Source organism: Gymnoscopelus microlampas, assembly GCF_963454915.1.
Source record: "Gymnoscopelus microlampas genome assembly, chromosome: 9".
Taxonomy (NCBI): Eukaryota; Metazoa; Chordata; class Actinopteri; order Myctophiformes; family Myctophidae; genus Gymnoscopelus; species Gymnoscopelus microlampas.
The window spans coordinates 10,823,417-10,895,505 of NC_139946.1; the positions used below are offsets into that span (position 1 = coordinate 10,823,417).

General features: G+C 42.4%; 2 protein-coding genes across 2 annotated transcripts in view; one reads left to right on the forward strand and one right to left on the reverse strand.

Moving 5' to 3' along the window:
• cilp2 (cartilage intermediate layer protein 2) overlaps window positions 1-18,748 on the forward strand; it is a 37,900-nt gene extending 19,152 nt beyond the window's left edge. The window contains exons 2-10 of the mRNA XM_084067524.1: window positions 268-363; window positions 1,393-1,662; window positions 2,317-2,499; window positions 4,884-5,039; window positions 5,559-5,876; window positions 7,036-7,144; window positions 7,454-7,611; window positions 10,811-13,231; window positions 15,209-18,748. Coding sequence (XP_083923650.1) covers window positions 268-363; window positions 1,393-1,662; window positions 2,317-2,499; window positions 4,884-5,039; window positions 5,559-5,876; window positions 7,036-7,144; window positions 7,454-7,611; window positions 10,811-13,224 — 3,704 coding nt within the window. The 3' untranslated portion in view covers window positions 13,225-13,231; window positions 15,209-18,748. The remainder of the gene's footprint in view (window positions 1-267; window positions 364-1,392; window positions 1,663-2,316; window positions 2,500-4,883; window positions 5,040-5,558; window positions 5,877-7,035; window positions 7,145-7,453; window positions 7,612-10,810; window positions 13,232-15,208) is intronic.
• A 2,938-nt stretch (window positions 18,749-21,686) lies between these two features.
• Window positions 21,687-53,185, reverse strand: LOC311052166 (Rieske domain-containing protein). Its single transcript, XM_084066989.1, has 3 exons — window positions 52,948-53,185; window positions 50,976-51,091; window positions 21,687-22,739 (listed from the first exon to the last, which is right to left on the reverse strand). Exons 1-3 carry the CDS (start codon window positions 53,141-53,143, stop codon window positions 22,632-22,634), a joined length of 420 nt encoding a protein of 139 aa, XP_083923115.1. The 5' UTR covers window positions 53,144-53,185; the 3' UTR covers window positions 21,687-22,631.
• Window positions 53,186-72,089: the final 18,904 nt, after the last annotated feature.

The window sequence follows — 72,089 nt, forward strand, 5'->3', positions numbered from 1 at the left end:
TGATATTTTCCAGGACCAGGCGCTTGAAATTGTCACACAGTACAGTAAGTCTCACTGCAATACAAGGATTTAAGAGGAATGCAGGAGAATATTAAAGTAAAACCCTGAATCCGCGCTGACCCAGAGGGCATTGACAAAATAGATTGAAAGACTTGGGAACCGAATAGTGATGAACATGGCGATATCAATGTGCTCTTCTGTTCTGATGATGTCATCTTTTGCTCTGTCTTTTGACAAGGTCATGTTTTTTTGTCTTTTGTTATGCAGGGCCCGCCTGGAACAGCTCTCTGCTCAGAAGCTGGCGTCAGAACGACAGGAGCAGAAAAGGGAACCACAACAGGCTTACTGATACACACACTACAGGTACTACATCCAACCCATCAACACATACGCACGCACGCACGCACGCACACACGCACACACGCACACACACACACACACACACACACACACACACACACACACACACACATTGTGTACTACTTCAATATGACTCACTTGGTTTATTTTTATGTGAGGAGTTACTTTCCAAAATTGAGTTAGAAAATTGGAAAACAATCTCATATATTAATTAAGCCTCATTTTATATTTTTCAAACCCCCCAAATTCATCGCATGATGGTGTCGCTCCCTGAAACAAAGGCTTAACAGCGATATTGCGCACGCATTTGGACCCATACCATTTTGTGAGAATCTATTTTGTTTCCTTTGAATCGTGTTTCTTTTACAACTGTTTTTAATTGAACGCCGGGCGCCAATGATTGTCTGCATTCTGCAGCGCATATCTTGACCTCAAACCCTATCCATAATGGACAGATTCCTCCTTGGTGCTACAGTATGCAATTACACTGGAGCAATACATTACAACGTGAAAGGAAAGACACTCCATCAGTATGGCGCTAATGCATTGCAATACAGCCTTTCCTCGACGCGCCCCTCACACCCCGCGCCCCATGGAAATGCTGTGAGCTCAGAACATGTGGCAGACAAAAACCTAGACAACGTGCCTCAACCGTCAAGCCAGGGGGCTTGGAAAGAACCTGGACAATGCAGACCTCCCCTGGGTGTATGAACTCAACCTCAAATGGCAGTAGCAGACCTCCTCTTAAACGTTGTAACTCCTCTCCCCTCTTTCTCCCATTTCTTTCTTTCTTTCTTTCTTTCTTTCTCTTGTACCTTTTTCTCTTTTTCACTTGGTTCTGAACCATGTTTCCCCTTCATGTTTCCCTCCCTTTCTTTCACCCACACCTTCTCCTAGGTTATGAGTTGTCTTTCTTTCTTTCTTGTTTGCGTTCTTGCTTGCTTTCTGTCTATCCCTCAGCTCTGACCAGTAACACCCTTTGTCCTTGACTTTTTCACCCACGTCTCTCTTTCACACGTGCCTCCTCTACAGGAGTGACAGAATGGACGTCCTGGTTCAACATCGACCACCCCGGGGGGAACGGAGACTACGAGCGCCTGGAGGCCATCCGCTTCTACTACAGAGAGAGGGTGTGCGCCCGGCCCACGGCCATGGAGGCTCGCACCACAGACTGGGTGGTAGCGGCGGAAACCGGGGAGGTGGTTCACTCCAGCCTGGACAAAGGCTTCTGGTGCATCAATAAGGAGCAGCCGTACGGACGCATCTGCTCCAATTACCACGTCCGCTTCCAGTGTCCCCCAGGTACGCTAGCATGTATAGCACTCAGCCAACTCAGTGTCCCCCAGGTACGGTAGCACGTATAGCACTCAAGACAACTCAGGGCTGTGCAGCCAAGGCGGTGCAAGAGGGACTCACATGCACAGAACCGACAAACTATACAGACAGACACACACATGCCTCCGTCTGCTCATGCACATGCTTACGTAAGTGCACATGTACAGTACGGTTACAATGAGTCAGTGAGTGAGTGAGTACTACAGCAGTTATCTGCCATGGTAAACCCATCAAAAGTGCTTTGTATTTTTCCCACCATGAAATTAGTCTATACTCGTCGGCAAGGGGCCGTTAAACACTACATTATTTTTTAACCAACAAAGACCACGCCTCAAGAGAATTAAAGTGAAAAGGTTTATTGTGATGGCGTGCCAAAGGTAATGAACGACAGAAAGGAGCGAATGGAGGATTGCGGTCTCGGGAGGGGGGGTCGATGGGGCTCAACCCAGGGAGACTCAGGGTGGGGGCATCGTGTTGGCTTGGAGTCAGCCAAGCCATAGTAATGAGGGAGTAGTTAGGCATGGTCTTAACCTTCATTAAGGTATTACCGTGATTACATAAAAAGACCTCCTCTGTGATGTTGCCCACAGTGTCACGCTCTGTTTGTGGTGTGTGTTTTAGTCCAGGCCTACTGGACGGACTGGAACGAGTGGGGTCCGTGTTCCACCGTGGCGTGTAACGACGTGGGCGTCCAGGTCCGACAGAGGACATGTGTGAGCGCCCAGGTCCTCCCACTCCTGTTGGTACCAGCATGCCAAGGGCACCATTCGGAGAGGAGAGAGTGTGCCACCCCGCCATGCACAGGTACAATATAGCAAATATCCTAATCTGTATTAGTCATATTGGAACTGAAACATTGGGATAGGATTATGCATATTATATTGTCGCTGTCGAGCAGAAAGTCCTTGTATCTTCATATTTCAACTTTTTTCATAAATGAATGTCTTACTTTGTCATACTACAGTGTCACACCATTTTCTGAAAAAAGGTTTCCACCCAACAGTGACGATATGTAATAGGGGTGTGGGAAAAAATCAAAATTCAATACGAATCGCGATTCTCATGTTGGACGATTCAGAATCGATTCTCATTTTCCACATTTTTTTTCCCCCCAGTATTTTTACATAATGACATTTTTGAGAAGTTCTGGGCTGAATCTGGGCTGAATCGGGGAAAAAAACGATTTTGAATCGGAAAAAAACTTGTTTTAATCGAGAATCGTTTTGAATCGAAAACAAAATTGATTTTGAATCGGAAAAAATCGGAATCGTGACCCCAAGAATCGGAATCGAATCGTGAGATAGCAGACGATTCACAACCCTAGTATGTAAATACAAAATACCCAGCTGCTTTTGCTCATTTGTTTTCTATATACTGTATATCCTTATTTGTAGCAGTATATGGTCTAATAAATACTTTTGGCGAAGATCAAATGCAGTGTATGATAAATAGCCCCATATGACTTGCAGCAGCCTAGACCGACTTCTCAATTTCATGGCAACCCTTTCATTCTCAATGTTTAATAACCAATGTGCTCACAATACAACTGTTCTTTTAGTTCAACCCAGTGCTGGATCACGCCATAGCAAAGATTCAATATGATCCGCACTTAGGAAAAATGTGCATCTCTTTTTATTATTATTTTTTTTTTTTTATGTTTTATTAATACACATTATTATTATTATTATTATTATTATTATTATTATTATTATTACCCTTATTATTATTATTATTATGTATGCATCTTGTAAAATGACATGGGATGGGCCTAAGCCAGCAATGGGCCTCGGGCCCAAACTGTTGGCCATGCAGCCATACTCACAAAGGCTGAAGCTGAAATGTTTGGCTACAAGAATGGACATCATGTTTCTTTAAAGGATGTATAAATAAAAAAAGAGAGATGACATTTTCTCCTGAGCGTGCATATCATATTGAATTTCATTGGAACCACTACATTGTAACATCAAACAACCAGCCTGTCACGGCCATTTCAGATTTGAGGACAATCAGGGGCACATTAACAATTCCTTCCCATTAAAAAGAAAAAATGCAAAAATATGCAGGAAGCTGGGGAAAAGGAAAATTAACGACTGGCAAGTCAGTAGAGGTTTATCATATAAAAGTATTTGCAGCTTGTCTTTGTCTTCTATGTTCTTTTGGGTTTTTTTGGTACAGGATTTTTTTCTATCCAATTATCTGCCATTCTCTTTGAATTCACCTTTGATGTGAGCAGAGCTCCAGGAGTTTTGATCAGTAGTGGACTCTTTCTGTCGTGGAGGAATTGTCTTCAGCACCTGAAGTGCTGGAGAACACATGACAGCCACAGCCAAACCACAATGGCTTTCCTCCAATCAGGCCTCCGCCAGTCACTATAGTTTAACCCAGCGGTTCCCAAACAGCACAGTGGTGTGCCTTGGGATTTTGTGACTGCCACATATTATTATTACAGTAATTAACTAAACAAAAAGGTCTGAATTATTTGAAAGAAAAAAAGTATGACAAGAGATAATGTATTTCTTTATTTACTATATCAGGACTCAATTCCCAATATAGATTATAAACCTAAAAAACACACTTTCATCATGGTCTCCCTATTTTGGGCATGTACAGTAGGTGAACATTATACATTTAAAAAATATATATATTTTTCATTTGATGTGTTGTGAGCTTGTACATCTGCTATTTTCACTATGAATACGGTTGTGTTTTTGACCTGCCCCATTTTTGTGTTTTGGCCTCAAAAGGTTTGAACCACTGGTTTAACCAGTTCCTCATGAATTATATTGATTATATTGAATGCCCGGTGGGCATTTGCCCCCCCCTTCCCCCCCCCCCCCCGTTGACAAAACGGCCCGGGGGGTGGTGGGCCGGTTCGGACCAAAATGCCAGGGCTGAATTTTGGTCCCAGTCCGGCCCTGGATTAAAGTAATCAGTTACAGCTGTTTATGCCATACTCAAACATACAGACATACATACATACAAACACAAAGTCAGATGTAGAAGCAGCTGGCACCGCTTACAAATATGATGGGTGTTAGGCAATGAAGTACTGTATGTTACCTGTTGTGACTTTGTGATTGCTTGGTAAAAAATCTTGCATTGTATAATACATATTTTCTTATATCTTCTTGTATTGTTGCTGAATGTCTTGTTGCATGCTGTCCTCTCCTGTCTTATAATGCGAGTAGCCAAATGGAGCCCATGGGGTCCATGGGGTTCCTGCTCAGCGACCTGTGGAGGAGGTCGAATGGTCAGACGGAGGACCTGTGTGAGGGATTCGCAGAGAGTGCAGTGCACTGGACGACCTGTGGAAGTCCAGAAGTGTGGGAAGAGGCCATGCCCAGGTAGAAGTGCACATCAAATGATATGAACAGATGTGAATTCATGCTATATCAGGATAAATAAAATATAATGTTAGCATAGGATCATAATATAATGCTGTAAATAGCATGACACATTGAGGACATACACATTGAGGACATACATCTCCAGCTGTAATCAACTGTCTGCTGATTGAATAAGTGTTTTTAGACCAATTATTATGACGATAAGGTCGAAAATATGGGGAAGTGCTCCTTTTGTATACCGATGTGGAGTTTCTGCATCGAGTTTCCTGATTTAGCTTAGCGTGGTTTAGCTTGATTTTGCTTAGCTGGTTGGCTCATTCGAAATGCCAAGTATAACTGTCATTTGTTGACATTTGTTGTAATAAATAGTTACATCTATGACAAGAGTGTACATGCCTTAAATACGCACACAGTACAATCCTCAGTATTCATTTTTGTCTGAGAGTGGGACTTTTATCTGTGTTATTACTCTACACGTGTCTTTGTGTCCTGACATCTGTTTTTCTCTCTCCTTAGCTAAATGTCAGCGTGTGTGTGCTGAGGGTCGTCCCAGCGAGGACTGCAACCGCTGTGTCTGTGACGGCCACTTGTTGCATGGCGAGGTCTACACACTAACTGGTGTTCCAGTGGCAAGTGCCAGGGTGGCACTGGCCAGCCGGCCAAAGATAATCCGCGCCCGGACAGACGCCAAGGGCCGTTTCACCCTGCCAGGGGTCTGCTCCTCCAGCCTGACTCAGCTCTCTATCAGAAAGGAAAAGTTTGCCCCGGCTACCGTCTCCACGTCCAGTAATACCACAGGGTCATCCTGGGTTCGGGCAGTACTCAAGTCAGCTGGTGAGTATCAACGAGTTTAAAAGAGCATGGCATGTAAACTCTTGGTATGGTTATGAATCAGTGTTGATTTCGTCGACTAAAACTATGACGAAAAATGTTCGTCGACTACCCTTTTTCACTGACGAAAACTACATAAAAACTAAATAAAAACTAAGCTATGATGACTAAAACTAAGACTAAATAAATTGACAATTTTGTCAACAAATAAAAACTAGACTAAAATGTTAGTGAGGGACTAGTGGAGAAGAGTTCCACGTAGAACTAAAAGACCAGTTATTTTATGTTTGATTGCGCTCGGGTGTTGCACTCTGAAAATAGCAGATCTACAAGCTCACAACGCGTCGCAGCACGATGCGTTGTGAGCTTGTAGATCGTCTATTTTCAGCATGCGACCAAGTGTAAAATCAGCCATCAAGGCCCCACCAGAATACATTTTAGTCGACTAAATCAACTGTAGATTTAGTCGACCAAAATCTTATGATGTTTAGTTAACTAAAACTAGACAAACGGTAAAACATTTCAGATGACTAAAATGTGACTAAAACTAAATGGAATTTTATTCAAAAGACTATGACTAAAACTAAATCAAAATGTGCTGTCAAATTCAACACTGTTATGAATAGCAAAAAGGTAGAGGCTATGTAATGAATTCACTTATGAACAATGCACACAAGTCTTAACAAATTGATGTACAAGATAAAGCAGTTCATGATTTATTGTGGGACATTGGGAGTGCATTATAGCAACTTATTTGTAATCTTTAGGTTATTTATAATGTCAGTAATAGGTTCCTTTGAGAATGAGTGTTGTCATTTATATGGTCCTACAGAGGCAGGCATCAATTCATGGAGCATGTAGTCACCACCTATGGAAACACATATACAGTAAATATAGAAGTGACATAGACTGCAAGAGGAAAGCCTGAAGTAGTCTGAAGCAGTTATACACACATGGAAACTAAATAAACAGAGTATTCGCCTCTGCAGTATTTCAAACTACAATCCCCGCACCACCAGTTTTTCATAAGCATGGAGACCAACAAGAGTTTAAAGTTTAAAGCTTGATTGAGTTTTATGTGTTCTGAGGACCCGATGGTACCATTTACAACAGTCAGAGTGAGGTCTTGAGGGCTCATTTCCCTCTCCTCTGTTGTCTGCAGAGAAGCCGTACATCGTCAAACACCCGGAGGACAAAGTGCGTTATGAGGGAGGACGTGTACTGTTGTGTTGCAGGGCAACAGGAGCGCCGACGCCCGACAAATATTACTGGTGAGATGACGACGGATCGCACTCTCAACTTTTAAAAATGACAAATGAGTAACAGTGGCAGAGTTTGGACCTGTGTGAAACTGCCAAGTGGAGGAGATAGCTCTCGTACGTGACTATGCATGCATGCATGTGCAGATGTGTGGGCCTCACAAACATATGGAAGTTGTTTTAAATGCTTGGCTTGCTCCTTGATTGAGGTGTGTTCTTCAGGACGACTTAGAGAAACCTCTAAGCTCTTTCTCTCCCTCCTCTTCACCCCCCCCCCCACCCCTGCCTCTTTACCCCTGCCTCTTTACCCCTGCCATTCAGGTACCATAATGGGACTCTGCTGGACAGGAAGTTGTATAAGTATGAAGAGGACCTTGTACTGAGAGACCTGACCCGTGAGCAGGCGGGTCACTACCATTGCAAAGCCAGCAGCTCTGCAGGCAGCATCAAGTCCTCCCAGGCCTTCCTTACAGTGGTTGGTACGTATACTGTATTTATTTATGACCATAAACGTGTTTAATAAAACATACCTGTTTAGTAAAAACAAGATGGGGGGGGTCTAATAATGGCATGGCTTATCTCTGGATCTCTGATGTCATGTTGATGAAGTCATATTGATTATGTCAGGGTTCTCCGGACTGTGGGTTTGAGAAGAGGAATTTCACAAAATGTGAAACATTGTCACACCAAAAAAAAAAGGATTCGCAATATGTTTTTTTTCTCGGTTTGCTTTCTTGGCCTACTGGCAGTGTGCACAAGACATTTGGCACTGAGTGGTCCAGTGTTTTCCAAGATTAGCCGCTTGCAATGTTTTATTTATTTATTTATTTATGTTTTATTTACCCAGGGTAGTAGCTGAGCACATTAAAACCTGGGAGCTGACCAGTACAACCACAGTCTTATACTGTTGGCCACTGCGCAGTTGTTGGCTTGCTCAGTGCCTTGCTCAAGGGCACATCAGTGGTGTTGGGGAGGGGAGTGGTGGCCATTCACTTCCCCACCCATGTAATGTTACACACACACACACACACACACACACACACACACACACACACACACACACACACACACACACACACACACACACACACACACACACACACACACACACAGACAAACGCTCTTCTAGACAGCTCGCCCCCTAGGTTCCACGTCGTAAAAACAGTAGACAAGGGCTAATAGTTGTTTTTCCAATTCACCTGAAATGACACATTTTGACAAAAATCTTGGAAAGGAGCACTGGCACATTGAATTTCATTATACAAAGTACAGCTGCAATGGCAATTGAATATACATCTTCATGGGAAGTTCCAGCCAGCTGATCCAATGTATACCTCACCTGAAAGAGAGAGTAAGAAAACAAAGTGCTCTACCTGTGTCATTTAATAGAACTATATACAAGCAAAGTAAGATCAGAAACTATTTAGACTCCCAGCATCTGGGTGCTTTTGGAGCATTACGTTTTTATTATGTTTACATTGGTTGAAACGGCTCCTTTCTAAACAAAGATTCTTTACTGTGAGAGATGGCCCCTAGACACTGTAAAAAACCCTAAATCCCACTTCTCCAGAGCTCCACATACTGAATGGAAATCCAGGATTGTCTATAAATCCTGTTCCTTTTCTCAGCGGTGGAGTCAGACAAGTCCGTTTCCATATCCGTGTGGGAGAGATACACACTGCGCACATCCCCCAGGTGCTTGTTATAGCTTGACAAAAAGTTTCTGTGTGGGGGTGTGTGTTAACCATTTAAGACCGGGAACGCATCTGTGTAACCACTTTAAGCATTATTTTATACTTTGGCTATTCAAAAATAGCAGATCTACAAGCTCGTAGTGCGGCACTTTGTAGATCTGCTATTTTTTTTAAAAATCGTGAACATTTTGGTGCAAATCTTTGTATATATGTTTTTTTAAAGCGAACATTTTTAACTCACATCTTTGCTTCTGGGGATTCTACAAATGTCTTCTAAATCCTAGCCTCCAACTTTTTCATGTCAAGGACCACCCGAAATTATATGCATTTGTCCGCGAACCCCCCCATCTCAAAATATTGTTCCAGGGACCCCCAGAAGCAAAGATTTGAGTTAAAAATAAAAATATATATTTGCACACATTAAGATATAAGGTTTGCACACATTTTCAAGATTTTTTTCTCCAAAAATAGCAGATATACACGCTCTGAGCTTGAGCTCTGAGCTTGTATGGGGCGGCAGTGGCTCAGGGGTAGAGTGGCCGGGTAGAGTGAGCTGGAAAACCGCAAGGTTCCCAGTTCGATCCCGGGCTGGGGCGCTCCCCTAGAGTTAGTGTCGAAGTGTCCTTGAGCAAGACGCTGAACCCCTAATTGCTCCCGATGAGCAGGTTGGTGCCTTGCATGGTTTCCTCCGCCATCGGTGTATGAATGTGTGTGTGAATGGGTTAATGGCACAATCAATGTAAAGCGCTTCGGATAGAAGCGCTATATAAATGCACCATTTACCATTTATACCTGGTATTTTTGAATAGCCAAAGAAATCTAAAAATGACACGGATGCTTTCCTCCCGATCTTAAAGGGTTAAATCAATCTACCCCAAGCCTCTTCAGAAGAATCACCACACCTCCTGGTGCTTACAGCATGAATGAAAAACACCAGAAAATAGAACAACACAATACCTTGGGATCAGTGTGTGATCTCTCTGCACGACAAGGCAGCTTTAGTTCATTATTAGCCTCTTTTCATTCAAATGGCCTGAAGCTACGTAGAGGTTTTATTTTCAGGAGAAATACAAAAGGCTCCTTGGTACATTAATGGTATTCCAGACTAATCAGACGGTTCCATCTGTCTGCAATAATCAACTTATTTGGGAGATGGGGGTTTTAACAAGAATATTTGCCGGTAAACCAGACCATGATATCATGCACATTAATAATTTTGCCAATGTCTGGGTGAACAATAATCCTTTTCTTTCCAGTTCCCATCTGGATGGTTGGTAAATAATGTTCTCCTCAACTTCATGTCTAATTACCCCATCGTGGATGTTTCACACAGCCCGACTTGGCCCGTCACGCGTGTTCTCAGTTCATGCGGTCCTTGTGCGTTTAAAAGTGTGTGCGTGTGTGTGTGTGTGTGTGTGTGTGTGTGTGTGTGTGTGTGTGTGTGTGTGTGTGTGTGTGTGTGTGTGTGTGTGTGTGTGTGTGTGTGTGTGTGTGTGTGTGTGTGTGTGTGTGTGTGTGTGTGTGTGTGTGTGTGTGTGTGTGTGTGTGAGAGAGAGAGAGTACATGTGGAGGGAGGGGGAGAATTGTTTTTGTTATACACTCAAGAGGTTACTGTACAAGTTGCTGTTTTTGCTGTATAAAGTTCTTGTTCATATAGTTGCACTTTGCTGAATCTTACTTTGTATTGCAAAGCCCCTGGTGTGCATGAATGTAACCCTTCCCTAGCAAATGCATTCCTCTGCCATTTCTATTTCAAAAAATGATTTATTTTTATAATATTTAACATTATCTTAATCCCCAGCGACACTGATACATATTACAGTAATAATATTACTGTGATATCTGATATGTATGTATAGCTACTATTAGTTTTTATTCTGTTTCCATGTATGTGTATGCTGCTGTGTATCAGGTTTAAATGTACTGCATACATTATTCTGTGTCAACATCAGCACTAATTCATAATTTGTTGTGTAATTCACAGCTAAAGGAACACCGGCGTGTAATTCCACTCCGGAGAATCACTTAATCAGGCTGCCCATGGACTGCTTTCAGCCCGGGACTGACTCCAAGTATTACAACACTGGCCGGTGCCCCCACAACAAATGCGCTGGCTCCTTGGATTTTGATATGCGCTGCAGGGATGGCGGTGCTTTCTGCTGTGCCGTCGAAAGCATGGAAAGCCAAACCGTCGACTGTGGGAGCTACAGCTTGCCCGTCCGCGCGGTGTCCAAGTGCAGCTGCCAGAAGTGTGTCGAGCCAATTGTACTGGTTCGTGGCAGAGTGGTCACGGCCGACAACGATGAACCACTTCGTTTTGGACATATCTACATTGGTAAAGAGCGGGTGGGCACCACTGGATACCAAGGCGGTTTTACACTGAATGTTACCCCAGAAACAGAGAGGCTGGTGGTGACCTTTGCCGATCCGACACTGAAATTCATTGACACGCCAAAAGTGTTCATCTTTGACAAGAGGGGAGGATCCATTTACCATGATGTGAAGGTGATGAGAAAGCAGGCACCAATTGATATCAATGCAGGGGAGACCAACACCATTGAATTAGGCGAAATCAAAGGGGAGGATCCCATAGGCCAGTTAGTTATTCCCCCCAATTCCTTCCACAAGGAAAACGGAGAGATCTATGAAGGAACTGTAAAAGCCAGCGTCACGTTCATTGACCCCAGAAATATCACCACAGCCGCCGCAGCCCCGGGCGACCTCAACTTTGTGGACGCTGAGGGGGACATGCTCCCGCTGAGGACCTACGGCATGTTTTCTGTCGACTTCAGAGATGAAACAAACCAGGAGGTCCTTGGAGCGGGCGCTGTCCAGGTCCTCCTCGACACACAGCACATCACAATGGAAGAGCATATCCCCAAAATGAAGCTGTGGTCCTTGAACCCAGACACGGGGGTCTGGGAGGAGGAGAGTGACTTCAGCTACACACAGAGGACCACTGGCGGCCATGGGAGGAGCAAACGAGAGGAGCGCACGTTCCTCATTGGCAACATGGAGATCAGGGAACGTCGGTTGTTCAATTTGGACGTGCCCGAAAACCGGCGCTGCTATGTCAAAGTCCGGGCCTACATGGGTGACAAGTTCCTCCCCACCGAGCAGCTGGATGGGGTTGTGATCAGCCTGATAAACCTGGAGCCCAAGCCTGGCTACTCGGCCAATCCCAGGGCATGGGGCCGCTTTGACAGCGTGATAACCGGACCCAATGGAGCCTGTTTACCAGCGTTCTGTGACGCCCAGAGGCCTGATGCTTATACAGCCTATGTCACAGCGATGATGGGAGGGGAAGAACTCGAGGCGGCTCCATCTACCCCCAAGATGAATCCAAATATCATTGGAGTATCCCAGCCATATCTGGATAAGCTAGACTACCAGCGCTCAGACCACGATGATCCCGCCCTGAAGAAAACAGCCTTCAGGATCAACTTGGCAAAACCTAACCAAAATAATTTTGATGAGACCAATGGGCCAATATACCCCTACCGGAGTTTAGTAGCCTGTGAAAACGCCCCCGTTGACGCAAACCACTTCAGATTCTTCCGAGTGGAAAAGGACAAGTATGAATACAACGTTGTTCCCTTTCAGGAGACCGATTTGACGACCTGGATGGGCGACTACCTCTCCTGGTGGCCTAATCCCCAGGAGTTCAGGGCCTGCTTCATCAAGGTCAAGATACACGGGCAGAAGGAAGTGATGGTCAGGTCCAAGAACATGGGAGGAACACACAGTGAGACCAAAGGCCAGCTCTATGGTATCAGGGATATACGCAGCACCCGGGACATGAGAGAGGCCAATGCCTCAGCTGCCTGTGTGGAATTTAAATGCAGCGGATTGCTGTTTGACCAAGCCGAGGTGGACCGATCGCTCATATCAGTCATCCCACAGGGAAATTGTCGCAAGATTAACACCAATAGCCTTCTACAAGAATATCTCATCAAACATCCGCCAGTTGTTCAAAACAATGATTCCTTTGCATTCAACATGCTGGCACCTTTCGATCCGCTGGGACATAACTATGGTATCTATACAGTCACAGACCAGAACCCACGGGTGGCAAAGGAGATCGCTATTGGACGCTGCTTTGATGGCACCTCGGATGGTTTCTCTCGGGAAATGAAGTCAGATTCCGGAGTAGCCCTGACTTTCAGCTGCCCAGAAAGGAAAATTAGCAGGGAAAGCCTCTTCCAGCGTCTCCAGACCAACCCGCAGCAGACCCTCTCTCAGATGGCCAGGGATATGAGGGAGTCCGAGGGACTGCAGGTCCAGAGATCATCCACCCAGGTGGTGGCCTATCCGTCCGAGCAGCAGGGCAGAGCCCAGCGTCCCAGAGTCAGACCTTCAGCCAGGAGGAGAATGGCGCGCACACAGCAGCGCATGTAGATCTGAGGTGGGTAGAATTGAATGGATGAGTGCGTGCGTGCGTGCGTGCGTGTCAAACCAGCAAGGCCCCCCTCAAATGTGATCACCAAAAAATGGTGGTATTAACTCCCTATGCATTCCATGTTAATTTGCATAGTTCTAATACAATAATCATTTTATAATGCTTTATACTATATATTTATATATTGTGTGGTTACAATTAGTATAATCACTCTTAAAATGTGTTATACTATAAAGTCACTATAAGTGGTCATTTGTTGATTTAAAATCTATGCAAGAACAAAGATTAAATTATTTAAAATGTTTAATGGGTCATAACAGACAAAAAGATTTAGTACTGGTAAGGAACTCTTTTTTTAAATTGTAGATCAGAACATTCAGAATTACAGCAATACATTCAGTTATTAAATGTTAAGACTTACCTTACCAGAACCTTACCACTACTGAATGCATTGTCTATTATGAGCCGTTAAAATGATTAACACAAATAATTTTACAGTGTTTTGTGTTAGGGTTAATTATATTTTTTCCCCTTCACCCCTCCAATTCACCCATTTTCTACCTACATCCATATAATTGGTCCTCACTAATGCTATTTGTAATATGGTACAATTTTTGTCTATTCAGTCTGTGTCTCAGAGGAGGGCTGTGAGCAGTTCAGAAACCTGCCTAGCAGTGACATCATCGGTAGGCAGGTTTGGTTGTTTCAAACAAGGTTTTATTTTATTTCATTTAGAACAATATTGGGCCCGCTAAGCTGGTCGTAAATACTGTATCAGTGTAAATATGGGATCAGTTTTTCCTCATTTTTGCCTGAAGTTCAGAGGCGTGTTCATATGGAAGATTCTTTGCATTGCTCCACGCCCCCACTACAGACCATAAAGCTGTTTACACTCAAAATATGGGTGTAAACAGCTTAGTGAATCGGGCCCATTGTCTTCTATTATTAGCATGCTAACTTTCCAGGAATAGAAAGCCTGCACTTTCTATTAGATTCAATTCCCCATCGATGATGTCACACTGGTAGGCGGGTTTCTGTACTGTCCAAATGTCAGTACAGATAGGTTGCATATGTGAAAAATGCAGGGCAAAGGTTTTTTCTTGGCCTCTAGGGAGTGTGCGTGCAAAGTTTCACGCAGATAGGTGCAGTTATAGCTAAAAACGTGAATCGGCTTTTTATAGTGCCACCATGAGGCTGATTTGAAAGTTTTCAAGTGGCATTTCTTCCTGGGCCAAGTGGGAATATACGTGGAAGATTTCATGGAAATCGCATGCTGCGTTCATGATTTGAAGCATTTTGTTCAAAATGAACCAATCCTGCAAACTTTGGAAGGCAATTTTAGCCAATCAGGATGGAATATGGGAAATCGGACAGAACCGTGTTGATCACATGGCTATAGAGATACTGTGTACAGATTTGCATGTTTTTTGGACAAAATCTGTAGGAGTAATATAAAAAAAATGTTTTGCAAAAGTCGGCCTCAAGGTGGCGCTATGACAGGCTGATCTGAAAAATGTGGGGCAGAAGTTCTGCTCTGGCATCCAGGGAGTGTGTGTGCGCAGTTTCACAGCGACCGGGCCAACGGTGGCGGAGATTAGCTGGTCGCAGACAGAAGGATGGCGGACGGACGGACGGGCGGACACACGGACGGACAGGGGGCAAAACATACTCTCTCGCCATGCCTTTCGGCCTGGCGGAGACAATGAACATACATTTGTCCAATTGTTTCAAAAATGTTTTTGGTAGAAAAATGGGGATCATTACAATAGTATATAAATCTATAAATATAAAGTACATTCATTTAAATAGAGTTGGCATGTCCTGAAACTGGAAGACCATTGCATTAGATTGAACTTAGTGCAGTCTGTGAGTGGAATAGAATTGTTTAAAAAGTGCTGAAACTATGTTATATGTATGCCCATATATGTAAACTTTGTTTCTTCTTTGAATAGAATGACAATAACCATTTATTTTCATTTCTAGGATTTGGGGATGGAACTGACAAAAAGGCATCCATACACAAGTCAAGGAAGGAAAAGTCATTCTTGGTCAGTCTATTAATGATGGATATGAACTCTGTCCTGTCGATGAAAATAATAAACTGAGATGGACAGCAAATCCTGTAAAACCATTAAGAGCAATGGAAATTCATTGGTTGAACACATTCATTAGTCTTACACTTACTTGAAGCTTGGCAATAAATATCAGAATTAATGTGCTCCTTCTAAAAGACATGCATCACTTGCTTGTACTGTATTCATTCAGTGTTTTTTTTAATTTAATTGGCTTTAATGTGCATTCTAAGTGAAAAAGCTGAATCAATTGTTGGAAATGTGACTTTTACAATTCTGATCTTGGCATTTGACATCAACCATGCTGACGTGTTGTCTCTTAGTGCTTGAGGTAACACCAAATGTAACTGTAAAAGCTGACCCAGACCAGGCCCAACCACTTCATAACTGGCAGACACTTTCTGTTGAACTTACACAACCCCTTTCAGATCAGAGGGAAGAAAAAGTCTTTGGCATTTCCAGTAGACAAGTAAGAGTTTTTTTCTAGAATGTGGCTGAACATGTTTAAGAGAGACACTGGGGATGCCCATGGAATAGAACACGTTTTTTTCAACAACAACAAAAACATTATTCAGGCATACTTCTTCCCTCTCCTGGCTACAACTTGCAAGGGATGCTTGTTGTTGCCAAGAAAAGCATCCCTTAACTTAAAAACCAGGAGACTAAACACATCTAGTGGTAGGCAATCTGAGAGAAGAGGGTCTTAAAGATAACACAATTTCCCATTGTCCCACACATTCCACACTAGTTCCTCACTCAACAATCCTTAAATACATCCCTCAGTATCCCTTTCTTATGTCCAGCCAGAAATGATAACTGGTTCAGAGGCTAAAATTGACACTGATGTTGCTGTTTGTTGTGGGTGACCGTCTTAATCTCTTGAAGTGCAATAATTGTATAACATTTTAACTTGAGAAACTTTGCAGCTCAAACCATGTGACAAGCCAGATATGTACATAAAGGGTTGCTATTGGTTATTAAGCAAGCAATCCTTCAGTATATGTGGGAGGAACTTTGTCTATGTATTTGCAATGGATCTTGTACAGGATTTATTTGAATCTGAGTGAATTTCAGCAAATAATTTAAAAGTTGTTTGGTCATTCTTTGACATTGCCCATGCCACCTACATTTCATGTACCTTTTCATATCTTGTCGCATGAACGCAATTAGTACAATACACAGTAACTTGCAGCTTCAGAGAGCAATCAATTTCCTGGCAATTCAACCCTCAATGGAGTCTTCTCTTAAAAACACAACCCTCCAACTGTGATTCTTAAGAGCTGGGGAAAAAAAACTGAAATATACTCAAACAATTTCCATTGGTATCCCCAGAGATACAGTATATTTCTGACTCAGCTAAATTGATTTAGACATATCTTTCAAAAAAGCCAATTATATAAAAGGATATTTTCCAGACTATGCCAATGATATTTAGATAATTCCTGATTTGCCATTACAGTAGCAAGTGGAAAGACATTAAAAGAGGACTGTTTAATTGGAGTTGCTAATAGGAAGAAATGATTTGATAATAGGTTCAGACTTGTTTATCTACAAAATGGGTGCCCTTTAAGACCAATGGGGGAAACTCCTCAAGCTGAACTAATCCAAAACCAAATGAGGTGAGCCCTGTGGTCCATGGAGAAAGTAGCCTTGGCTGGCAAGTAAATACCAGTCTGTTGTTAATTTGGAAATTAATTAAGGATACTTAAAACTGTTTGACCATGACTTTCATAAACAGCCAAACAAGTTCATTTCCAAGATTAAGCTTTGTATACAGCTGTAAATCAGGCCCAAGTGAAGTGTGGACAAACATATTTACAATCAATATGGCCTATGGCCATAGTTCATTTTTCTTCTTCTGGATTATAAACAGCCACAAATTCCAATAATGTTGGGACTCTTTGCAAAATACTCTGGGAAACCATTCAGAAATGAGACATGCTGTTCAGGAGTGACGACTCATGTCAGTGGCCAATTGTGAATGAGGAGTTCAGATGTTGCGATGAAAGCAAGCAGCTTCCTGTGACTGTGAGCTGTGTGGAGGATGACAGTAATTCATTACAGGTGTAGGGAGAGATATAAGTCCTGTTAAGAAGCAATGGTGTGTGAGGTGAGGTCAATGAGGGAGACCCAACAGCAGCTGTACAGCAACTGTAAGAAATGTTAGACCAAAGAGGACATGAAAGAATAAGAACAAGAATACCCAGTGATGGATTCTGAGCATTTGCGGGAGCTGTTTGAGGAGGAGGGGGGAAAACAATGGGGAAATATTAGTGGTCTTTGGCCCCAGAGTCCATCACTTATGGAATCTCAGGAATTGAAAGTGGTTACATGTGGAGGAGTGTTGAACGCTTTGACAAGAGAATTGGTTTGTTTATGAGGAGAAGCTACATTAGGGTTTGAGGGACAGCCTAACACTAATAGCCGGAGTTAAGCATGCAAGGTTAACATGAGAATGTAACAGAGCTAGCCCTTTGTTTTGTGAAGAACTTCAACATTATTGTAACAAATCACTATTTCTCCAAGAATGAAGTGGAATAAACTATCAATAATACAGAACAAAAATGTTTATATCGATTAAACCGTATATATACTTCTATACGTCTAGGCCCCCTCCTTTTTTCCCTCTACACCAAATATATTTGCTGTAAATAGCCGATCTACAAGCTCGCAACGTGTTGCGAGCTTGTAGATCAGCTATTTTCGCAGGATGTTCGCCCCAGGAAGAATCCGCCAAATATGTGCATGTTTTGTGAAGATTTCCTGCAGATATAATGTATGTGATTTTTGGCAATTTTGTCAAAAGATTTGTTTTTATTTGCTTTCTGATGTTTTAATCTTTCATCTGTAATAATGACTGAAATTAAAATAATGACTGTGTAGAGATCAAACAAAAATGTTACCCCTTGATCAAGAAGGAACTAATACCCAAAACAACAAAATAACCAAAGGAATGGAATTGCATTGAGGTCAGATATCACTCACTGTTACCATGTAACATCAATTAGGAAACACAAAGCACAGGGTTCTCAGATATCAGGACCCACACAAGAATTTAAGGGTTTAATTGTGCCTTTAGCATGAACTGATCAATCAGTCCTCGACTTTCCTCTAAAGTCTGACCAGACTTAAAGAGACCATTATTCAGAAATATTTTTTTGGCAGGGCCACCCTAGGATCTTTCCACCATTGTCTGGACTGTAAAAAGAAAGCTGTATATTTGCAACCATGCACCAGCAAACTGCCCAGGGCAGGGCCCCCTGTGGGTGTTATGTAAATTGATTTCTGGGAATACTCTGTAAACCCTATTATGCAACATTAGCTATTGCATGGCATTGCTGATTTCTTTGTTTCACTCTTTGAACAAAGTTTTTATGTGTAAATTGTGCATTGTATGAAATTTGCTATAAACGTGAGAACACGGATTTGTAAATAAAAGTTTTGCTGTAAATGTTTGGGGTGATATGTCCTGATTCAATGTGTGTTTTAAAAGAGTATTTGAGAACATCATTATTAAAGTGTGATGATTTCACACAAGAGAAAGATCTTTTGTTATATGCAGGTGTATCACAGTGTTACTGAAGGTGTCATTTATGCAACCAGAAACATGTAAGTACCGTAGCAGAAAGAAAAGTGTACTGACAAAAGAAAATCCAATCTAGAAAAGGCTGAATTAAATATAGGCCATATAAACAGTACCCCAGATAAGAAAATACCAACAGATAAGCCCAGCATGTGAACTAAAACATGAGGTAATAGATAGCAAAGGGCTGAGATAAATGCTGGCTTCCCCAAGGTCTCAGGAAGCTGTGAATGTAATAAAACCCCATAAACAACAAAATATTTGGAAACATCTGACTGCCAAAGATGTGAAAACCATTCCTGGACCATAGAGTCTGCTGGACACGTAGATTGTTCTACAAACACACACAATAGCTGCATCTCAATTGTGTGTCTGTGTGTCCATTGCACTCCACAGGTGATGAATTAAAATACACACAACAGGGCCCCTGCTGTGCATATAGACATTCGCAGCCAATGGAAATATTATTGTAATAAAGGCACACCACAGGGAAGGAGAGGGAAGGAAAGCTAGAATGGTGAGCCACACTTTCACTGACATGTTTTTGGCTGGACTCTGCAGCATGACAGACTGAGAAAATGTGATAGGCAGAAAATGTAGTGGTCTCACAGGTGTAGAAAATGAAAACACACATATAAATACATTCACTTATGCATATATCATGGAAGGAAACACATTTACACGCACGCACGCACGCACGCACGCACGCACGCACGCACGCACGCACACACGCACACACGCACACACACACACACACACACACACACACACACACATACGTGCACGCACACACAGGTGCACGCACGCACGCGCACGCACGCACGCAGGCACGCACGCACGCACACAGACACACACACACAGCTAATGTAGAAAAACACCCACATGGCTAATGTACGTCTTTCCTTGTTGACAGTATCATTACTCCTCAAGTGTATTATTCTGCCAATGGATACACAGTAAGATCAGTAAATAAAGAAAGAAAGAAAGAAAGAAAGAAGCAGGTCTGGGACTTGAACGTGTAAACTCAATGCGGATAATTTGAGTATTTGTCCACTACACCGTCACATCTTTGATGTATAGAATTTTTCTCCTAGTGATTTTGAAGAGTTCTTTTGCATGATAGCCTCAAAACATAATCACACATTGTCTGGGACTCAAACAAGGAGCGTCTGGGTTCAGAGACAGGGCACTAGACCACTACAATAACACCTTCACATGTAAGATGTGTCTTTCTTTTGTATGTTAGCCTCCATGCACACAAATTATGCACTGACAGTCCACTGTACCAACAGACCTTCACAGACAACACGTGTCCCCCTGTTGAATTAGTTGTAATTGTAATTGTATTCTTGCTCTGTAAAGCACTTTGAGCTGCATTTAATGTCATGAAAGGTGCTATACAAATAAAGTTTATTATTATAGTTTTTGAAATGGTCTTCTAGACACAATTACCAGTACCATATAGTCACAATGACCAGTGATATAGACACTGACCAGTAAGTACCATATAGACAAAATGACTCTGTTTCAACCGGGCATGGAACCATCTATAGCCTGGTGTTTTACTCTGTTTCAACGTGTCATGGATGCGTCTATAGCCTGGTGTTGTACTCCGTTTCAACCTGTCATGGATCCGTCTATATTCTGACCATGATACTGACATGATACTGACCATGACTAACCATGATACTGAAATGATACTGACATGATACTGATTTGATACTGACCATGATACTGACATGATACTAACCATGATACTGACATAATACTGACATGATATTGACATGATACTGACCATGATACTAACATGATATTGTCATAATCTTCTGCAGCATAATTTTGTATTCCTTGGCTTAACTGCACAATCTTTCTAGGAATTGTTCAGTGCATTATAGTTGTAAATGTGCTAGAACTGCACTTACGTCTTTTGCGCTCCAAGTTCAATGCACTTACGCCTTTTACGCTCTATACTCAATTGAAGGATTTCATTTACGACTTTAGGTTTTCAGCCTTTATTTTAAAAAGTAAAAATTATAACTATATTATTTTGCCATCTGGTAGAGCTCATAGAGACCTTTAAAATCATATATAAAAGTATATATTTTCGCCAAAGATGTCACATAAGCCATTTGCGCTCCAAGTCCTCGTTATGTAAACATTGATGTAAATAACAACAAGTGATTACACTGCAATAGAGGATTATGTTTGATCCCATTCCACAATTTTTCCTGTATATTATCGTATTCTTATGAAAAATAATGGTTACACTAATTGACCAGGATCAAAGGGGTGAGTAGTGCACAGCCGACTTCTTGACAGGTGCTGGCCCCGACGTGAACTCAGATCAAAGGCACCAAAGTAGAGCTGCACACTATATGCTCCCATAGATGAATCTTTTGTTTAAGCAGAGTAACGTTTCGGGGCCCATGCTCTTCTTCAGATGAGCATTTAAGCCGGAACGTTACTCAAATAACGTTGCTTAAATAAAAGATTAATCAATGGGAGCATAATAAAGTGTGTGGCACTACTGTACTTTGTTGCCTTTACACTAATTGACACAACCCAGTTACACCACTACAGTCAAATTCTACTCTTTGCTGAAGAAAGTCACACTAAAAATCAAGAATGAGTGTCAATAAGGTCAAATTAACTTGTTGTTTTATTTAATTTCACCTGACAACAATTAATCAGGATAAGTGAGTGAGTGAGTGAGTGTGTGTGTGTGTGTGTGTGTGTGTGTGTGTGTGTGTGTGTGTGTGTGTGTGTGTGTGCGTGCGTGCGTGCGTGCGTGCGTGCGTGCGTGCGTGCGTGCGTGCGTGTCTTTGGAGCTAATTTCACAAGTTGCTGGAAAAATCAGTCACGGTTCAACGTCTGCACATATTTGGGGCACGTGCGTCCCAGTGTATGGACTATAGTTCCATTCTAAATCTAATTACAACTACTCGGCATCATCATCTTTTCTGTAGTCTGGAGCCGGCCACAACCTTTCAGCCACATCACAAGGGCTGTTTTCCCTGGCCAGGTATCACAGGAAATATGACCAGGTATGTCTAATTCACCCTTGGATGGCTTCTGTGGACGCATCCCCACAGGCCTTCTCCATGGAAATCGTGTTGGGGTTTCTGTCATAAAACACCGCTGCGAAAAATCTATTGCATTGAGGAACCAGAAATTGTGCAGGTAAAAGGGGAGGTTGTGAATGTGGGGTGGTTGTTGAAAAAATACTAATAGCTAATGGTCATCCAAAGTGAAACATCATCAAGATCATTGCTACATAAATTAAAGGTAATCATTTTGAATTTGAATTTTGGAAATGTTTAAAAATCCAATATATCTACCTTCCTTAACTTCCTAATATCCATTGAGTGCCGCCTGGTTCTGCAGTACAGAGTGTGGAAAGATAAATAATGGAGATTATGTTGGAGGCAATACATAGCTACTGTCTGATGTGTAAGATCAGCAGCAAGCATTCCACTGTCTTTTGTGGTGATGTTGATGGCTTTCTACCCAGTATTTTAAGAGGGGGGAAGAAAAGAAACATAATGCCGTCATGTCCTCTTCAGACGATGCTCCTGATAGTGACATGAGAATACGCCATCGCCAGATGAGCCAAGTGGAAAAGGTCTGTGAAAATGATAGATAACGCTTATGGAATGTCTCAAAATAGCCAAAGTGGGTTCGCTACAGGCGGTGAGGCTCCATGAGAAGGGGATTGATGGTCCCGCGAACAGCTTGAGGATCAGACGGCCATTCAGACTGTCCGGTTCTTCTGGCCCACAGGAAAAGGCTGTAAGGAGAGCGGACTGCTGTGCTTCACATACACAGTGCCATCCTCCAGCTTGACTTCGTACACTTGTTGCTATAACAGACAAAACAAAAAGTAACAGCTGTTAAAATAGAGAGGAAACACAATACCTTGCTTTAGCTCTAAGTAGTGAGCAGCCAGTACTCATGTGGCACCATGTCTCAAAGAACACATTTTTGCAGAGGTGTTTTCTTACTGGAAGTGTAGGCTTAAATGTCATTCTTTCACTGATTAAAAATAAACCTTAAAACGATTTTGTCAGCTAATTCAAATACAGTATATGGCACCCATACCTGTCAACCTTCTCTTTTCAACAGGATTCTTCCAGATTTATTAAATTCCCGCTGTCCTGCCTTTAGAAAAATAAAATACAACCCTGAACTGGACTATTTTTTATTACTGTGGTCAGTGACCGTACTGTGGTTAATGAACTATTTATCTTCCCTCAGTTTTATTAAATAGAACCTTTGAAAACAGAACTGATGTTGTTGTTGAGTTTATTTAACTTGAGTGTTGTGTAAAATGTGTAAAAGTAATTTGTTGGAAAAATACTTTGTCAAACAACTACATACAAAAATAAATAAATACAATAATAATAATAATAATATCACCAATATTCTCTGAATATTGTGTTAAAAGTAGAAAGTATATTAAAAGTACAGAGGTAATATGATGCAAATAGCTCCCCACCATTGAAGTTCCAAAAATGTTCCTTATTTTCAGATCACAATGTTGACAGGTATGCTCTAGGGAAGTGAGTAGGTTTCTCACAGACAATACTATAACCACTACATGCAGTCCCAAAACCACAAATAACTCAGTTGATATCATGATACTGTAACTTTGAACACTCATACTTCTGTGGTATTTCTTTGTGGGAAGCTGTGATGTCATGTAATTAAACTCTCTCATAAATATTAGCCATCTACTGTTAGTTGGTCCAGCTTGATGTACGGTATACACATAGAAAAACACTGAAAACTAGAAAAAGTGCTCCTCGGAGCACAGGTCTCCGCCAGGTCAGGTAGGTTATCGTGGCCTCCTGGTGGCGCTATAATGTGAAAAGGGTGGCACTTCTTCTTAGGCCTTTGATGGCAAGCGGACACTGCATTCATGATTTGAGGCATTTTGTTCCAAAAATGTGTTTTGTTAAATTAGTTAAATTAGATTAGAATTAAACTTTCACCGCAATCGGACCCTGCGTTCATGATTTGCGGCATTTTGTTGAAAACGGGCCACTCCTGCAAGCTTTAGATGTCAATCTTAGCCAATCAGGATGGAATATGAAAAATCTAACAGATCCATTGTGATCACATGACTATAGAGATCATGTGTACCGATTTGCGTGAGATTTGGATAAAATCTGAAGGAGTAATAATCCAAAAATGTGTTTTACATAAGCCAGCCTCCTGGTGGCGCTATAAAAGGCAGATATGAGAAATGCAAGGCAAACGTGTTTCCTTGGCCTCTAGGGAGTGCGCATACAAAGTTTTACACAGATCGGTGCAATTATAGGTAAAAACACGAATCGGCCTGTTATAGCGCCACCATGAGGCTGATTTGGAAAATGTGAAGTGGCATTTCTTCCTCGGCCTAGTGGGAATGTTTGTGCAAAATTTCACGGAAATTGCATGCTGTGTTCATGATTTGAGGCATTTTGTTGAAAACAAAGCATTCCTGCAAACTTTGGAAGCTATTCTTAGCCAATCAGGATGGAATATGAAAAATCTGAAAGACCCGTTTCGTTTAATGACTATATAGATACTGTGTACCGATTTGCGTAACGTTTGGACAAAATCTGTAGGAGTACTGTCAAAAAATGTGTTTTGCAAAAAGCCGCCTCCTGGTGGCACTATAACAGGCCCATGTGAAAAGTTTGGGGCAGAGGTTCTGAATTGGTATCCAGGGAGTGTGTGTGCGCAGTTTCGCTGCGATCAAGCCAACGGTGCCTGAGATTAGCTGGTCACAGACGGACGGACGGACGGACGGACAGACAGACAGACGGACGGACGGACGGACGGCCGGGGTGCAAAACATACTCTCTCACCATGCCTTTCGGCCTGGCGGAGACAACAATTGGCAGGGGGTTTGGTCATAAGTGCAAGACAAAGTAGTGTAACGGACCCGCAGGGGGGTTTCCTTGAGCACAAATGTGTTGTCCCTGAGACAACACATTGGGCTTCCTGCCCAAACATCAGGTCTGTAAGGCCTTTATTTGTAGTGTTTCCTGCCCACAGGAACACATCAGCTGCAATTAGAATAATCAAGTTCACCTGGTGCTGATGGCCAGTATGGGGCTGCATGTGCCTGGCAGCAAACAATAAAATGGGCTCAGTGGTAGTAAGGACTGCACAGTGTTGCAAAGTAAGCCAATGGACCCTGGAAGGATGGGTTAAGGACGGACAGACGCCAATGGACCCTGAAAGGATGGGTTAAGGACGGACGGAAGGTTAAATGACAAACTATCGAAAGAATGGACGCCAGGCACCATGCGACTGTCTACAACACTTATAATAGCACCTAGCTGGAAGGGGAACAAGGTATATGTCTCTGTTTAATTGTTGTTGATTTTTTTCATGGTCTTATTGTTAACTGAGTGATCTTATTGTTGGCTTTTATTGTCTGAGGGTTATTGCTATAGTTTGTACCTTTTTCATGTATTTTTCTATTGAGATGGTTTATGCATTATGTAAGTTAGTTTGTGATGTAGGCCCATGGATTTTATAGGAAAATGTATTGTGCCATTTGAGATTTGATGAAGTTTATGGATTATTGTATTGATTTATGTTATGTATGTTATGTTTTCTTTGTAATTTCTACGTTGATTTCATAAAGAACCATCAAAAAAATCATCAGTCAGACTTCACCCTTTTAATGGCCACAGGACCGCTACAAGTAGGCATATTGTATTCAGGGGCCAAACCAAGTTCACTTTTCCAGTCACAGAATACAGAAAAAACACAGTCAGGCCACATCAGGATACACAGGATAACCTCAGGCACAGTACAGTAACATGAAGTAGCAGAAACAGACCATTGGTCACAGACTTACCAGAGGGAAGGAATTATATGCACAGACTAACAAGACAGGGGTGAACACAATGCACAATCATCATACTGTAGGTATAACGCATGACATAGATGAGGGGGTGGATCAAGTTGGGAGGACACACTGGTGTAAACCAGTGGTGGAAGAAGCCATATTGTTTACTTAAGTATAAGTATCAATACTGTTACAAGAAACAGTGCGGTTTTCAAGTATTGCCATCAAGATATACTTAAAGTACCAAAAGCAAAAGTAATCATTATGCAGAATCCCATTTCACAAGCGTGTATAAACATCTTTTGAAAATAGCAGGTCTACATGCTCACAAGTCAAAGTATTCAATATTGGAAATACTCCAGTAAAGTAAAAGTACCTCAAAATTGTACGGTACTTGAGTACCTTCCACCACTGGTGTAAACAAAAGCACATGGTGGGCAAAGACTACAAGACAAGAAACAGCTGACTATCACGGGGAGAAACCACACAGGAAGCAAACCAAAGGTACAGTTCAAGGACAGGGAAGGCAACAAAGACACAAGTAAATAACTCAGCATGCAGTGAGAAAGATGCAGATTGTGATAATAACAGAATAGAACAAGGCCATGCTGTAATGCAACATAAATGTCCATTTCTCATGCCATGTCAATTCTCTGAGCTATACTGAATTGTACACAACAGCAAGAGTGCACAGCTTAAACTGCCAGGTAAGGTTAACTGGAAGGACAAGCAAATCTTCCATGACTATACAGCTACAAACCAGATGTATGGTTTGCGCAACTGATTGATGTATTTTACAATGGGAAAAATATCTATAGGGAGACCGGAACGGTTAAGATGACCCAGTGGGTAAGTTGACCCACATCCTGTATCTAGAAAACTAGAAAACTGTGGCGACATGTGACCTTAAATCTAGTAAACAGCCATCGTATACACCTGGCTGTGAAGTTGGGAAGCACAAGGGGGAAGTGGAAAGCATTCTTTTAAACAAAATAAAACAGTTTTTAGCTGGTCAAACATGTCAGGTATAATGACTGTTATATCAAAGTAAATTGACCCAGGTGACATGTTGGTGATATGTTGGTGATTTGCCAATGTATAAAACCACTTGAAAGTATTATTCTAGACAATTTTGTCTAAAATGATGGCTGTGGCTGTGGGGTAGCCTGGTAAACCCTCCCTCCGGAAATCTCATTTCCATTTGATTTCAGGAGAGAGTCTGGCCTGATCGCCCATTCTGCAATATTGGCTATGGGCTGGAGTTGGGCGGGAGTAATACCGTTGACTGACAACCCCTTCAGCCAATGATCGTTGTTCCCCTCCAGCCAATCAGCAGATCTCCAGACTAATGTGACGCAACGGGACTTTTGAGACGGCCATGCCCAAAATAGGTTGCCTTATTCGGATACATGCGTGGCACTGCCCGCCCCTAACGATTCTCTAATTTTTAGCGGCCCTAGCCGCTCTATACCTAAAGGTATAGATCCTGCTGTATACCTGACTTTGTCCGTGTTCACCGTCAACGTTCTGATTGGTCAGACCCGTCAACGTTCTGATTGGTCAGACCTGTCAACAAAGTGATTGGTCAAGCTTCACGTGACACATGGGTGGACTTAGTACATTTCACCATTGTGTCACTACCGAAACGAAAGTTGGTCACTACCGAAACGAAAGTTAAATCCGAAAAAATCACTAAGTGTGGAGTCCAAAATCGTCCCCCCAAAAACCTGTTAGGAGTACGTTTCAGGCAATTTAGAGTTGATTGGTAGTACTTTGTAGTGACGATTTTTTTGGTCCCTAACATTCATCGAGCTCTGGACTTAGTACATTTCACCATTGTGTCACTACCGAAACGAAAGTTGGTCACTACCGAAACGAAAGTTAAATCCGAAAAAATCACTAAGTGTGGAGGCCAAAATCGTCCCCCCAAAAACCTGTTAGGAGTACGTTTCAGGCAATTTAGAGTTGATTGGTAGTACTTTGTAGTGACGATTTTTTTGGTCCCTAACATTCATCGAGCTCTGGACTTAGTACATTTCACCATTGTGTCACTACCGAAACGAAAGTTGGTCACTACCGAAACGAAAGTTAAATCCGAAAAAATCAGTAAGTGTGGAGGCCAAAATCGTCCCCCCAAAAACCTGTTAGGAGTACGTTTCAGGCAATTTAGAGTTGAATGTTAGTACTTTGTAGTGACTTTTTTTTTTTCCCTAACATTCATCGAGCTCTGGACTTAGCAAATTTTCTGTTTACCGAAACGATTTTCTCTTTACCGAAACGAAAGTTTCGGTAAATCGTCCCCCCAAAAACCTGTTAGGAGTACGTTTCAGGCAATTTAGAGTTAATTGGTAGTACTTTGTAGTGACTTTTTTTTTCGTCCCTAACATTCATCGAGCTCTGGACTTAGTAAATTTTCTTTTTACCGAAACGATTTTCTTTTTACCGAAATGAAAGTTTCGGTATTGTCCCCCCAAAAACCTGTTAGGAGTACGTTTCAGGCAATTTAGAGTTGAATGGTAGTACTTTGTAGTGACTTTTTTTTCCGTCCCTAACATTCATCGAGCTCTGGACTTAGTAAATTTTATTTTTACCGAAACGATTTTCTTTTTACCGAAACGAAGGTTTCGGTAAATCATCCCCCCAAAAACCTGTTAGGAGTACGTTTCAGGCAATTTAGAGTTAAATGGTAGTACTTTGTAGTGAATTTTTGTTTTCGTCCCTAACATTCATCGAGCTCTGGACTTAGTAAATTTTCTGTTTACCGAAACGATTTTCTCTTAAATAAAATCGTCCCCCCATAAACCTGTTAGGAGTACGTTTCAGGCAATTTAGAGTTAATTGGTAGTACTTTGTAGTGAATTTTTGTTTTCGTCCCTAACATTCATCGAGCTCTGGACTTAGTAAATTTTCTGTTTACCGAAACGATTTTCTCTTTACCGAAACGAAAGTTTCGGTAAATCGTCCCCCCAAAAACCTGTTAGGAGTACGTTTCAGGCAATTTAGAGTTGATTGGTAGTATTTTGTAGTGACTTTTTTTTCCGTCCCTAACATTCATCGAGCTCTGGACTTAGTAAATTTTCTTTTTACCGAAACGATTTTCTTTTTACCGAAACGAAAGTTTCGGTAAATCGTCCCCCCAAAAACCTGTTAGGAGTACGTTTCAGGCAATTTAGAGTTGAATGGTAGTACTTTGTAGTGACTTTTTTTCCCGTCCCTAACATTCATCGAGCTCTGGACTTAGTACATTTTCTTTTTACCGAAACGATTTTCTTTTTACCGTAATGAAAGTTTCGGTATTGTCCCCCCAAAAACCTGTTAGGAGTACGTTTCAGGCAATTTAGAGTTGAATGGTAGTACTTTGTAGTGACTTTTTTTTCCGTCCCTAACATTCATCGAGCTCTGGACTTAGTAAATTTTCTTTTTACCGAAACGATTTTCTGTTTACCGAAACGAAAGTTTCGGTAAATTGTCCCCCCAAAAACCTGTTAGGAGTACGTTTCAGGCAATTTAGAGTTGATTGGTAGTACTTTGTAGTGACGATTTTTTTGGTCCCTAACATTCATCGAGCTCTGGACTTAGTAAATTTTCCGTTGCGGTTTTGTAACCTCACACTTTAAAATGTTCATCTTACTGTGGACACGTTTGCCTGAAAAAGAATCTTTGAAATGTTTAATAGTTTTAGAATTGTACTCCTTTAAAAGTTCAGAGATTTATAATGGAGGTTGATGGACGATTTTGGGACCTCAAAAAAACACTTTCACCTAGAAACTCCATTCACAGTTCAAAAATTCCACCTTACTGTGGGCATGCATCCTTGAGATGTTTTACTTTGAAATGATTTGTAGTGTTTGAAATATTTAACTTTAAGCATCCAATGCATTGTCAATGGCAATGGACATTTAAAGGGGGAAAAGTACAAACTTTGGCTTTTACCTTTATCTAATCTTTCATTGAAGACCACGCAAGTGAATAGATTGAGTAAGAACCACTGTGGTGCAGTGGTTTAGATACAGGGCTTGTAACCAGAAGGTTCACAGTTCAAAACCAATTCGGACATTTTTCCAACTTTTACCTGACTCTTGCACCTTTATCTAATCTTTCAGTGAACAATGTGCAAGAGACCCAAAAAAGTATTAACCATGGTGGACCAGTGGTTAAGATACAGGCCTTGCACACAGATGGTCCTGAGTTCAAAACCAGCAAGGACATCTTTCCAACTTTGACCTGGGACTTTTACCTTTATCTAATCTTTTAGTGAATACCACTGTTACACACGTACACACGTGTATGGTTAAGGGGAGACTGTATGTTTATGGGGAGACTGTGTATGCTGTTTTTCTCCTTGCTACACTCTGCCTGCTGCTCTGTCACTCACTCTCAGGTCCAGCCCATTCACTCAACTCAACTCCGCCTCTCACCACCGGTTGGTCCTTCCCCTCATCACTCCACCAATCACCTCCATCGTCATCATATATAAAGCACCTGTGACGGCGGACATCTTTCTCTTTCCCCATCATGCTTCCACCAGATCATTTGTTTGCTCCATGCACATGTCCTAACTAATTCACCTCCAGTCTCTTAACTCAGTCTCTAGACTTTTTGACCTTTTTTGCCAAACGTTTAGTACAGGGGGGGGTAGTTTAGCTCTGGGGTACCCTGTACATATTGCACGTAGGTAATTCCCGTGTTTAATCCCACTAGTCTAGAGGTGAGTGCCACCCATTGTATTTTCTGTTTATTGTTGGAGTAGGAAGGATTTTTGTTTCTCTTGAGTAGGTAAGATCTTTATTTTATTTAGACAGTGAGTTTTTGTTTTACTACATTATTTCCTTTGGCACCACCTGACCCTCCCTGTATTTGTTACTTGGCATTTATTTTTGTTCACTTCAGTTGGTTAATAAACAACTTTACTTTAACCTCATCCTATGTCTGTCTCAAGTATATAATCTGGGTATATGTTACCGTCCCTTCCTCCTAGACCACCATCTGGGACGCAAGTTAACAGAATATTAAGAACCTCTGTGATGCAGTGATTTAGATACAGGGCTGCAACCAGAAGGTTCCCGGTTTCAAATTCAACTAGGACATTTTCCCAACTTTTATCTGACTCGTGTGGTCTGTATCTAATCTTTCAGTGAACAGCCTGCAAGAGACCAGAGAAACTATGAACCATGGGGGAGCAGTGGATAGGATACAGGCCTTGCACACAGAAGGTTCTGAGTTCAAAACCAATAAGGAATATTTTCCAACTTTTACGTGGCTGTTTCACCTTTATCTAACCTTTCAGTGAAGAACATGCAAGTGAACAGAATTAGGATGAATTACAGTGGTGCAATGATTGAGATACAGGGCTTAAAACCAGAAGGTTGCTGGTTCAAATCCAACAAGGACATTTTTTGAACTTTTACCTGACTCCTGCACCTTTATCTAATCTTTTAGTGAATAACACGCAAGTGAACAAAGTCCCTGTGGTGCAGTGGTTAAGATACAGGGCTTACAACCGAGAGGTTCCCAGTTCATATCCAACTTGGACACTTTTCCAACTTTTACCTGACTCTTGCACCTTCAAATTCCACACATGCTGATTTGCCATTTCCAGGATTTGAGTCTTGAGTCCCAAGACTCAAGACCCAAAAGAGTCTTGAGTCGAACCAATTACTCCCGCGGAGACATCAAATGTATCTTTTGGGCCTTGAGTCCCAAGACTGAAGGCCCAAAGGAGAAATTTGATGTCTCCGCGGGAGTAATTGGTTCGACTCAAGACCCAAAAGAAGGTGAACTGACTGTAATGATTCAAAATGTCATATATACTGTAGAATAGAAACCCCATTCAAACTTTAAAATGTTCATCCTAATATGGACATGTTTGCCTGAAAAGGAAATTTTGAAATGTTTAATGGTTTTAGAATTGTACTCCTTTAAAATTTCAGAGATTTATAATGGAGGTCGATGGACGATTTTGGGACCTCAAAAAAACACTTTCACCTAGAAACTCCATTCACAGTTCAAAAATTCCACCTTACTGTGGACTTCACCAAGTGTGGAGGCCAAAATCGTCCTCCAAAAACCTGTTAGAGTACGTTTCAAGCAATTTAGAGTTGATTGGTAATACTTTATAGTGACTTTTTTTGGTCCCTAACATTCATCGAGCTCTGGACTTAGTACTTTTTTTTTTCAACATTGTGTCACTACCGAAACGAAAGTTTGTCACTACCGAAACGTTTTTGTGTCACTACCGAAACCAAAGTTAAATCCGAAAAAATCACTAAGTGTGGAGGCCAAAATCGTCCCCCCAAAAACCTGTTAGGAGTACGTTTCAGGCAATTTAGAGTTGATTGGTAGTACTTTGTAGTGACTTTTTTTGGTCCCTAACATTCATCGAGCTCTGGACTTAGTCCATTTTTTTTTTCACCATTGTGTCACTACCGAAACGAAGGTTTGTCACTTCCGAAACGAAAGTTAAATCCGAAAATATCACTGTGTGGAGGCCAAAATCGTCCCCCCAAAAACCTGTTAGGAGTACGTTTCAGGCAATTTAGAGTTGATTGGTAGTACTTTGTAGTGACTTTTTTTGGTCCCTAACATTCATCGAGCTCTGGACTTAGTATATATTTTTTTCACCATTGTGTCACTACCGAAACGTTTTTGTGTCACTACCGAAACGAAAGTTAAATCCGAAAAAATCACTAGTGTGGAGGCCAAAATCGTCCCCCCAAAAACCTGTTAGGAGTACGTTTCAGGCAATTTAGAGTTGATTGGTAGTACTTTGTAGTGGAGTAAAAAAAAAATCACCATTGTGTCACTACCGAAACGTTTTTGTGTCACTACCGAAACGAAAGTTAAATCCGAAAAAATCGTGTAGAGGCCAAAATCGTCCCCCCAAAACTTTGTAGTGGAGTAATTTTTTTTTTCACCATTGTGTCACTACCGAAACGTTTTTGTGTCACTACCGAAACGAAAGTTAAATCCAAAAAAAACCACTAAGTGTAGAGGCCAAAATCGTCCCCCCAAAACTTTGTAGTGGAGTATATTTTTTTTCCACCATTGTGTCACTACCGAAACGTTTTTGTGTGTAAGATTGCTCGAGCGGCCAAGGCAGCAAATCAGTGGAGACCAGTCCAGTAGCGACCTTTAATCCAAAGTCTTTATTTTTTCATCTTTTTTTTACAATTTCACTGACAAGTATTGGGCACAACCTGTCAGCTCATCTCACATACCATAGACTGACTGCCTTTTATAGGTGGGTCCCTATTACCTGGCTAGCTCCTACCATTCCCCAGGTACCTCCAATATATTCCCACACCTATAAACATACAATACAATTTTCCTTAAAACACTAGACTACTGTATATGCACCCCCAATACATATTTACAATTCCCACTGAGCCTTCCAAATATACCCACCCCATAAACATGGTTCAATTAATTACAGTGGATGCCGATCTCCCCTCTCTCCACTTCCCACTTGGTATCACCCTCCCGGAACTAATAAATAGGGTGTGTGTTGCCGGAGGGAACTCTTTGGCCCGAACACCACACTGGGAAGGGGGGAGAACAGACAGAGGTAAGTTTAGACATCAGAGATTCCCATTCCCATTATAGTTGTCAATTTCAAAGTATGCTACTACTGTAGAGTCCTACTAATGTGGCCTTTCTGTTCTTTCATAGGTGTATGATGACATCAGTACCCCCGCACCTTCAGAGTGAAACACATTGCCCCCACCCCCCATAACTTCAATAAATGCATTTGTTACAATCTGTGTCTTTCTTTACATACAATACATATGCAGAGCTGTGTTTGAATATGAATTAGGTTTAGTAACGGCGACCCGTCGTTACATTTCCCCCCCCCTCTCCCAAGAGTACAGTACCTCAGTTCTCATGTACCCGGGAGAGAAAATCAGCCACCAGGTTGGCTTTCCCTGGTCGATACCGAACAGTGAAGTCATAGGGTTGCAAGGCAAGGTACCACCCAGCAAGACGTGTGTTCGAGTCCCTCATCTTGTTCAGCCACTGCAGAGCCCGATGATCGGTCTCAAGGAGGAAGTGCCGTCCCAGCAAATAGTACTTAAGTGACTCAATGGCCCACTTCATGGCCAGGCACTCTTTCTCCACTGAGTACCTCGTCTCCCGGTCCTCTAGTTTGCGGCTCAGGAACAGCAGTGGACGCATCTCCCCCTCTACTTCCTGCAGAAGCACTGCCCCAAGGCCGACACCTGAGGCATCCGTCTGGAGCGTGAATGGTAGTCTAAAGTCAGGAGTGTGGAGAACAGAGTCACTTGTAATGGCACTTTTGAGATCCATGAACGCTCGGTCACACTCATCATTCCATCTCACTTTGTTTGGGGCTGAGTCTTTGGTGAGGTCAGTGAGAATAGCTGCCCTCTCAGAACAATGGGGTATGAATTTTCTATACCATCCTACCAAACCCAGAAATCCCCGAACCTTCCTCTTGGTGGTGGGGATGGGGTATGAATGGATGGCATCCACCTTCCCCACTCGAGGTTTAACCATCCCCTGTCCTACGACATGGCCCAGGTACTCCACCTGTTTCTGGGCAAATGCACACTTGCATGGATTGATGGTAAGCCCCGCCTTTTCAATCAGGTGGAGGACCCTTCGAAGGTGAGCCACATGTTCCTCCCACGTCTGGCTAAAGATGACAACATCGTCCAAGTACGCTGCTGCAAACTGTGGCACGTCCCTCAGTACTTGGTCCATGAGACGTTGAAATGTTGCTGGTGCACCCTGGAGACCAAACGGCATCACCTTGAACTGAAACATACCCTCTGGTGTTGTAAACGCAGTCAGCTCCTTAGTCTCAGGTGCCAGGGCCAGTTGCCAGTACCCCTTGCTTAAGTCCAGCGTGGAGATAAACGTGGAGTGCCCCACTCTCTCCAGCAACTCATCGATACGGGGCATGGGGTAGGATTCCATCTTTGACACTGAATTGAGGTACCTGAAATCAATACAGAACCTCAGTGAGCCATCTTTCTTAGGCACCAACACAATAGGGCTGCACCACTCACTGTTCGAAGTTTCAATTATTCCCATTTGCAGCATCAGCTCAATCTCCTCCTTGAGCTTTGGCACCACACGTTCAGGTATCCTGTAGTACTTCCTGCGGGGAGTAGCATCCGTCTTCAGGTAGACCTTGTGCCGTGCCAGTGTTGTAAAGCCAGGCTCCTCTCTGAACAATCCGGGATTCAGCATTTCTCTTATCTCCTCCCGCTGGCCAGGCTGGAGATGAGACAGATCCACTGCACTGTGCTTGGTGACCTTGGTGGGGAACGACTGCTCTCTGTCCTCCTCCCCATCAAGAGCACAGATCAATAACTGATGCTGGACAGGCTGCTGGCTTGGTAATGATGGCTCCTGAAACACCTTCAAGAGATTAACATGAAAACACTGATGTTTTTTCAATTTGTCAGGCATGTACAGTTCATATGTTACCTTGCCCAGGCGCTTGGTGATTTGGTACGGCCCCTGCCATTTGGCCAACAGCTTACAGTCACTAGTTGGAAGGAGCAGCAACACCCGTTGGCCTGGCAGCAATGTCCTGTCTCTGGCCTTCTTGTCATACCAGGTTTTCTGGGTGGCTTGTGCCGTCTTCATGTGCTCTTGTGCTAGGGCAGTCATTTGTTCAAGTCTCTCTCTCATTGTGATCACATAGGCAACCACACTCTCCTGGTCTGTAGTCGGTTTCTCCCAATGCTCCCTCAGGAGGTCCAGTGGCCCCCTCACCTGGCGACCGTAGAGAAGCTCAAATGGTGAGAATCCTGTTGATGCCTGTGGCACCTCCCGGTATGCAAACAGCAAGTAGGGCAGCCACTGGTCCCAATCAGAGCCTGTATTGTCAACAAACTTCCGCAGCATGCTTTTAAGAGTCTGATTGAATCTCTCCACTAATCCGTCCGTCTCGGGGTGGTATGGGGTGGTTTTGATACCTTTCACTCCTAGCAACTGATAAACCTGCTGCAATAGTTTTGATAGGAAGTTGGTACCACAATCTGTAAGGACCTCTCTAGGCACTCCTACCCTTGAAAACAGTTGCAACAGACAATTGGCAACCTGTCTGGCCTTGATGGATCTCAGGGGGAAAGCTTCTGGATAACGGGTGGCGTAATCACAAATCACTAAGATATATCGCTTTCCTGATGAACTTCTTTCAAGGGGCCCCACTATATCCACACCTATTCTGTGAAAAGGTGTGTCAATAATAGGTAATGGCTGAAGCTGGGCACGGGCTACTCCCCTAGCTGATGCTAGCTGACATGTTTCACACGAAGCACAAAAATTCTTCACCTGGGTGTACATGCCTGGCCAAACAAACCTACTGGCAATTCTACTGATGGATTTCTGAAATGCTAAGTGGCCTGCCCAGGGTATAGAGTGCCCCAGCTCCATCACTTTCTGTGTAAGGCTCTGTGGCAAACCTAAGGCCTCAACCTGACCCTGCCGCTGGTAGAGAATGCCATTCTTAATCACATAGCTAGCCTCAGCTAAACAGTCCGCCTTACCCTGTTTCTCCCCCTCAACCTCTGATACTTTATCAAACCAGGATCTTAGTGTAGGGTCAGCTTGCTGCATTGCTGCTATGTCAGATGGAATGTGAAAATTCAGTGGCTGACTGGGCTTTGTCATTTCCTCACACTGTCCCCTTGCCGTAGCCAAAACCTTTTCCCTCCTTCTCTGAGCTCTGGATTTTGGTTGCTTGATCGGGCCTGCCTTCAACTCAGCATCGTAAAAAGGCAACTCCTCTAGAGTATTTCTTTTTTTCTGAGCTCTAGTGATTACCATGTTACATGCTGTAGCTGAAGGGTGGGGTTCTAGCTGCTGCTGTTCAGCCTCCTGACTCTGCACCTCCCCTGTGCCCTCTATGATAACCTGGTTATCCCCTTTTGTCTGCTGTATCAAGTCTAGCAGTGTGGGGACATCATTGCCAAGTATGACTGGATATGGTAATCTGGGCACTAATGTGACTGGCATGAGATAAGTCTGTCCACCTACAGTAAGATACACCTCAGCAGTGGGGTACACTTTCTCATCCCCATGAACACAGCAAATGTTGGACGTGGTGTCACTCCACAGCTCTCTAGGGACTATGCTGGACAGAACAACAGACTGACAACAGCCAGTGTCTAGAAGGGCCTCCTCTCTCTGACCATTAACTAACACTGGTACAGTGTGCACTTTTTGCTGAGCAGAGACTGGGTGGGTGGGTCTGGGGACTGAACATAACAAAGAAGGTTTACTCTGTCTGTTGGCAGGGCATGTGTGCTGTGTGTGACCCATCTCATTACATTGATAACAGCGTATGTCTGGCCTAGAACTGGGGAAAGACTTAGTGGCGTTAGGTTTACTGTAAGAGCTTTGCCTGGCACTGAATTGCTGTCTAGCCTGCGTTTGACCACCCCATTCACCCCCCTTGGACTTACTGCCTCCAGTGTAGTAGTTGTCACGGTCATATGCGGTTGCCCTGTTCCCGGATCTGGCCGACAGAAAAACCTCAGCAAGCCGGGCGGCCTCTCCAGCTGACTTTGGGTCACGTTCCCGGATCCAGACCTCCACTTCCGGATCCACCATCCTCAAGCACTGCTCCAGAATCAGTAACTCTGAAATGTCCTTCACCGTGGCGGTCTCTGGTTTGACCCATTTAGTAAACATGTCCTTCAACCGCACATAAAGTTCACGTGGGGTTTCTCCCCGATGAATGTCCAGTGACCGAAACCTTCTTCTGTAGGTGTCCGCTGTGATCTCATATTTGGCTAGAATAACTTCCTTGATTTTGTCGTAATCTTCAGAATCTGCAAAGTCCATGAACACATAAGCACTACGTGCCTTACCTGTGAGTAAAGGGACTAATTGAATAGCCCACTCCTCTCTTGGCCAATGACAAACAGTGGCCATTCTTTCAAAGGTTGTCAGGTAGTGTTCAATATCATCATCCTGGGCGAGTGGTATTAACCTGGGCTCTCTATGGATGGGTCGTGTCCTCTGTGGTGGTACAGGCTCACTTCGCCGTCTGGTTGGCGCTCTTAGATCTCCCCGATCCTCCTGATGGTGGGGGGTTCTAAGGTTCTCATTCTCCTCATCATCACCGCCATCGTTGTCCTCAGCGTCATCCTGACTGTTCACGCCGCCGTATCTCAAGTCATTCACCTGTGCTTGCATGTGCAACACTTCATGGTGCATCTTTTTCCATCTGTCCTCTTGGCGTGTAGCCTCTCTTTCCATCCGCTTATCTCTAGTCTTCTGGGCGAGTGCCAGCGACTTCACCAGGTCTGTCAACTCCTCCAGTTTGTCAGGCTCACTGGCTGCTGCTGCTGCTGCTGCTGCTGCTTCCTCATGCTGGTCAATTACTGGCTCCCCGTTATCTGGCTCCTCTTGCTGTGCTTGCTTCATCTCCTTTTCCTTTCCTCTGGTCATGGTGGCCATAGTTATGTGCTGTTAAGCACCCACCATTCCAGTGAGGCTGGGACCACTTCTTGACACCACTTGTAAGATTGCTCGAGCGGCCAAGGCAGCAAATCAGTGGAGACCAGTCCAGTAGCGACCTTTAATCCAAAGTCTTTATTTTTTCATCTTTTTTTTACAATTTCACTGACAAGTATTGGGCACAACCTGTCAGCTCATCTCACATACCATAGACTGACTGCCTTTTATAGGTGGGTCCCTATTACCTGGCTAGCTCCTACCATTCCCCAGGTACCTCCAATATATTCCCACACCTATAAACATACAATACAATTTTCCTTAAAACACTAGACTACTGTATATGCACCCCCAATACATATTTACAATTCCCACTGAGCCTTCCAAATATACCCACCCCATAAACATGGTTCAATTAATTACAGTGGATGCCGATCTCCCCTCTCTCCACTTCCCACTTGGTATCACCCTCCCGGAACTAATAAATAGGGTGTGTGTTGCCGGAGGGAACTCTTTGGCCCGAACACCACACTGGGAAGGGGGGAGAACAGACAGAGGTAAGTTTAGACATCAGAGATTCCCATTCCCATTATAGTTGTCAATTTCAAAGTATGCTACTACTGTAGAGTCCTACTAATGTGGCCTTTCTGTTCTTTCATAGGTGTATGATGACATCAGTACCCCCGCACCTTCAGAGTGAAACACATTGCCCCCACCCCCCATAACTTCAATAAATGCATTTGTTACAATCTGTGTCTTTCTTTACATACAATACATATGCAGAGCTGTGTTTGAATATGAATTAGGTTTAGTAACGGCGACCCGTCGTTACATTGTGTCACTACCGAAACGAAAGTTAAATCCGAAAAAATCACTAAGTGTGGAGGCCAAGATCGTCCCCCCAAAAACCTATTAGGAGTACGTTTCAGGCAATTTAGAGTTGATTGGTAGTACTTTGTAGTGGAGTCTTTTTTTTTTTTTCACCATTGTGTCTACCGAAACAAAAGTTAAATCCAAAAAAAATCCAAAATCGTCCCCCAAAAAAATTGTAGGGGAATAAATATTTTTTTTTCACCATTGTGTCACTACCGAAACGTTTTTGTGTCACTACCGAAACGAAAGTTAAATCCGAAAGAATCACTAAGTGTGGAGGCCAAAATCGTCCCCCCAAAGACCTGTTAGGAGTACGTTTCAGGCAATTTAGAGTTGATTGGTAGTACTTTGTAGTGGAGTATTTTTTATTTTCACCATTGTGTCACTACCGAAACGTTTTTGTGTCACTACCGAAACGAAAGTTAAATCCCCAAAAATCACCAAGTGTGGAGGCCAAAATCGTCCCCCCAAAAACCTATTAGGAGTACGTTTCAGGCAATTTAGAGTTGATTGGTAGTACTTTTTAGTGGAGTAATTTTTTTTTCACCATCGTATCACTACCAAAACGTTTTTGTCTCACTACCGAAACGTTTTTGTGTCACTACCGAAACGAAAGTTAAATCCGAAAAAATCACTAAGTGTGGAGGCCAAATTTGCCCCCCCAAAAACCTGTTAGGAGTACGTTTCAGGCAATTTAGAGTTGATTGGTAGTACTTTGTAGTGGAGTAATTTTTTTTGTTCACCATTGTGTCACTACCAAAACGTTTTTGTGTCACTACCGAAACGAAAGTTAAATCCGAAAAAATCACTAATTGTAGAGGCCAAAATCGTCCCCCCAAAACTTTGTAGTGGAGTAATTTTCTTTTTCACCATTGTGTCACTACCGAAACGTTTTTGTGTCACTACCGAAACGAAAGTTAAATCCGAAAAAATCACTAATTGTAGAGGCCAAAATCGTCCCCCCAAAACTTTGTCGTGGAGTAAGTACTACCAATCAACTTTAAATTGCCTGAAATTTACTCCTAACAGGTTTTCGGGGGGACGATTTTGGCCTCCACACTTAGTGATTTTTTCGGATTTAACTTTCGTTTCGGTAGTGACCAACTTTTGTTTCGGTAGGGACCCAATGGTGAAAAAATAAATTTACTAAGTCCAGAGCATGATGAATGTTAGGGACCAAAAAAAAAGTCACTACAAAGTACTACCAATCAACTCTAAATTGCCTGAAACGTACTCCTAACAGGTTTTCGGGGGGACCATTTTGGCCTCCACACTTAGTGATTTTTTCGGATTTAACTTTCGTTTCGGTAGTGACCAACTTTCGTTTCGGTAGGGACCCAATGGTGAAAAAATAAATTTACTAAGTCCAGAGCTCGATGAATGTTAGGGACCAAAAAAAATGTCACTACAAAGTACTACCAATCAACTCTAAATTGCCTGAAACGTACTAACAGGTTTTCGGGGGGACCATTTTGGCCTCCACACTTAGTGATTTTTTCGGATTTAACTTTCGTTTCGGTAGTGACCAACTTTCGTTTCGGTAGGGACCCAATGGTGAAAAAATACATTTACTAAGTCCAGAGCTCGATGAATGTTAGGGACCAAAGAAAATGTCACTACAAAGTACTACCAATCAACTCTAAATTGCCTGAAACGTACTCCTAACAGGTTTTCGGGGGGACGATTTTGGCCTCCACACTTTGTGATTTTTTCGGATTTGACTTTCGTTTCGGTATTGACCAACTTTCGTTTCGGTAGGGACCCAATGGTGAAAAAATAAATTGACTAAGTCCAGAGCTCGATGAATGTTAGGGACCAAAAGAAATGTCACTACAAAGTACTACCAATCAACTCTAAATTGCCTGAAACGTACTCCTAACAGGTTTTCGGGGGGACGATTTTGGCCTCCACGCTTAGTGATTTATTCGGATTTAACTTTCGTTTCGGTAGTGACCAACTTTCGTTTCGGTAGGGACCCAATGGTGAGTCCAGAACTCGATGAATGTTAGGGACCATCACTCCTGTGCAGTTGGGGTGAAAAAACACAACCATTTCACTCCTAATAATACCTATTTGCTTTGACATCCTGACTTGCTGCTGTGGCTGAGCCTTGAACCTGTTACCTGCGGCTCACTAGTCAGTGATTCTATCCATTCACCTACAGCTGTTTCCTTGGAGTCTGTGGTTCTAAAACTTTTTGTTGTCAACCCCCCAAATTGACATGTATTTGGGCAGTGGACCCCAATGTGAAAAGTAACACATTTTTTTTAAGTTATCTGTCTTGTTTGTTGTTCAAGTCAAAGCACCAGGAAGGCTGTATTTCTTGGCCAACAGTTAGCTCAATGGGTTGAGACGCAGTATTCATGATCCAGAGGCCATGAGTTCAAATCCCGCTGGTGTCTTTACTGTGATGCTTCCCTTTGCAGACTAACTTCTAGAAAAACAAGTTAAAACCACCAGGAAACCCGTAACTCTCAGCCAACAGCTTAGCTCAACTGGTAGAGCGTCTGTCCAATAACATGACTTGAGTGGGTTCGATTCCCACTTGAGTCAAGTCCTTAGTGATGCTTCCCTTTGCAGACTAACTTCTAGAAAAACAAGTTAAAACCACCAGGAAACCTGTAACTCTCAGCCAACAGCTTAGCTCAACTGGTAGAGCGTCTGTCCAATAACATGACTTGACTTGACTTGAGTGGGTTCGATTCCCACTCGAGTCAAGTGTCCCTGGTAACTTAGGGCAAAGGATAAATTGACTGATATCCTTAGTGATGCTTCCCTTTGCAGACTAACTTCTAGAATAACAAGTTAAAACCACCAGGAAACCTGTAACTCTCAGCCAACAGCTTAGCTCAACTGGTAGAGCGTCTGTCCAATAACATGACTTGACTTGAGTGGGTTCGATTCCCACTCGAGTCAAGTGTCCCCGGTAACTTGGGGCAACGGATAAATTGACTGATATCCTTAATGATGCTTCCCTTTGCAGACTAACTTCTAGAATAACAAGTTAAAACCACCAGGAAACCTGTAACTCTCAGCCAACAGCATAGCTCAACTGGTAGAGCGTCTGTCCAATAACATGACTTGACTTGATTTGAGTGGGTTCGATTCCCACTCGAGTCAAGTGTCCCCGGTAACTTGGGGCGACGGATAAATTGACTGATATCCGTAGAATAACTTGTAGGAGGGTCCTGGGTTGCAGTTCAACCCAGGACCGAGCGATCCTGGGTTCGATTCCCACTAACGCCAAGTCCCCGGTAAATTGGGGCAGCGGATAAATTGACTGATATCCGTAGAATAACTTGTAGGAGTGTCCTGGTTCAAATCCAGTCACCACCTTAGTAACTGAGACCGAATCTGGCCAATTCGGTCTCAGTTACTGAGATAGATAGAGGGTAGGTAGAGTAGTGAGTAGAGTAGGGGTAGAGTAAAGAGGGAATATAGTCGGGGAGTAGTGGGAGGAGTAGGGGGAGGATTAGGGGGAGGAGTAGGGGGGGGAGAAGTAGGGGGAGGAGTAGAAATAGGGCCCAGAGTAGGAGGAGGAGTAGGAATAGGGCCCAGAGTAAGGGGAGGAGTAAGAGTAGCGCCCAGAGTAGGGGGAGGAGTAAGAGTAGGGCCCAGAGTAGGGGGAGGAGCCTCCTACTCTGGGCCCTATTCTTACTCCTCCCCCTACTCTGGGCCCTATTCCTACTCCTACCCCTTCTCTGGGCCCTACTCCTCCCCCTACTCTGGGCCCTATCCCTACTCTGGGCCCTATTCCTACTCCTACCCCTACTCTGGGCCCTATTCCTACTCCTCCCACTACTCCCCGACTATATTCCCTCTTTACTCTACCCCTACTCTACTCTACACACCCTCTATCTATCTCAGTAACTGAGACCGAATTGGCCAGATTCGGTTTCAGTTACTAAGGTGGTGACTGGATTTGAACCAGCACACTCCTACAAGTTATTCTACGGATATCAGTCAATTTATCCGTTGCCCCAAGTTATCGGGGACACTTGACTCGAGTGGGAATCGAACCCACTCAAGTCAAGTCAAGTCATGTTATTGGACAGACGCTCTACCAGTTGAGCTATGCTGTTGGCTGAGAGTTACAGGTTTCCTGGTGGTTTTAACTTGTTATTCCAGAAGTTAGTCTGCAAAGGGAAGCATCATTAAGGATATCAGTCAATTTATCCGTTGCCCCAAGTTACCGGGGACACTTGACTTAAATGGGAATCGAACCCACTCAAGTCAAGTCAAGTCATGTTATTGGACAGACGCTCTACCAGTTGAGCTAAGCTGTTGGCTGAGAGTTACAGGTTTCCTGGTGGTTTTAACTTGTTTTTCTAGAAGTTCGTCTGCAAAGGGAAGCATCACTAAGGACTTGACTCAAGTGGGAATCGAACCCACTCAAGTCATGTTAATGGACAGACGCTCTACCAGTTGAGCTAAGCTGTTGGCTGAGAGTTACGGGTTTCCTGGTGGTTTTAACTTGTTTTTCTAGAAGTTAGTCTGCAAAGGGAAGCATCACAGTAAAGACAGCAGCGGGATTTGAACTCATGGCCTCTGGATCATGAATACTGCGTCTCAACCCATTGAGCTAACTGTTGGCCAAGAAATACAGCCTTCCTGGTGCTTTGACTTGAACAACAAACAAGACAGATAACTTTAAATAAAATTGTTACTTTTCACATTGGGGTCCACTGCCCAAATACATGTCAATTTGGGGGGTTGACAACAAAAAGTTTTAGAACCACAGACTCCAAGGAAACAGCTGTAGGTGAATGGATAGAGTCACTGACTAGTGAGCCGCAGGTAACAGGTTCAAGGCTCAGCCACAGCAGCAAGCCAGGATGTCAAAGCAAATAGGTATTATTAGGAGTGAAATGGTTGTGTTTTTTCACCCCAACTGCACAGGAGTGATGGTCCCTAACATTCATCGAGCTCTGGACTTAGTAAATTTATTTTTTCACCATTGGGTCCCTACCGAAACGAAAGTTGGTCACTACCGAAACGAAAGTTAAATCCGAAAAAATCACTAAGTGTGGAGGCCAAAATCGTCCTCCCGAAAACCTGTTAGGAGTACGTTTCAGGCAATTTAGAGTTGATTGGTAGTACTTTGTAGTGACATTTTTTTTGGTCCCTAACATTCATCGAGCTCTGGACTTAGTAAATGTATTTTTTCACCATTGGGTCCCTACCGAAACGAAAGTTGGTCACTACCGAAACGAAAGTTAAATCCGAAAAAATCACTAAGTGTGGAGGCCAAAATCGTCCCCCCGAAAACCTGTTAGGAGTACGTTTCAGGCAATTTAGTAGTACTTTGTAGTGGAGTAAACATTTTTTTCACCATTGTGTCACTACCGAAACGTTTTTGTGTCACTACCGAAACGAAAGTTAAATCCGAAAAAGTCACTAAGTGTAGAGGCCAAAATCGTCCCCCCAAAACTTTGTAGTGGAGTAAAAAAAATATTTCACCATTGTGTCACTACCGAAACGTTTTTGTGTCACTACCGAAACGAAAGTTAAATCCGAAAAAATCACTAAGTGTGGAGGCCAAAATCGTCCCCCCAAAATCCTGTTAGGAGGTTTCAGGCAATTTAGAGTTGATTGGTAGTGCTTTGTAGTGGAGTAATTTCTTTTTTTCACCATTGTGTCACTACTGAAACGTTTTTGTGTCACTACCGAAACGAAAGTTAAATCCGAAAAAAATCACTAAGTGTTGAGAGCAAAATCGTCCCCCCAAAACTTTGTAGTGGAGTAAAAAAAATATTTCATCATTGTGTCACTACCAAAACATTTTTGTGTCACTACCAAAACGAAAGTTAAATCCGAAGAAATTACTAAGTGTGGAGGCCAAAATCGTCCTCCCAAAAACCTGTTAGGAGTAAGTTTCAGGCAATTTAGAGTTGATTGGTAGTACTTTGTAGTGGAGTAATTTTTTTTCACCATTGTGTCACTACCGAAACTTTTTGTGTCACTACTGAAACGAAAGTTAAATCCGAAAAAATCACTAAGTGTAGAGGCCAAAATCGTCCCCCCAAAACTTTGTAGTGGAGTCAAAAAACAATTCACCATTGTGTCACTACCGAAACGTTTTTGTGTCACTACCGAAACGAAAGTTAAATCCGAAGAAATCACTAAGTGTGGAGCCCAAAATCGTCCCCCCAAAAACCTATTAGGAGTACGTTTCAGGCAATTTAGAGTTGATTGGTAGTACTTTGTAGTGGAGTAATATTTTTTTTCACCATTGTGTCACTACCGAAACGTTTTTGTGTCACTACCGAAACGAAAGTTACATCCGAAAAAATCACTAAGTGTAGAGGCCAAAATCGTCACCCCAAAACTTTGTAGGGGAGTACATTTTTTTTTTCACCATTGTGTCACTACCGAAACGTTTTTGTGTCACTACCGAAACGAAAGTTAAATCCGAAAAAATCACTAAGTGTGGAGGCCAAAATCGTCCCCCCAAAAACCTGTTAGGAGTACGTTTCAGGCAATTTAGAGTTGATTGGTAGTGCTTTGTACTGGAGTCATTTTCTTTCACCATTGTGTCACTACCGAAACGTTTTTGTGTCACTACCGAAATGAAAGTTAAATCCGAAAAAATCACCAAGTGTGGAGGCCAAAATCGTCCCCCCAAAAACCTGTTAGGAGTACGTTTCAGGCAATTTAGAGTTGATTGGTAGTACTTTGTAGTGACTTTTTTTGGTCCCTAACATTCATCGAGCTCTGGACTTAGTACATTTCTTTTTTTCACCATTGTGTCACTACCGAAACGAAAGTTTGTCACTACCGAAACGAAAGTTAAATCCGAAAAAATCACCAAGTGTGGAGGCCAAAATCGTCCCCCCAAAAACCTGTTAGGAGTACGTTTCAGGCAATTTATAGTTGATTGGTAGTACTTTGTAGTGACTTTTTTTGGTCCCTAACATTCATCGAGCTCTGGACTTAGTACATTTTTTTTTCACCATTGTGTCAGTACCGAAACGAAAGTTTGTCACTACCGAAACGAAAGTTAACTTAAGCACCCAATGCATTGTCAATGCGGCAATGTACATTTATAAATTACTAGTATTAGTAATTATTAGTTACGGGTTTTAAAGAGCCTCTTCACTGAATGTAAGTGAAGAGCATATTTTAAATTCCAACTTTTACCTGACTCTTGCACCTTCAAATCCCACACATGCTGATAGTCCCAAAACTCAAGACCCAAAAGAGTCTTGAGTCGAACCAATTACTCCTGGTTCGACTCAAGACCCAAAAGAAGGTGAACTGACTCTAATGATTCAAAATGTCATAAATAGAATAGAAACCCCATTCAAACTTTAAAATGTTCATCCTAATATGGACATGTTTGCCTGAAAAGGAATCTTTGAAATGTTTAATAGCTTTAGAATTGTACTCCTTTAAAAGTTCAGAGATTTATAATGGAGGTCGATGGACGATTTTGGGACCTAAAAAAAACACTTTCACCTAGAAACTCTATTCACAGTTCAAAAATTCCACCTTACTGTGGACATACATGTTTGAGATTTTTTCTTTGAAATCATTTGTACTGTTGGAGATATTTAACTTTAAGCGCCCAATGCATATTCAATGCGGCAATGGACATTTAAAGGCAGGCTTACAACTACATACTTACGCCTAGTAACCTCATTCATACTTTAAAATGTTCATCTTACGCTGGACATGTTTGCCTGAAAAGGAATCTTTGAAATGTTTAATAGTTTTAGAATTGTACTCCTTTAAATTTTCAGAGATTTATAATGGAGGTCGATGGACGATTTTGGGACCTCAAAAAAACACTTTCACCTAGAAACTCCATTCACAGTTAAAACATTCCACCTTACTGTGGACATGCATGCTTGAGATTCTTTCTTTGAAATCATTTGTTGTTTTGGAGATATTTAACTTTAAGCACCCAATGCATTTTCAATGCGGCAATGGACATTTAAAGGCAGGCTTACAACTACATACTTACGCCTAGTAACCTCTGAAAAGGAATCTTTGAAATGTTTAATAGTTTTAGAATTGTCCTCCTTTAAAAGTTCAGAGATTTATAATGGAGGTCGATGGACGATTTTGGGACCTAAAAAAAACACTTTCACCTAGAAACTCCATTCACAGTTCAAAAATGCCACCTTAATGTGGACATGCATGCTTGAGATTTTTTCTTTGAAATCATTTGTAGTTTTGGAGATATTTAACTTTAAGCGCCCAATGCATTGTCAATGCGGCAATGGACATTTGAAGGCCAGGGACGGATTATGGCTTGGGCACAGTTTGCACGTGCACAGGTTCCTGAGCCAATGGGGGGCTTTGGATTTAATAGTCTTTTTTAAAAATATATATAATATATATAATATATATATATATACCCTAACCCTAACCCTAAAACCGAAATAAAGTAACCAAAAAACGGCCAATATAACCGCAATTACCGCAAAAATGTGCGTGCGCACGGGTCCGGGACACATGCACGCGCGGGGGGGGGGGGGGGGGGGGGGGGGCATCCGTTGCGATTTTGTGCACAGGGCCCATTTTCACTCTAATCCGTCTATGCCCAGTGAGCTTCACGGTGAGAGAGAGAACAAGAATGAAGTCCAGCCACCTGTTTTATAGAGGACAATCCAGGTGGGCCAGATCTCCACTGATGACACACTCCGCCCTCCAATCATTCTGACACACATGACACATGGTTAGTAACCATGACAACCACACCAGTCACCCTGACAACTCCTCCAAGGAACAGGCCATATGGTGTAGTTGGCAGGGCTTTATTGAAGAAAAGGTGACATTAAAAACAAACAATTAGACAAATAATCATACATTGATGATGATAATGAAGTGCACATTAGCATTCACACTGATTTACATGTCAACCTTAAAGTCACCACACCAGTGGACTTAGTGGACTTAGTACATTTCACCATTGTGTCACTACCGAAACGAAAGTTAAATCCGAAAAAATCAATAAGTGTGGAGGCCAAAATCGTCCCCCCAAAAACCTGTTAGGAGTACGTTTCAGGCAATTTAAAGTTGATTGGTAGTACTTTGTAGTGACGATTTTTTTGGTCCCTAACATTCATCGAGCTCTGGACTTAGTACATTTCACCATTGTGTCACTACCGAAACGAAAGTTGGTCACTACCGAAACGAAAGTTAAATCCGAAAAAATCACTAAGTGTGGAGGCCAAAATCGTCCCCCCAAAAACCTGTTAGGAGTACGTTTCAGGCAATTTAGAGTTGATTGGTAGTACTTTGTAGTGACGATTTTTTTGGTCCCTAACATTCATCGAGCTCTGGACTTAGTACATTTCACCATTGTGTCACTACCGAAACGAAAGTTGGTCACTACCGAAACGAAAGTTAAATCCGAAAAAATCACTAAGTGTGGAGGCCAAAATCGTCCCCCCAAAAACCTGTTAGGAGTACGTTTCAGGCAATTTAGAGTTGATTGGTAGTACTTTGTAGTGACGATTTTTTTGGTCCCTAACATTCATCGAGCTCTGGACTTAGTACATTTCACCATTGTGTCACTACCGAAACGAAAGTTGGTCACTACCGAAACGAAAGTTAAATCCGAAAAAATCACTAAGTGTGGAGGCCAAAATCGTCCCCCCAAAAACCTGTTAGGAGTACGTTTCAGGCAATTTAGAGTTGATTGGTAGTACTTTGTAGTGCCGATTTTTTTGGTCCCTAACATTCATCGAGCTCTGGACTTAGTACATTTCACCATTGTGTCACTACCGAAACGAAAGTTGGTCACTACCGAAACGAAAGTTAAATCCGAAAAAATCACTAAGTGTGGAGGCCAAAATCGTCCCCCCAAAAACCTGTTAGGAGTACGTTTCAGGCAATATAGAGTTGATTGGTAGTACTTTGTAGTGACATTTTTTTTGGTCCCTAACATTCATCGAGCTCTGGACTTAGTACATTTCACCATTGTGTCACTACCGAAACGAAAGTTGGTCACTACCGAAACGAAAGTTAAATCCGAAAAAATCACTAAGTGTGGAGGCCAAAATCGTCCCCCCAAAAACCTGTTCAGAGTCCGTAACATTCATCGAGCTCTGGACTTAGTAAATTTTCTTTTTTCACCATTGTGTCACTACCGAAACGAAAGTTGGTCACTACCGAAACGAAAGTTAAATCCGAAAAAATCACTAAGTGTGGAGGCCAAAATCGTCCCCCCAAAAACCTGTTAGGAGTACGTTTCAGGCAATTTAGAGTTGATTGGTAGTACTTTGTAGTGACGATTTTCTTGGTCCCTAACATTCATCGAGCTCTACATGGCTATAAACACATTATAAACACATATCGATGACATAATGTATCAAAGGCGCCGCTACCTTCACACAGGGTGTGATTTTTTATTTTTAAATAGGCTCTGTCATGATTAATTGACCACATATATGAAGTTAAACAACTAAATTCTATCCAAACGATATCTTAAAAGTAAATTCCGTGCCTCAAAAAAGAAGTTTGAGAGCGTTTTAAAACCGAAAGTAAAAAGTGTAACTGGCCACAGAAACAATGGCGGATCGTTCCATTTTTGTCGGCTGCACTCGGTCCCATTCGGGCTCACTCGTACTCGCCACCTGATTGGCCAACTGTCGCTGTCAATCACAGAACGATGAGCGACGATGCTGATAGGCTCGGTTAGTTGGTAATTCCACTAGAAACCCCCACAATGGGCGATCAGTCCAGACTCACTCCTGAAATCAAATGTAAATGAGATTTCCGGAGGGAGGGTTTACCAGGCTAGCTGTGGGGCAGAAATGAACCAAATGCTCTGGGTTAAAATTAGCCAATTATTATAATATTAATCCCTATTCATATTTTGTAGGCTATTTCTTTGCTACTCAAATTACGCTGAATGACCTTTGGTTTGGATGAGTACACTCATTTAAGAGAAGTTTTCAATATTGTAATAACAATTGCAAGTAAAAGTAGGGCTGGCACTTTAACTGATTAATTTCGATTAATTAATTACAGAAGAAATAATACCATTAAAAGAAATAACGCATTTTAATCACACTTAGTTTTGCACCACAACTCTGGACGAGTTTCAGGCGTATCGACCGGTGCACCAACCAACGTTCATTGATTGACGTCAGACAACAAACCCCAGGGCAAGTAGGAGTACAATGACCCACACCCAACCCACACTCGACCACTTTATGTTGAACTGTTGGTCTGTTTATTATTTTGGCCAAGGATATTGAGGGAGATTTGGACTGAAGGGATCTATTTTATTTGTATTGTTTAAATCAATATGGACTAAATTGTTGGTAAATCAACAAAGTAACTTAGTGTTATGGCCTTTGAAGCAACAGATTTTGTTAGTCTGGTTTGTTCATACAGAGACACACAGGGAGAGAGCGATAGACAGGGAGAAAACGACAGACAGGGGGAGAGAGAGAGAGAGAGAGAGAGAGAGAGAGAGAGAGAGAGAGAGAGAGAGAGAGAGAGAGAGAGAGAGAGAGAGAGAGAGAGAGATGGGGAGAGAGAGAGAGGGGAGAGCGACAGAGAGAGAGGACAGAGAGAGAGGGCAAGGGGGCGAGAGAGGGAGAGAGAGGGTGGATCTGGCCGATCTGCGCTGTGAAGTGGGCGCTACGTCGCGCTAGATGTGAGCCCCGCGCAGTGGTCCAAACTTCTAGTGATTTCAATTGATAGAGGACATCATGAAATAAGGGTTTATATTTTACTGCCATCTCATTTTGGACAACTTAATTAAGTGAAAAGTGTCTCATCTTACCCCGTTCTCGATATTTTTGTATTTGTGTGGTTTTCCACCACAATGCATTTTTCCTGATCAAACAAAGGTAAATTACATTTTGACTGTAAAAACAAGCAAATTACGAGGAGCATATTAAGCATAATGCAATAATGCCTGGAAAAGGCCATGACCCCTGCCTGGCAATATACATAATTATGGCGTGCTGGACTGACCTGTAGCCCGGTACCTGAATTCCCAGTCCTGAGCTCAAAGTCATAATCATGCCAGGGGCAGATGACCTGCAGGACCCCGTCAGCCTCCTCAATCTCACCCTGACACAGAGGTCCACCTGCACGCAAACACAGGACATTCACATTATTGGTGCTGTTCAGTTTTAGGATGAGAGGATGAGAGGGAGGTTGTTGCAGTAGGCTAGCTACTTTACACTTAAAGGGCAAGACCACTTTAGTAGAGGTTTGGGTTGTGTAGTTACCTTGCTATGATGTAACTCCAAAGGTGGACAAGAAATGAAAAATAATTGCTCCATTAATTAGAAATTGATAATTCAAAATATGCTCCCCATTGACTTACATTGTACACTGAAACAGTTCTCAAAGTCACTCATTTAGCCCGTAAATGAACACAAACGAAGCTGATTGAGACAATATAGAACATCACCAAACCCAGTACTGTTTATTTTTTTTATAAAAATGTCAACTTCCTGATGATTTTACTATTTGAAGATCCGGATCCGGATCCGCTGATCCAGTCCGGGTTTTCATTCTAATAAAAATAGCAAAATCATCAGAAAGTTAACATTTTTATTAAAAAAAAAACAGTACTGGGTTTGGTGATGTTCTATATTGTCTGAATCAACTTTGTTTTTGTTCGTTTACATGCTAAAAGAGCAAGTTTGAGAGCTGTTTTACTCTACAATGTAAGTCAATGGGGAGCATATTTTGAATGATCAATTTCTAATCAATGGAGCAATTTTTTATTTCTTATCCACCTTTGGAGTTACATCATGGCAAGGTAACCACACAACCCAAACCTCTACCAAAGTGGTCTTGCCCTTTAACCAGATGGAAAACAGACAACTAGGTTGTGACAGCAGGGGGTATGGATGGATGCTGCTTTGGTTTGGTTGATGAATAGTGTTTTTGTTTTATTAGCCTATAGGTTATAATGACACAAAGTCTGGCTCACAGCGTTTCTGCCTAATTAAAGGCAGGGCTTTTCAACAGGGGATCCGTGACCCCTAGGGGGTCCTCAGAGTTATTACAGGGGGGCACCAAATCTTTGTGTGATAGGATTTTTTTTTACATTAACCACTTGAACCCTAGCATCCCTATTCTGAGGAGAACTTTAGACAAAAAAAATGCAGATCTACAAGCTCATGATGTCTGGCAACGCAAGGCGTTGTGAGCAAAAAGATTTGGTGTGGAGGGGGGAAAAAAGCAGATAAAGTACAGAGTGAAAGGTCATGTTTACCAAGTATTTAGGGTTTAAGTGGTTAAATGTCTGAAAATACACATTAACGTGAATCCAACATACACTGATGATAGTGGTGCTATCATTTAAACGTCTATGAAGCTCTGTAGAAAGATATGAAAAAGTTTAATCTGCAACACAATCTGTAACAGTGGTTCTCAAACTTTTTTTATGGCAAGGACCCCCAAAATGATATGTATTTGGCCGCGGACCCCCACCTCAAATATGTTGTTCCAGGGACCCCCAGTGGCAAAGATTTGAGTTACAAATGTTCGCATAAATAAATATATATTCAAACGGTTTGCACACATTTTCACACATTTTCAAAAATAGCCAAAGTATAAAAGGTTAAAATTATTGTGATATTATATATTAACCCATTTTGCTGGGGATCCCCTGGAGTGGAACCCCCCCACGGACCCCTGGGGGTCCCCGGACCCCACTTTGAGAACCAATGGTATACAATATGTTAGTGGGCGGGGGGGGGCTGCTTTATCTCTCTCAGCTAGGGGGTCCATGGCCTGAAAAACGTTGAATACCCCTGATTAAACGAATGGTTTACGATCCGCAATCGTTTCGATTCATTTCATACAATGGATGTGGACGTATCATAGCCTTTCCTCTATTTTTAAGGCCAACTGAAGGGTTAAATGTGAGCAGATCGCAGTGATCTGGTTGTCGTCGTTGAGGAGGAGCGGTTGGTTAGTTTATTACCGGCGTGAGCGCAACGGGCATCCATGGCAAAGAACTCTCCCTTGACGTGGAACAGGCAGACGTCCGAGTCGTAGCCCAGAGAACAGTACATCAGCCGGCATTGCTTCTTACAAAGCTCCGAGACTGGGCCGATGAGCCTCCACGACGCGCTCCCCATCATCACGTCTCCCTCTTTATTCGCCGAGTCGGAAGCCATGAAATAACGGCTAAATACACTGCTTTCTGATTGAATCGACTGCTTTCTGATCGAATCGACTGCTTTCTGATGTGTCACTACTAATAGTCCGCATTCGCTTGCGCGACTGGACTGTGTTCTGTTATATTATTCCATAACATCCATTATCCACGACTGTGGGCTGACCATATCCCGTTTATATGTGACTGACTATCGCTTCCTCCCAGTCCAATGTCAACACTGTGATGCCGTTTGCTGCTATTATGCTCCTTTGCTGTAATTTTGTAATTAAAATGTGGCTGTTCATAGCTTAACCAGTGGTGTAAAGTAACTAAGTACATTTACTCAGTACTGTAGTTAAGTAAAATGTTGAGGTATTTTATTTTACTTTACTTGAGTATGTCCAATTTTAAGTACTTTTACTTCTACTCCCCTACACATCAGAGGCAAATATTACACATTACATTCCACTACAATTATTTGACAACTTGAGTTACTAGTTACTTTGTAGATTTGTATTATTATTATTATTATTACAAAACGTGCATTAACCACTTCAACCCATTTCGGCCATTTAAAAATAGCAGGACATCTACAAGCTCACAAGTCACAATGCATCGATGCCATGCATTGTGAGCTTGTAGATCAGCAAATCAAAGCAAAGCACCATAGCCTATTTTGGTAGCCATCATAGACCTACAACTGGCTATACTATACACTTGCACCCTGGAGCCCCTATTTTGGGCATGTCGGGCTAAAACTTAATTCCAACATTTTCATAAAGTTTAAAAGAAAATATAGAAAATATATGTGCAGTGCAAAGCCTTGTGAGCTAGTACTGTACATTGGCTATTTTTAAACATTTTTGAATAAGGCTTTAAGTGATTAAACAATATCATGGCTAATATGGAACATGAAATTTTACTAATGAGCCAACCTAGTTCTCAACTGTTTCTCAACTATGAGAGCTATTATGGGCCTAACATGGTAGCCATGCCACAATTTGTTGGACAACATTGCGGACAGATATTTGGCAGGGATTTTTCTTCATGTTGAGTTTGTCTTTTGTAATGTGTACCAATACTTCAGTCTGCCTGGCAATTCTAAACTACCATTGCACATTGCACATAAAAGAAGCATCTTTTTTTAAGAACAGGAAATTATTTGACTCTGTTTTATAGGATCTTTCTTAACAGAAGTGGCACATGATTTATACAATAAGTAAAACTTAAGAAGGATAGCCTAAACATTTCATCATAACATTGGCTGTCCAAATTCTTGTCAAGCCTCTGCTCCTGTTGACAGCTTTTATAGAGTGCCCATGGATAAGTCAATTGTCTATGTAGGATCAAAGAAGATTAACTAGGCCTATTAATCATTGATACACAAAACAGATTTTTCCAATAGCACTGAGGTATTTTGTAACGTAAGACACAAATTTCAAGTCACACAATGAAAGTTTCTTTTGATGATCTGTTCTTCTTCAACTTTTATTCACTTTGTCTCCATCTACACCGTGCCAGTAGTCCAAACGGCCCTGGCAATAGTGTATAAGTTATGTGACTGACTGTCTGGACTGAAACAGGGGCCCTCTTGTTCTGACCATTCAGCCTTAAACAACTGGCGCATGTATAGCATGGGCACAGAGAAAGGCGTAAACACATGCATGCCGGAAGAAAGAATGGTTCTGATGGCTGTCCTGTCAGAATATTCTGCTTCTTCACTGGAACCCAGCAAAAGCAAATTGTGATTTGGAAGTTTAAGGAAACGTCAGCATTGGGGAAACATGAGCTGGCTCACATTGTCCAAGAACATGTTGTGTGCTAATAGGATAAACATACAGACAGAAACATTATTGCAGTTTTAAAGAGAGCCCCTGATAGTTTTATGGACTAGCATTTAACACACAGTGTGTGCGTGTGTGTGTGCGTGTGTGTGTGTGTGTGTGTGTGTGTGTGTGTGTGTGTGTGTGTGTGTGTGTGTGTGTGCGCGTGTGCGCGTGTGTGCGCGCGTGTGTGTGTGTGTGTGTGTGTGTGTGTGTGTGATAATTCTTGTGCATGCTGTCAGTTGGCCAAGGCTCTCAATTCCCACATATTATTTCATATACTTTTTTCAAAAATCATAATCTCACACCAATGGTCTCTTCAGGCTATGGGATACATGTCTACAAGGCTAGGAGCGGAGCTAACCAATCAGGTGCAGGCTGTCTGTTTGGCTATTGGATGCTTCAAGTGAAGCATTATGAATGCTTATAACTGTATTACATTACTGTAATTACATTGCTTCTATACTTGACGTTATAAGTAATTATAAAATGCTTCATAATGTGTTACTAATGTTCTGAGTATTTATGAGTTCTTAAAACTATAATTACAGTGTTATAGATTATAATGCACTATAAGTATGTTTATAAGGCATTATAGATATGGGATGCATAGCAAGTGTTGCCCAGATGGTAAGATGGAGGGAGGTAAGGGTCTGCCTCCTGGTGGACATTTGCATTCTACTGAGCACAATTTTCTAGTCTTGAGATATTTTGTCACAAATGTTGTGGTGATTAATGATCACGTGTTCAATTTATCTAAACATGTATACAAAACACCTTACCAAGTAAATAACAACAGTGTTTTACTTTTCCATTTTTTCAGCATTCTTTCCCCCCCCCAGTGTTAGCACTGACGGTACCTCAATTTACTTGGAACGCATAAGTCATGAGCAAGCTACTTTGAATTACATCTTAGATTTTATAATAGCTCTTAATGCCAAGTAAATTACATACTAAAAGAAAGCAAAGCTAAATAAAGTCTTCAGCTAATTACCGGGATCCAGGTACCTGACTTTGCTGTGTCAGCGTTTACCGTATGTGAACTATTATGCAATACAGTACATCTTTTCTTGGGCTTAACCTGAAATGTTCACAAATTCTCACAAAAGGTGTATTTTCAACAATCTGGTCTTTTTATTTTCTTTTTCTCTGCTACCCATAATGTGCAGGTGGGCTGTGCTCTGTGGATATAAGGTGGCACTGACACCCAGACAGAGACAGGCAGCTATGAGAAAAGCTCCCTTTTGACATCTGAAAAGTGAGAACAATTTACGTGAAACTACATGAGCTCATCTCCAAAGGTTGTGTGTGCTCAGACAAAAAGAAAAGAAGAAAAATATCAGGACAAAAAATTTCAAGAATATGGAATAAGCAATCTGTAAGGGCCCGGGGATATAAAAACAAATCAAGCTGAAGAGAGCAAACAACAACTTCATATTGATAGAATTGCACACACTGGCAATGCTCCCATGAACATTTATTTGTATTTAACCAAGTAGGTGACAGAGGGTCAAGCGCTTCTTCAGAGAATAGAATTGCCCATAAATCTCCCAGACATTTTGTTGTAATGTATCTGCCACTGGTCAGTGTAACTTCGAATGTAGAGGGCTAAATGTGGATAGGAGAAAGCCAGGCTCAGATGAGATATTAGGTTAGTGGAGCCCAAACTCATCCATCATTAGCCTAGGACTCAGAAAACATCATCACTCCAGCAACCAGCCTCAAAAGTCTACTAACTCATCAGCCAAGGTTGGATAGAGAACTAACCAATATGGTTTCCATTAACTCAGTGAATGCTCTGACAAAGCTCAGAGCACCATTACCTAATCTGTCCACAAATCCCATCCCTAGTTTAGTTCCAATCTTATTATCACTTTCTCCTGAGGTTAACATTTTTAGCGTTGAATTGCCAAGGAAATTGCATGTGCACACTCATGCAGTCCGTAGGATGAACCTTATTGATTTTAGTGACCACACAGCCTTTCTTCTGGTGCCACCCTACTGTATATGCCAACATTTCCACTTGCACGCAAGATAGCTCAAAATCTAATGGGTGGATTGCCATAACTGACAGAGCACATCGATACTCCACAGAGAGCGAACCCGACTGATTTTGGTGACCCAGTGTAGCAAACAAGATATCACAAAATAACATGGGTGGACTGCCATGAAACTTGCTGAGCATGTTAATTTATTACATTACATTACAGTAATTTAGCAGACGCTTTTCTCCAAAGCGACTTACAATAAGTGCATTCAACATAGGTAGGGAACGAAACTACTAATCACCAGAGGTCTTAAGTGCATTTCCTGTAAAAACAAGCAACCAAGAGTATACCTAGGGCTAAGGTAAAAGTGCAATATATCAGCTACCTACTTTCTTAAACACATGAGATAAAATAGTCAAATCAAATGAGCACGAGCTACTAGATCCAATACAACAATACAACAATAGTTCCTACATTTATTTATGCTTGACCAGATTAATGGTCCCTGTCACAGGGCAGCCCGTGCCCTATACACAAACATTGATTGAGGACAATGGGCACACACCTACCTAACTACACAACGGCTTCCATTTGACTAACTTTGCCGGCCAGCTTTGGCAATTACTGTGGTAGTGTTGGTTCGTGGACAGTGTTCTTAACAGCGTATTTCCCAATGCATTTTAATTTTTTGAAGTTTCTGTTTATTGAATCTGGGGTAGTTCATTGGGGTGGTGGTGGTGATCATTGATGCTGTCACCTCACCTGTTCTCCTCTGCAGTGCTGGCACTCTGTAGATTGGAGGGTGCCAAGTATTGTAGAGGATGAGGGGTGTTTGTTAATGTTGTTTAGCATTTTGCTTGTATGTGTTTTGTGCCTGAAATATGTATTGAAGTGTATTCATTGACATTATGTTTAAGAAGCATTTATGTAATTGTAGATTAACTCATGGGCCTTGGTTTGCCCTGTTTGAGATAATGGATACAAACTACTTTCATGGTGCTTGGTTTATCCCACCTGGTTTAAATGCAGGCATGCCTAGGAGTTCATTTAGACTTGGAGCAACCAGCTGTAAGCACCTAGGGGAGAGCTGCCAGGTCCCTTGTTTAAGGGTGTCGCGTCTGTCGCCTGTTTGCCAGTTTATTAAGTTCCTAGGTTGTTTTCTTTAGTTTAGTTTGCTGTCAAGTATGTTCATTTTCTAAATTTTGTAAAGTCGTATTTTGATTATTTTTATTTAAGGCCATCACTATTTATATAATGCACTGGGAACTGTTGGTGAAAGATGTTTGGATAAAAATAAACCCCCCAAACTTGGCATCTCTGGACTTAGTCATTTTAATAATTTTTGGAGTCTTGGCCAATCGGTCACTTTTACAGTCCCACTTTTTCTCCCCAATTTAGCCGTTATGCCAATTGCATCTTTTTCATCACACCTCTCTTGGAATATCACAGACATTATTAATGTCACTTACCAGAGCAATTTGACATCCTATTATAATTCTAGTAAGCTCACGGTGGTGGTTGGTGGTGGTAGGGTGGACTCTTGATCAAACTGCGCATGCGTCGTTGCCAGGTTTCGCGAGAGAAACAAGCAGCGAGATCTATGAAAACGAGGCCAAACCAAACGAACCCTATACCACCAACATTGGCCCTACAGCGCTTACAGTACGCCGACATGGCAACACCCAGACCCCGCCCACTCTCTGACTACGTCTACAATTCTTTCTGTGGAAAGTAAACACATGACCAGACGGCCCGGGCCGGGCGAGTAACATGCATTGCCTACGCCATTCTCCGTGCTGATATATATATATATATATATATATACGCCCGTGGGGAGGGGTGACCGCGGGCCGGGGGGGGGGGACGGACGCGCGGGGACGTGCGCGGCGGAGAAACCGCGCGACAGGACGTGCATTAACCCCAAATTTGCAACTGGGTAGCGTTAGCAATTAGCATGCTACGGCTAACAGCTACGTTAAACATCTTATCAACAACCTGTATGAACGTTCTTCCAGTCGTTCCTTCACAATAAAGGTTGCATCATCAACTCACAACGCGTCGCCATGCGTTGTGAAAATAGCTGATCTACAAGCTCACAACGCCTCGCAATGCGTTGTGAAAATAGGGAGATGGAGAGAGAGAGAGAGGGACGGAGAGAATACTCAAATACCTTGAGTAAAAATACTTCAGAGTACTCAACATGAGTACAAATACTTAAAAGTACTGAAAAGTTGAAAAAAAGAGTAAAAACACTTAAAGATTGATGAATACACTACACATACCTAAAAGTTGATAAGAACAGTAAAAATACTTAAAAATCTGTAAAAAAAACTTTAAAGCTAATAAAGTCATTAAAAACACTTTCAAGAAAATACATTGAGTAACAATACTTAAGAGTACTTAAAATGAGTAAATACTACTACTACAAATACTCTTTTAGTACCGCCTCTTTTAGTACCGCCTCAATACCAGCTTCAATGCATTACTGAAATTACATTTATATGAAATACATCACAACACCCTCCTATAATATTAAAAAAACAGGCGAAGGGGTCCGCCATGTTCCACAGGGGTGCGCGGGGACCCCCAGGAAAATAAAAAAGAAATGTTGCATTTTTTTCTTTTTTACTTTTGGATTTTTTTGTCCCACGCTTTTGGTACCCCAAAATAGGGGGGCGCCACGACGGGACGCGCGCGGGGGAGAAACCGCGCGACAGGATGTGCATTAACCCCAACTTTGCAACTACTTTCGCCTGCGCCCTTCTCCGGGTATGGTCTAGTGTTGAGAAATGCAGGCAGCGTAAAATGATGCGATCATAAGTGATATACACAGCGAGCTAGGGCCTGAGACGTGCTGCTATGAAATCCAGTCTGACAGGCGAGAGAGGAGCATACTCATTGTTCTTGACTCGTATCCTACCTGTTGCATCTCAAAACGTATGCTTAATAATCTTCTCTTACCACTTAAGCGACGATGGCCATCGTTTAATTGCATATGAGAGCGGCATCAAATATTCAGGTTCTTCTCAATAGTATATTTGTTGTTAGATTAGTTCTTGGACAGAATTCTACAACTGTGTAGGTGAGTTGATAGTAGAGAGAGTGAAACCTATGATCTCAATACATTCTCTCATTGGGCTAATGTCTAGCTCTAGCCTGTGAAATAAGAATAATAAAAGTAGTAAACTGTTCCTAATTTTGCTGGGGACCCCTGCAAAGACCCCTGAGGGTCCCAGAATCCCACTTTGAGAACCACTGACTTAAAGCTTGCTTTGTGTCCCCTCTCCACTTCTGCTGAATACAGACAGACACATTCCTCTCTTCATCTCCTCATTCCTGAATCCTGAATATAACCCAACACAACATACAGTAGAGTAGTCTACCTGTACAGTAGCCTACCTGTTTTTCCACGGCCCTGTCTGCTATCCCATGCCTTTCAGACAGACAGGGAGGGCAGGAGAGGAAGATGGGATTGCAGAGACAGAAGGCAATAATTCACCACTTGAAAATGCAGCCGCCAACAACACAAGGGGGAGTCAAGGCTGGATGTCTGTCTACGTCGATGACTATGATGACTTCATGGTGTGCCATATGGTTTATGTTGAGTACTGTTAATGCGTTGTGCTGGCGTTGGAGAAGAATTTACAGGTATATGTGATGAGTTGTGATGAGTTGATTTATTAATAACCTCTTAACATAAGGGTAGGTGGCCACAGTACATCAGGAGTAGCCTACCTCATGACAGGAGAAAAGGTATGCAGCCTCTAAATCCATTTCACGCACGGTATGGCGCCACCGCCACAGGCTCCAAATGCATGCTTTGGAGGGGGAAATCACTACTCCCTTCTTGGCAATATTTGCACGCATGGCTGAAAAGAAATTAATTCCCACACCTTAATTCATAAAAACATGGACCATGACCCTTTCTTGCCGTCGCTTCTCCTTGAGGAGCTACAGGTTTCTGCTAAGTTCATTAAAGAAAGAAAACGGAGAGAGGAATAGTGAGGCAGACAAGGAGACTCTCTTGGAAGCAAGGTAAGATACCTATAAGGCTATTGCTAAAAGCCTGGTCTGAAATTGGAACGCTGGCTTGCAAAGTGGCCCATAGAGGGGTGTAAAGCCTGTTCCCGTCTGCTGCTACCAGGGGTCAACAAACTGCTGCTGCTGCAAATGACTTCATTCTGAACTCAAACTGCTCCCTATTCTCCTCATATTGATACTTTACATCTCTAGCTTATTGTAGAAACTCCACGCATCCACAGATCTCCCAGGCCTAATGTCCTACACGTGTCCTGCAGCAGCACTCTTGACACCCCCTGGCTCCTGCCGAACAACACAGATGACTGAATGAAAGGCTGTCGCAGATGGTGAGGCTGTACAGTTATGACGCAACCCTCGTGGCTGACGTCTTACAAAGTAATCATTCACAATTGCAATGGACTAGGGGTGCAACAGATAATCGATTTAAAACGATTATAAAAAATTGTAGATTTATAATAGTAATAATCGATGATAATCGATCGATAATCCCCAATCACTAAGAAAATAATCATGGTATGGGTTCCAGCCTGTACTCTTCTCTCTCTCTGTGTGTGTGTGTGTGTGTGTGTGTGTGTGTGCGTGCGTGCGTGCGTGCGTGCGTGCGTGCGTGTGTGCGTGCGTGCGTGCGTGCGTCTGTGTCTGTGTGTCTGTGTGTGTGTGTGTGTGTGTGCGTGTGTGTGTGCGTGTGCGTGCGCGTGCGTGTAATAATAAGACTAATAATAATAACTAACCTGAGCCACCTTCAACAGAAGACTTCAAGACATACGAAGAGCTCCTTAAAACTCCTGCATTATCAATGCAGGGGGCGGCGATGGGACCCTCATTGAATGGACCCCACTCATAAAATTTTAAAGACTACCAGAATGCAGAACTAGTCATCCTAAAATGCATCCAAGAAGAGAGCTTCCCAGAAGAGCTAAAACATGTCCAAGTCGGACCCAAACTACCTAAATCCAGTAAGATACGGACCTTAGCACCAGAATATCACTCAGGTCTCTTGAGAGTAGGAGGTAATGGTATAGGCTCTGCCGATGTCATGATCTAAACTATGGGACAATTCATCCCAGTGGAGCGCCCTATGGTAGTCAACTGTGAAGAGGAAACAAGTGATTATCTTCATAATCAACAACGTTCGTCTACAGTACCTACCCTACCAAGAGGAACCAAGTGGTTATCTTCATAAGCAACGTTCGTCTACCTACCCTGCCAAGAGGAATTTAAGAAGTATTGAGATTAACGCATAATCCCCAATTCCATACTACCACAGAAGTCAGAAGAAACCAAATCTATCCTCAGATCTAACTACATATTATGTAGTTACTACTGTACTACTATCGATATTGTGGACTTAATGCCCTGTGATCCGCTGTGAGGTTGCTACAGTACGTGTTACTTGCTAGCCATCTGCAAAAACAATGTGTTGTTGTTTTTGTCTTGACTTTCAGAACCAACAGATCTCTGAAGAAACCCACATTCCAACAGGCCAATAATGTCACACCAAGAGAGAACTCAGAGGTGGGCCAAATCATTCTATAATGGACGTGTCAGATCAGTGTTGTGTTTCAAGATGTGTTACAAAAAAGTGAGGATTAAGGGAAAGCATGATCAGCGGTCACACGAGATCCCATGTGAGGCAAGATGATATCCGCAGTGGCCTGAGTCTAACCACATCACAGCACTGTGTCAAGCAGCCTCTCTGGCCAGGCTGTCTCACTGAAGATGATAGCGTGGTAGAGTTATGGAGCGGTGATAGATTTGCAGAGGGACCCCTCCATCTGGTAAAGTGAACATTGAGAGACAAATGTGTAACAGAGCAAAGCGCAGCATGCTGGCTGTCTTTGTACCACTTTCAGACAAAGCAATATCCTCTATCCCAGTGCTGGCTCCTAGCAACACAAGCACTATGTTGAAATAGCTCTAAACTTTTTTTCTACCTTTTTTTCATGTTTCATGTTCATACTGTTGTTGCATTACAAATTCATTCTGCGAACTCATGAGATTTACGTCACAACATATATCTTCTTTAGGAAATACACCAATCACTGATCTAGTGTCTCTTTAAAATGAGTTTGCGCCACATCCTGATGCGATAAGGAAGTGGTTGTGTGAAGGTTGCTGCTTCCCTGAGGTGCTCACAGCAGATAAGAATCAGCAGAAGCAGAAATACAGCTCAAATAAAGTGAATATAACTAGTATTACTTAAAAGAAAACATTTTATTTTTTCTGTCTAAGAGTTCAACATTCAGATTATGCTGTATACAGTTTACATAGATACATTTTTCTCTTTTTTTTTTACTCGTGATGCAAATGTTTTAAGAGCAAATACAACAACATAAGGCCTAAAAACAATTGCTTTGTATGCAAATACTGTTCACGCAATCAAGTCACAAACCTCTCCTTCTCGCACGCATGCACACACACATACAGCAAACATCAGATATGCCAACTTTTACAAGCTGCACTTGCTCAAACTAGGTCAGGGCAGGAGTAGTTGGCCGCATGGCCTGTATATTGTCCCAGAAAACTCACTGCCTCCATCTGACATTCTTGTGAGAGAAGCTGGAGCAGGCGCAGTGGAGCACTTAATGAGGTGCTGAGTGTCTTTCCAGTCTCAGACCTGGAGGGTCCATGGTCCACTCAGGACCCAATTTCATACTTCCATCGGATCCTGCTGGGAATGGGATTTGATAATTCAATCCCCAAGCGCCAGTGTGTGCATCCCCAAATACCCAAACATCTATCATTGAGCTTCAAGAGGTTCCTCAAAGAACAAGAGGTCATCGAGGACTGATATTTGGACTGTACACATTACTTGGACTGTGTGCACATTACAGGCAAAAGTTGTGGTTTTATGTTTCTATCTCTTCTACAGAGTGCACCTTGCAGTGTGCAGTGCCAGGCAAGAGACTACACTGTCTTTTTTTGTGAAGTCTGCAATTCATCTATTTTTGTTACTCACGGCTCTCACGGTTGGACCATAGATAATTGTTGCAGCTGTCCTGGCACTTACTGTATCATGGCCTCGTGCTTTGTTTCTTATTCTTCTACTTTTTGGGAGCGGTGAAGGTAAGCTGTGGAAGTATGGAACACAAAAGACTGAATTATTTCTACAGATGTTGAATATAAAATTTCCACTTTGTCCATATCCAATTGTTCTTTTTTTTCTTTCTTTTTTGACATTTGTTTGCCTTTACCTGCGATAACCATCCACTCGTTTGAGGCCTTCAAGAAATTGAAGCAAAATGATGGATCTCTGGAATTTTACTTCAACATGAATGTTTTAAAGACCTTTCACACTGAAGCAACAACCTGTGATAGACTGTTGTTTGCTGTATATGTTGCTGTTGCCGTTGTTGTGTGAAAGGTTCAACAATTGTATACAATCAAAGTAACGCTTGATACAAATGCAAGCTAACCCGGCCTAGCAAACAAACCTTGCATAGACACTGCATGTAACAGTATAAATCATCAATCGTTAGCATAACCTACAAACAGAAGACAACTATGGGCAATGCACACAGCCTACTGATCTGAGAACAGTGGCTGTAAGACTGTAAAGATCAGAGACGTTCATCATTATCTGATCAAATGGATCAGATAATGAGGAAGAACCTACTTGATCAATTAAATCGCTGCGATTAACCTAATGAGAGATGCTGACAATCGTAAGGATAAGTATTCCTAAGTTTTTCTAATTGTCATAAAAACATAAATTAGACATAAAGTTTGCATGTGTAACTAATTTAATTGTTCAAAAGTTATAGCCAAAACCTTTTCCGGTTGGTAGCCATATTGGATTTGGCCGCCATGGTAACCCCGGGTGCCGCCAGCTTGAGTGCAATCGATACATCATTAGAGCATATCCTGGGCTACATCTGGGCCAAATTTGGTGCTTTTAAAACGATGTTCACAAAAATATCCCTAAGGCCCTTGACTAGACAGCATTCCATCATACTGGCAAGGATTTAAGGAACCATCAATGTCTGTAGTGTGTTTTTACAGAACACAATCCCCCACCGTTGCTCAAAGCTCTCTGTATCTCAAAGTCCCATCCCTCCATCCTGCCGTTCCCAGCAGCTGTTGTTTTGGACAGCATGTGTTTTTGTTTGTGTGACCACCCCATCTTTGATGTAGTGGTATTACAGTACTGAACATATCGTGTGTACACACACACACACACACACACACACACACACACACACACACATGCATGCACGCACGCACGCACACACGCCGCACGCACGCACGCACGCACGCACACACACACACACACACAAAGATAATAAAAAATAGATAAAACATCATAGAAGCACATATAAAATCAGCATAACAAAAAATTAACCGAGTACAAAAGTAAGAGACAAATTAAAATGCTTATACAATTAATTCATTAGTCACTATCCTTCACTTGACCAAAATGACATGCCCCCACATAACCTGTGCCGCAAATCACAATTCCTCAAACAGCACTTGAACCCAAGTCAATTGACTGTTCTTCACAAGTGAGTTGTTTTCAGGATGCGGAGAGGATCCAGGGGACCTTGTACTATGGCAGAACTTTGGGCATTTATTCCAAGAAAATTATTTTGTTATGGTATTTATGTTGGAACTGAAAGAGCACTTTAAATTTTCAGAGATCTCCAACAAGACAGATTTTTATATCCAATTGCCTTTCCAGACCTACTTTACTTTTGCTTGGGCACTATTGGAAAGATACATTTTCACACCAAGACCCAAATCTAAGTCATGTTGGAAACGGACGGACATTGGAGAAGTGTCCTAAGGGTATGTTCTAAGTGTTCTAAGTGTATTTCCATTTGGCCAACGTAGACGTAGACATCACACTATCAGTATGCCCACAAGCAGCCAGTTTGTCAATGCGGGTACGATGCCATCTGGATTGTTCCTGTATAGTATGGCTTCGCCAGTGAACACCTCATTGTGATTTGTGTGGCCTCATTCACAAATTGCACATCGTAACTTACTATCAACACCTAAAGATAAGACAGGCAGGCCGCGGCTTTATTAGACTCTGATTGTAAAAAAAAAAAAAAAAAAAAAGGCTCTGATTTACCCATACTAATGCAGTCTGCACCAAGTCAGCTAGCACCAGGTGTGATAGTGAAAAATAGTGGCCATTATGAAAGCTACAGAACTGTTGGATAAACAAGAACAGTAGCCAGGCAGCTTGCCAGGAAACGTATTGACTCACAGTGAGCCAATGATTAAACAGGCATGAAAGATGAGGGTAGTTAATTTCAAGAGATCCAATAGGGAAACATAATGGTGCGGGATCAGCAATATACAAAAGGGCTCATTATAGTGTTATGGCAGTAACTAGAACCTTAAATCTAATGCTGGTGGTGAGATAGAATATACTTATAGGGAGGGCAGTCTATAGTAAAAAAGCAAGCCATGTGTGCTCTCACAAGAAATATTATACATTAAGTAGACACTGACACAAAAAACAGATACAGTATGCATGTGTGCATTTACTGCACGCACGCACGCACGCACGCACGCACGCACGCACGCACGCACGCACGCACGCACGCACACACACACACACACACACACACACACACACACACACACACACACACACACACACACACACACACACACACACACACACACACACACACACACACACACACACACACACACACACACACACACACACACACACACACACACACACACACACACACACACACACGGATTAGCAACGGGGCCAAGGGGGGCTTAAGCCCCAGGGACCACATAGGCTGGCAGGGCCCTGGTTGACAGTGGAAGTAAAAATATATTGGGCAAGCTTTATCACAAGTTTTATTGCAGTATCAAATGCCTGAACACCCGATTTCTGAACAGTTTCTACCCGGCCACCACCTGCCAGAGTTGTTTTTTAACCATGTAAAATATGTGTCGTGTTGTTGTCGTTTTTTTGCTATTCTGTGGCACCCCCCTCACCCGCCAAACACCTGAGCTACCCCTTACATTATGCATAGGTGTGGTTTGGGCGTTACAATGATAAAACCAATCACCGTGCCAGAAGCCATTGCCTTTAAGAGAAGACTGCGCTAGTCGCCATAGTGTGCACGCAACATTATAGTTTATTCACACCTGTTTATCTATCTATATAAATTGAGTCTAGCTGGTGTGGTTGCTTGGTAACACTACAGCACTGCCTGCTCATGTAGGCTAATTTCAGTTTATGTAAACTTGAAATGTCAATGAGAATTGACACTGTGATTTTTTTGTATGACTTTACGTTACCTAATTGAATCACATTGCTCATTAATAGTTTAATTTATATTTCTGATGCTTGACTATTATGGTCACATAGTATTTTATGTGATTCATATTGTACAGCCTACAATTAAACTTAATATGTAAAATTTACTATTAGAATATATCATATTGTGAGAGTGAAGAAAACCTTTTCCAACTGACGCAGGGGGAGACAATAAGTCTGTCAGTTGCACACAAGCACGTATGCACAGTTGATGCTTCAGTGCATTTGTTTGTTTCACCACCTCAGGTCCTTACTAAAGAATCAGAGACCCAATACTGCCTCCTGCCTCTTTATTATGACAACGCCAGAACACAATGCCAGATTCACCAACAAGACGTAACGTGGTTACATCGGCCACTTTGTTTTCCGTTTAAAACGCCAACATCTGAGAGAGCCTAAAAATATTGTGTGATAATTTTGAATGGGCCTTTTGATTAGTTGTAGGCCCGCCCGGGGCTCTCTGTGTTCTTAATCTGGTCCTGCACACGCACACACACACACGCACACGCACACGCACACGTGCACACGCACGTGCACACACGCTAAATGATGCCTGCTCCGCTTTCATTGTGCTGTTCTCTGAGGGAATCTTCAAATCTAATGTGTTCATCTGTTTTCTCCATCCACAAGGCTCCCGTAATGACAAGCGCAGACTGTCTGACTCTTCCCCCATCCCAAGCAAGCTAAACATACACTCTCTATTGTTCTTCCCTCTATATCCACCATCCTCCTGGCTGTCCACCCTAAGATACCTGCTTTTCTTTCAGTGTCTGCCAAATACCCAGAATACCAGTGTCTGCAGACCGCAGTCCCACTGACTCTGGCATGACTGATCTATTCAAGGTTCTATGTGCAAGGCCAGAGTCCCAATAAATGTCGTTTTTTCTGTTTAGGCAGTTTTTGCTTTATTTTGATAGGAAATTACAGAGACAGGAAGCTGAGGGCAGTGAGGGGAAGGACATGCAACACAGGTCCCCAGCCGGAATCGAAAACCATGAGAGGGAACTGATGGAGAGGGTCTGTGGGGTAAAGTTTTGTTGGCCTTCGGGGGGCCCCTAGTGGTGGGGTCCCCAGGCACGTGGAATGAACGCCTCTGCCTGTAAGACGGAAGGATCCCCTTTCACTACGGTCAATGTACTCTAAATAGAATGAGGCCTTCATTCTGCCTACTCTCGAGACCAATATGAGGTGTAAAAGCGGGGGTGACTTCCGGCTTTTCCTCTTGAACGTGTGTTCAGAGTGACAAGGATAGTGAGGTTCATCCTTTGGTCTCACAGATCCACAGTTACATTCATATCTTATGATCTGTTAAGACCTCACTCTCTGACCATCATTCTAAATAGGATGACTCATACCAAAAGGGCCGCGAGGAACATAAGAATCTAATCGTCCGAACCTTGCTGTGCAACAGACTGTTGAACAGGTCACATAAACTCTGTAAAATCTCACAAATGTACATAATGTAGACAGTGGTGTACTTCCCATGGTCTCTAACGCATCGGTGGGCCCATGGACCGTCCATCAAATAATCCATAAAGTTTTTACGTCTGGCCCTGTCTGTCTCTTTAGCAGCTCTCTCGGTGGGCCTGTCATTCGCGATGTGCATGAGAGCATGCTGCCTGCGTAGTTTCAGACTGGACTCACAGGCCAATCACAACCTAATTAAGCCGGCTCACACTACTACAGGAGTTTTGGGACGATCATTTAAACTTGTGCTTGCGTCATATGCTCTGCCGTAGGCTACACCATCTATGTTTTGTTACTGTGTTAATGATGTATTGTGGTTATAAAACAGTGTAAACATTGTTTTGAGCACCACAATCCTCTCAAAATGACAGGGATTACGATCAGATTTAGATCATTTCAGTTCAATTAGAGTTAAAACGTCACAAAGGGACACCTTTTCACTTTAAAACATGACAAAATATACATGCATAGTTCTTGTGTATACATGGGTTGTAATAAATACATATATAATTACAATAAGCCCCCCCCCTCCCCAACTGTAACTGATTGTCATCGTACAGTACATAAAGTAGGTAATCAAAGCACACCAATATGACCCGAGCACTGGAACACATCTGGAGACAACGCTGAGCAACCAACAGAACTCTGTATGACCCTCCCTGACCCTTTGGAGAACTTGAGGAATTAGAGGGAGAAAGTGTATAACAAGCCTGTTGGCCATCCTTGTGACTGAGCCATTAAGCCCAACTACCCCCCCCCCCTTACGTGTGCGTACCGTTCCAGGCAGCGGGTTGTTTCCCTGGGGGCAAAAGGTTTGACCTGGGCTGACATGTATCAGACCCAGATTTCGGTCACTACATCCGGGTGTAACTGCCACTGTCCCTGCAGAACTCCTGTCCAGGACAGAATGTCAGCCACTCTGTTTGCTACAGCCAGGATGTGGACTGCCCTCAGCGAGGTCAGTCAGTTCATCTCTCAAGACAGATAAGATTTTCGATCTGTGTTCAAATCTATCAGCATGCTCTAAGAACATCCGGATAATAGCACTCCTTTGAGGCAGGCCCTTGAGTTGGAAGCATGCTGTGCTTTAGCCAATCAAAATGGAGTGGCCGTGACGGAGACATAAATGTCCAATGTGTGTGTGTGCAAAGAAGGACCTAAAACATCACCCATCGTCCATGTCAACGTTGTTAGGATTTGCGGAGAAAGGATTAGGGATAAAAAATATGATCTATTGCTTGGTTCCGATAAGCCCATTAAGCCAAATTACTGAGTGAGCATCTAATACCGTGGATGGAAGGTATGGTCTGACACCCACTAAAAGCTTCAGCGCCTGTCATATTCAGTGCCGGACAGAGGGGACAGCAGCTGTCTTCCAAAACCCACATACAATCTCATTTCCAACAAGAAAACACATCTGTTAATGTTAGGTCAACATAAACAACAGTTCGTGTTCATGTAAATTGCTTCGAAATTGTTCCAGTCTGTTTGTGCCCAACACAGACATATGTGGGTTTTTAATCTGTGCTGGAGGGAACCCCACTGCGGCGCTGCTTTTACAAAATTGTTTAGTTACAGTACTGGCTAACGTCAACTTCTGCTGAAGCTGACTCTCTAATATTGAGTACTGTGGGCTTTTGGCAGACAGTCATGTCTTGCAAAAAATCTCCCAAATAAAATGGCAGACAAGATAAGTTGTGATGTTTCATTATGTTGAGTATTCCTACAAAACAAACAGATATGCGACTTCCATGGTGTAGCGGACCCAGCTGGACAGTAAGAGGTTTGGAGTCTTGACTGATGAGTTTAATAATTTTACCCAACGTAGAAACTATGAAGAAAAACATAAAATACATAACAAATCAATAATTCCATAAAGCAAATTGCACCATGTCATTTCACAATCATACCCTAACGCTATCAACAATACATAAACCACCTTAGAAGAATACAATACATTAACCATATCCAACAATAAGATCACTGATAACAATAAAACAAATATCCCTCAGCAGTGACAGTACAAAATGACAAACAATAAAAATGATCACCTTTTCCCCCTTCCAGCTAGGTGCTAAGTGGCATGTGCGTTGCTCAGTTTGTTCCAAGGTTTTCCTTGGCCGTCCTTCCTTGACCATCCTTCCAGGTCCTTTAGTCCGTCCTTCCTTGACCATCCTTCCAGGTCCTTTAAACAAACATTTTCTGTGCAGTCCTTGATGCTCCTCTACCACAGAGCCCCTTTTATGCTTTGCTGCTAGGCACCTTCAGCCCCATACTGAGCATCAGCACCAGGTGAACTTCATTACATGAATCAGTGCACAATCTGAGGCTGATGAGTTCCTGTAGGCAGGAAGCCCTTCAAAATAATTCTCTAAGAACCTGACAATTGGGCAGGAAACCTTCAAAAAATAAAAGTCTACAAAATCATCACTACGGGTCCGTTACACATGGGTTGTTCTGTAACTCCGGCATAATAATGTTGCGCATGCGCACATACTTTCTCAACACACAGTGCTTGGAAGGGTGTGTTTGATTTAATGCTCCTGTACTTTAAAACATTTTCACGACCAAACCTCACTCCTTTTTGATGTATTAGTATAACGTGTTTTGCTTTGATGGAAAATAATGCGTAGACGTTATCTATCATTTTATTATGCACATTGAAAGAGACATCTTACATTGATGTGCCAAATGTTCTGAAAATGTAAAATAGAGACTTGTAAACTGTTCAACTGTTGATTAAATCAGTATGAGTTCGATTTCGAACGTTTTGGTAACATTCACTTATTATTCTTTGGCTCTTACATAATTTAAATTTGCAATTCATGAAAATGTTCCTAATTTCTAATCCATGCCATGTTCAAGGATGCATGAAGGTGGGGACAGGAGAACAATATGAGGTACAGTAATGAAGCTTGGGATAGTAGTGCCAAGAACGTTCTACTTCGACCCCTGTCGTCTCCACCCACATACTACTCCATCACACATCACATACAGAAAAAGAAAGGGGGTTGTCAAAGGGAGTAAGAAACCTGGGATTAAAAAAGAAAAAAGTGTGTTTGAGAGCCTCAGTGTTCAGTTCTGGTTATTCAGGTATTGAAAAGAGCTGGGGGTTAAATCGCCAAGAGGTTACATTTATTTTTATTTTTTGCAGAAACACATGCTGGCCACAGCGCCGTCAATGATGTTGCCTGTTCTTCTACTGGTGGCATGTTGCCTATTCTTAGCCAACTGTCTACGGCCTGAACTGAATTGAGGCTTTTGAGATGGTCTTTTTCCACGCTGTCCTTAGCATAATCATCAACCAGAATGCAAGGTCCAAGGTGGAAGGAAATTAGTCTGACACCCCCC

Coding starts and splice junctions, on each gene's coding strand:
- LOC311052166 (XM_084066989.1), bottom strand. CDS start 53,143: ATGGCTTCCGACTCGGCGAATAAAGAGGGAGACGTGATGATGGGGAGC. Junction 51,092..52,947: donor TGCCCGTTGCGCTCACGCCG/GTAATAAACTAA, acceptor GTTTGCGTGCAG/GTGGACCTCTGTGTCAGGGT. Junction 22,740..50,975: donor ATTCAGGTACCGGGCTACAG/GTCAGTCCAGCA, acceptor TGTCTGTTATAG/CAACAAGTGTACGAAGTCAA.